This window comes from Ostrinia nubilalis, chromosome W (genome assembly GCF_963855985.1).
Source record: "Ostrinia nubilalis chromosome W, ilOstNubi1.1, whole genome shotgun sequence".
Lineage (NCBI taxonomy): Eukaryota > Metazoa > Arthropoda > Insecta > Lepidoptera > Crambidae > Ostrinia > Ostrinia nubilalis.
In genome coordinates this window covers 10,985,287-11,057,375 of record NC_087118.1, presented here as the reverse complement: position 1 = coordinate 11,057,375, position 72,089 = coordinate 10,985,287, and the positions used below count along the sequence as shown (strand labels likewise).

The following is a 72,089-nucleotide window of genomic DNA, read 5'->3' as shown; positions in this document are numbered from 1 at the left end:
GTAGATCTTCAGTACTGGCTTCTTACACAACTTTTGTTTCAAGATATGAAATGCTTCTCTTTCCTTTTCAGTAAATGCAAAATGTTGGTCTTTCCGGAGTAACGTCGTCAGTGGTGCAGCAATTAATGCGAAGTTCTCGATGTACTTTCTGAAATAAGAGGTAAGTCCTATAAAAGAATGCAATTGTTTCAGCGTCTTTGGTTCGGGGTAGTTAGCTACGGCTTTAATCTTGTCAGGTGTTGGTGTGACTTGACCATTCTCAATCACATGACCTAAGTACTCGACTTTAGTGGTAAGTAACTCACATTTCTTCCAATTAATTACCAATCCATACTCGCTAGCAACTTTCAAAACTTCTCTTAAGCGCTCTAATCCCTGCTGATAGCTGTCAGATAAAATCAGCAAATCGTCGATAAATATTAAAAGAAATCCTTTAGATATGAGGTCTCTGAAGATTATATTGATAAAACTGGTGAAATATTTTGGACATATCGATAAACCGAAGGGAGCTTTCAAAAATTCGTATTGGCCCGATGGTGTTACAAAAGATGTGTACTTAATTGAGTCTTCACTAATGTTCAAATGAAAAAATGCGTTTTTTAAATCTATTTTACTAAATACTTTAGTGTGGGCCAACTTATCGATGTGATCCTCTATCACAGGTAAAGGGAATTCATCTTTTACAATTTTACTGTTAATTTTACGATAATCTACGCAAACTCTTACCCCACTATCTTTCTTCTTTACCAAAACAAGCGGGCTAGCATATTCTGAAAAACTAGGTCTTATTATCCCATCGTTGAGCCACTCACCTATTTGGTTGTCCACTTCCTTGGTCTCCATCACAGATAATCGTCTCGGTCGCTGAGCAACTGGAATGTCGTCCTTAAGTATGATCTTCATCTCGATGGGTGCCTCCTTGGATTGCACTGGGACATAACTGTTTACCAAATCATCAACTTCCTGTCTGACCTGTGGGTTAGAAGCATAGCATGGGGATTCGTAGCCTACAACACACGATATTTGCCCTAACCAATCGTCAGAGTTACTTTCAGCTGGGGAAAAAACCTTGATTGACCCCTTATTCATAACCACTATTACGTCTCTCAAGAACTCTTGCCCTAAAATTACATCGTAGGGTATTACGTCATCGGGAATAATGTGAAATAAGCATTGAAATTTATGATCGTCTACCTCAATTGGTGCAGTGAATTTGCCAAAAGAACTTACTTGTTTCTTTCCGAGCCCAGTAAACATTACATTTTCTTGGGTAAACTTCGTAATTCCTAAAGTGAAAAATACTTTACATGTTATCAAATTTACATCACTACCACTATCAACCAAACTTTTAAAAGTTAAACCTTGAATAACTAGAGTCTTTAAATTGTTGTTTACATCGACACAATTTTGGGTGCCAGACGCCATCTTCCTGTCATCTGTCATTGTAGCTGTCATTCCGTCATAGACAATCGCGCCCGCGCCGCCATTGGTCGATACGCAATACTGCTTTGCCGACATTTCTCGACCGTCACGAAGATGGCTGCGGTTTCCGCCGTCATCAGCGCCACCTGCCGGACGTTTAACTTTGGCACTTGCACTTATGTTCACGTCGTTGCTATTGCACTGCGCAGCAATATGTCCGTACGAATTACAACGGAAACACTTGAGTCCTTTTGAACGATGAGGACACGCACTCGATGTATGATCCCACTCGCCACAGTTGAAACAGCGTACACTCGGCCCTCTTCTTGGTGTTGCGTTCCTATTTCGCTCTTCTTGACGTCTATTTGCCGCGTAATTGTTTCGAGACTTCTCCTTGAAGGCTTCGTACAGCTGTAGCTTCTCTTTCAGCTCTGAGTACGTCTTGACTCCGTATAGCATGATTTTGTTCGACTCTGAATCTACTATACCTTCGATTATGTACTGGATTGCAACATAATCGGCCAGCTTGCCTTTTTTCCCAATAGCTTTCATGTCAAGCATGTAATCGTAGCACTTTTCATCCTTCCTCTTCTTTCTACTCGCCATTAATTCGTGGATCTCTTTAGTGTTCGTGGTGTCTGGAAATTCTCTGGTTAGCGCCGTTTTCAGGTCATCGTAGGTTTTGAAGGGTTTTTCTGATCGTAGCCACGTTGCCGCCGTGCCAGTGAGCGACCTTCTAGCAATCAGAAGCTGCTGTGTTGACGTCAATCCGAATATTTCAGTATTGTCTTCAATCTCCTGCGCCCATCTTGAGACAGAGTAGGTTTTGTCGGTGCCACAGAATTTCGGTATGGCTTCTTCCACGAACATTAGATTTACTGCACCTGAATTCATTTTGCTTGGCGTCGTCGTCTGCTTACTAATCGTCGTCTGGTGATCGTCGTAATCGTCGTAACCGTCGTGCGCGTGGTCGTCCTCGTGGTCGGTTTCACTGCTCCTACTTGAAACAGGTTCCTCCTTGCATTCGTCGTCGTCGTCGTCGTCTTTAATCGTAAGGAAGTCGCCGGATACCCGTCGCAGCAGAAAATCGAGCGTCCTCTTGGTAGCCACGGTGAAAATCTCGCGATGACTCGCGCCACGTGCCGGCCGTCGTCGTGCACAAGTTGTTCACGTATTTTTCGTTCACGCTCAAGGAATACCGTCGCCAATATTCTTGAGAGATCCCGGAGGGGCCCCCAAAAATGTTGTGGGATCTTGTGAACGAAATATGAACACTTGATTTTGGAAAATATCGTCTTTTATTTGAAAAACCACACGCTCGTCTTTGCAGTAAAAATCAGAGTCCCGCCATCTTAGATTATTTGAATTTATATCCATTCATTCCATTCTTTCATTCATTCAAACCTTTCACTCACTCATCAACGTTCCGTTTCCCACATAAGCTTAGGATAATCTTCATTCTTACGAATAAACCTACAGTGCGCACATCTAACTGTTTTATTGTGTCTCCCGAACGTCACACATTACATGGCGACCCTGCCAGTGCTGCCTACGGGCAGCGCTGCGCAATCAATCAATGATTAAATAAAATGTTAACGGTAGAACCTCTGTAGTAGAATTTCTAAACAAAGTAACCATTGTCTATTGTTATTAGAGTAAGATGGACTGGGGCGTGAGCGAGACAAAGATAACAATTGTCCGTTGCTTTGATTGTGTGAGCTCATGCCTCAGTCGCCGTTTGAACACGCTATTACTGTCACGTTTGGATCGAGCCCTGTGTTTCATTTTGCTGACCTGCCCTTCGACGTTAATCAACCCCGCGTCCTGTCTTCTACAAAGTGGTCCTTCGAGCATCGGATCGTCGAAGAATATGTCGTTATACACTCGCAGCAAATCCAGAAACATCGGGCCCGATAATAAAGTACCACGAGGAAACTCTACGCACCCTCAACAAAGATTGCCGTCGTGTGAGGAAGAACGACGCATGGAAGAGGAACGACATCAACGAGAAGTATCGGCGCCCAGTACGAAGAATCTGTCACATCCTGCTACAGATTCGGGCATCGCAGAATCACGCTTCAACGTACAGTCGCCTTCCAGTTCCAGTCAAAACGGCAACCCGGAGGCTATAGTTCGTGGGATCCCGTTAGAAGGAGGGACGGTGCACGATCACACAATACTTCGTGCACCCGAAACCTGCAGTACGCCGACAGAAAATAGCACGCGCCCGAAAAATAGCACGCGCACCGGAAACACCACGTGCACCGAAAACACCACGTGCACCGAAAACACCACGTGCACCGGAAACACCACGTGCACCGAAAACACCACGTGCACAGAAAATACCACGCGCCCCGTCACGCCCCCGACCCTCCGCCGCGCCGCCTCCGCAGCGTCCACAGCCCACAGTGTGTCGTCCCGGTCGAGTCACGCTCAGCGAGAAGCAACCCGTCGCCGCATCGAGTACGAAGCGGAGCTTGAGTTGTTTAAATCGAAACAACGCCTAGCTCAAATGAAAAAGGCGATGCAGCTAGCCGAGTTAGAAGCTGAGGAAGAACTCGAGGATGAACCACCCGAACGAAACCGTGAGTCGCTTGTTGGGGAGTGGGTCGAGAAATCGCCCTTCAACGCTGCAGAAGAGACACTTTATCGCCCTCGCATGGAGTTGCCGCGACGACAAGCAGCGATACACGTGCCTGCGGCGGAAGAGCGTCGCGATACGTCGAGGGAGCGCCGTTTGCCGATCGAAGACTTGGCCGCTGCACTTCATTCAATTGCGAAGCCGCGTCCTACACCGCGCGCCTTCTACGAGCTGCCAAACTTCTATGGAGACCCTGCAGACTGGCTCTTCTTTAAAAGAAGATACGAGGAGTCATCGGCCACGTACGAGTTCAAGCCGTCGGAAAACTTGGCAAGAATTCAAATGGCGGTGCAAGGCAAAGCTAAGGAGCTCATTGAAGATTTGCTCCGCACTAGCACAAACCCGAACGAGTTAATACAAGTGCTAGATCGAACATACGGAAACCCGCACACGTTACTTCAATGTGCGATGGCGAAAATCAGAAGCTTGCCCCACGTCGCTGATAACGATAGTGTAGCACTACGAAACTTTAGTGCCGCAGTCCGTTCATGTGTGTCTACATTGAAGAACATAAAGGCGGACGGATACTTGAACAACCCTCAGTTAGTGCGGGAGTTATTAGACAAGCTCACGCCCGCACAACGCACGGAATACAGCAAGTTTGCCCGGCGAGTTTCATCGGAAGTGAACATCGACTTACGAGTGTCACCGACCTTAACTGTGCTAGTGGATTTCCTAGAAGAGCTGGCCGACACAGCTGCGTTTATGGTGTCTACTGACGTGGGTGGAGCGCCTTCAAAGCCGAACCTACCCAAGTCTATGTACCAAAGTAGACAGCTAGCAAATACTACACGTCAACCGAACCGAGTAGTACACAAAGTGATGGAAGTTACTGAAAAAGAACCGGGAGTAGTGTGCGAGTTGTGTGAAGGACAACATCGGTTGCCAAGCTGCGGTGAATTTGTGAAAATGGAACCTGATAAGAAGTGGCACTTAGTTAAGAAACATAAACTTTGTTTCAAGTGCCTGGTGCCGAAACACAATCGCCTGTCGTGCCGAGCGAAAAAGTGCGGCAAGTGAGGTTACAATCACCATCAGTTGCTTCACGTGACGAGGAAACCGACAACTGACGAGCCCGACGAGTCGCCACCAACCGAAAAAGTGACGAATTTAGGCGAGAAACGAATGAAATCGTTGCTGAAAGTTATACCGGTAATAGTGAAAAATGGTGATATCGAGCAACAAACGTACGCACTACTAGACGATGGCGCCACGGTGTCATTAATCGATAGCTCAATGGCGGTCAACATAGACGGACCGAAGTCACCGCTGCACATCGTTAGTGCTGGTGGCCATTCAGTCATTGACCGGGGATCGAGAAGCGTCAGAGTGGAGTTACGTGGGCCTAACAACAAAAGCCACACGCTTACTATGCGCACGATCAACGCAATCAAATTGCCGCCACAAACCATACCGGAGGAAGCGATAAGCCGATGCAAGCATTTACGAGGTCTGGGCTGCACCGCGATGAAGAGCGCTGAGCCTCTGTTGTTGATCGGACAGGACAACTGGGAGCTTATCGTTGGAGGCGATGTCCGAAGAGGAAAGTCCGGACAGCCGGTGGCATCCCTCACTCAATTAGGGTGGGTGTTACACGGTCCAATTGGAAAAATGGGAAACACTGAATCCGTCAACCACGTTTCCGACTTAAACGAATTGGTCAAACAGCAATTCGAATTGGATTCAATTGGAATCACAGAAGTGAAGCGCAATAATCTTGAGGACGTCAGGGCTACAACAATTCTCGAGAATACTGCGAAGTTCACCGACAAGGGATGGGAAATCGGTCTTCTGTGGAAAAAAGATGACGTTGACTTACCTGACAACTACAGAGACGCCGAGAAAAGATTGCGTGGGATCGAAAAGAAAATGGACCGCCATCCAGAGTTCGCCGAGTCATACACTGCTCAAGTGAATCGATTAGTGGAACGAGGGTACGCTAAGAAGATTGACGAACCCATCAGCACATCGGTTACTTGGTACCTTCCTCACTTCGGCGTGACCAACGTGAATAAACCTGGGAAACTGAGGCTGGTTTTCGATGCTGCCGCCACATACAAAGGCACATCGCTCAACGATAACCTACTTAGCGGTCCAGATCTACTCAACCCGATGCTGTCAGTACTGTTCAAGTTCCGATCGAAGCCAGTAGCAGTCACTGCAGACATAGAGGACATGTTCCTACGTATAAAGATCACGGAAAAAGATCAGGGAGCACAATTATTCCTTTGGAGAGGCATGGATAGAGAACGACAACCCGACATCTTCGTGATGGATTCAATGATATTCGGTGCCGCGTCTTCGCCTACGTCCGCTATCTTCGTGCTGAACAAGAACGCCGACATGTTCAAAGGTACATACCCGGAAGCAGTTGAAGCAATAAAGAAACATCACTACATGGATGATTACATCGACAGCGCGGACGACGTAGACACTGCACTGAAGCTCATCGCAGAAATTACCGAAATCCATCGCCATGGTAACTTCAACATCAGGGGGTGGTCGACAAACAATAACGAACTCCGAGAGAAACTACCAAGCGTCGTTGAGAGTGTCAGTTTGTCGAAACTTGGAGGAGAAACCGAACGAACCCTTGGCCTCATATGGATAACAAGCGAAGACACCCTTGCGTTTGACCTGTCATTCAAGAAGCTACGTTCCGAAATGGTGAATGGCGATGAAGTGCCCACGAAGAGAGAGTTTCTGCGCTACATAATGAGTCTCTTTGACCCACTGGGACTCATTTGCCCGCTGTCAATTGGCTCCAGGATTCTTATGCAAAAGATATGGCGAGCGGGAACGCAATGGGACGAAGTTCTGAACGAAGACTGTTTCCGTGACTGGAGCAAGTGGTTGAGTGACCTGCGACAATTGCAAGATCTTAAGATACCGCGATGGTACGGACTGAGGTCTCGGGCTGTAGAATTACACGTGTTCGGAGATGCAAGCGAGAAAGCATACTCAGCCGTCGCGTACTTCGTGGATGAATGTAGAAACGTCGCGCTCGTAGCGGGAAAAGCGAGAGTCGCACCCATCAAGATAGTTTCAATGCCGAGGCTCGAGCTACAAGCCGCGGTACTAGTCTGTCGATTGGCCGAGACAGTAAAAAAGGATAGCGACTTCGACATCATAAAAACGACGTTGTGGAGCGACTCGAAGACAACGTTGTTTTGGATAAGGTCGAACCCGAGGGAGTACAAACCTTTCGTCGCACATCGACTTGCTGAGATCGACAGAAAATCGAACATAGACGATTGGCGCTGGGTTCCGACTGCAGAAAATCCAGCAGACGAAGCCACTCGTGCGGGATGGTCGCAAGATAAGTCCATCTGGTTTAGTGGGCCGGCATTCCTGCGCAAACCACAAGAGGGATGGCCTATGGAAGCTGCTGCTGAATGCACTCCTGACGCAAACATCGAGCTTCGAGCGACGCCAGTTTGCGTGACAGCGGAAGCCCTGGAGCCGACGATAGATGTCACGAGGTTTTCTTCGTGGACACGCGCCGTACGTACTACTGCGCGTGTACTAGCGTGGCTGCGCCGACCGAAGACGAAGACCTGCTCTATCACAGGAGAATTGATCGATGAAGCGGAGACCTACTTGATCAAACAGTCGCAAAAGACGGCATTTTCATTGGACCTGAAAAAGATCAAGATAGGCGAGCCATTACCTTCGCAGAGCTGCCTGAAGAATTTGGACCCAATGCTCGATGAAGACGAACTGCTACGCGTAAGGGGAAGGCTGGGGACTGCTGATATTCCCTACGAAGAACGCCACCCCATCATTCTGGACGGCCGAGATCGAACTACCGAGCTACTGGTACAGCATTACCACTGCCGAAGCCTTCACGCTAATAACGAGACTGTGGTAAATTTGCTCCGTGAAAAGTTCTGGATCATCAAGCTGCGGCCGACAGTAAAACGAGTGGCGCAGAACTGCCAACTTTGCCGTGTGCGGAAAGCACGCCCAACACCGCCAAAGATGGGAGACCTTCCACCAGCAAGGATGATGCATCACAGGCGGGCCTTCACTCACTGCGGCATCGATTATTTCGGACCCATGGAGGTTACTATCGGGAGAAGGCGAGAGAAACGCTGGGGTGTGGTCCTGACATGCTTAACCACGCGGGCCATTCACTTGGAGATCGCCGCATCACTCAGCGCTGACTCAGCAGTCATGGCACTGCGAAGGTTTATCGCTCGTCGAGGTCAACCAGAGGTGATGTATAGCGACCGAGGAACGAACTTCGTAGGCGCCGACCGCGAACTGAAAACCGCGTTTAAAAATTTGGATCGACAACTCGAAGAAGAAGCAACCACGAAGGGCATCCAGTGGAGCTTCATCTCGCCGGCATCACCACACATGGGCGGGTGCTGGGAAAGGCTCGTTCGTTCCACGAAGGCCGCGTTAAAAGCCACCCTGAAGGAGCGAGCCCCAAAAGAAGAGGTCCTGCAAACGGTGCTAGCGGAAATAGAAGCCATAATCAACAGCCGTCCGTTGACGCACGTGGCTGTTGACCCGAGAGATCCAGTGGCGCTTACACCTAACCACCTGCTGCTGGGAACCGCCTCAAATGCGACGCGTCTGGGAAACTTCGTCAAGACCGACTTGTGCAGTCGTAAACAGTGGAGAATTTCTCAGGCGCTGGCTGATATCTTTTGGGCACGGTGGCTAAAGGAATATCTGCCTACGTTGCAACCACGCCAGAAGTGGACGGAAGCAGTACCACCGCTTCAGCCAGGCGACGTCGTGATCGTCGTGGACGGTGCTCTACCCCGCAACGTGTGGCCGCGCGGGATAATAGAAAAGGTGTACCCTGGCGCGGACGGGCAGGTTCGAGTCGCGGACGTGCGGACTTCCCATGGAGTGCTACGGCGACCAGCTACAAAGATCGCGGTTCTACCTACGTCAAATATGTAATGTTTCGGACTTAAGCCCTCAACCAGGGGGTGGAATGTTAACGGTAGAACCTCTGTAGTAGAATTTCTAAACAAAGTAACCATTGTCTATTGTTATTAGAGTAAGATGGACTGGGGCGTGAGCGAGACAAAGATAACAATTGTCCGTTGCTTTGATTGTGTGAGCTCATGCCTCAGTCGCCGTTTGAACACGCTATTACTGTCACGTTTTGATCGAGCCCTGTGTTTCATTTTGCTGACCTGCCCTTCGACGTTAATCAACCCCGCGTCCTGTCTTCTACATAAATAAAAAGTGAATTCGCGAATAAAATTTAAAATGTGAACGGACCGAGTTACAAAAGACTTTCGTCTACAAATCAAATATGAAGTGAACATTATGGTGAATTATGGAGACCAAATTTTGGATGGCGTAAGATGAAAGAAATGCAGCCGCGTTAAACCTATAAATGAAGAAATTTTGAAACTGTGCTGAGCGTAGCTGCTGGGTGACGATGGTGCTGGAACACATTGGCTGACGTGTGAGGATATTTAGCTGCCGGGAGATGCAGAAGGTGCGTGATGATGGATTGGCGCCGGGTTGTGAAGATGAGAAGTTAGAAGTTTGGAACACGTACACGTGACCAATATGTTTAACCTTTTATTATTTTAATTAATATTCTTAACTTCGTATAAGTGGCCACTATACATAATTATTGAAAATCATTTATCTTTGTAATTAAGGTCATATAAAAGTGTAATGACTTTTTTTTCACGTATGTACTTATTCATAATAACGTAGACGAATCATTTTTAATTAAATTAATATTGCAGTAAATATTGTCATACATAATACGTGGAGATTTTCTATTGACATTTTAAAATATCGTTTATAATTTTATGGAAAATAATGGAAATTATGCAATTTATTTTCATATTTATGTGACATCTTTTACATACATACAAGGCTTGGTAACACAATTTTATTACATTTACCTTGATAATAATTTATGTTAAAAATTATTCTGTTATAAAAAGTGTACGATTTTGAATACAACTTTACATTGCTGGTAATTAAAACTTTTAAAAATTCATAGGTACCTACTTAATGATACTTCATGCAGTCGATAAAGGTAAGTTATATTAATAACTTTAACTAATAACTTAATTACGAGACATTTCTTAAAATGTACTACATTCTCCATATTAATTATTGAATCATGCCGATTTATTCTGCGAATCTAATAATTAATTTAAATTTTATTTCTTTGATCATTTTCACGTAACTGAAACATTTTAACAACAATCATAATCATAATTCAATAAATTAATAAAGTATTCACTACATTGCATAATCTTATTGTTGAAAATTTAAAAATGTTATCATAACTTTTAGTAACTTCTTCGATTATTTTTTTTAAATGATTATTTTTATTTCATTTGGATGTGATTTACCTATTTTTTTTTTACACTGAATGTAGCGCACATTATTTTAATGTGAGCTTAATAAAAAGTCTAAACTTGATCTGATAGCGATTATAACGTCTATTTATTTTAACAGCAGAATAAAAATTTATTGTTTAGTAATAACTAATAACCTTCAAAAATATTTACGCAAATTAATCATAACTTTCCAATTTTTTTTAAATTGATACGACTGAGTAACATTGAACAAATAACTATACACAATGTTCCTAAATTAACCTTGAATAATTTTTTCTCACAAGATATCAAAATTTTCAATTTTCATTACAACATTTTAATGGCGTAATTCTATTTTTTTGTCGATTTAAATTAAACATAATATTTGAATAACAGGCCAATGGTTAACTGTTTGATAATGCCATACGATATTAAGTTCGTTTTTTGTACTGTATTTCTGTATGTAAAACTTTTAATAATTAATTAATGAACAGAATTGGCTGAGATAATATTCTATTTTTAAACTAGTTTTGTTGAATATTACTGACATTTTTATTTTACATTTTAATTTATTATTCTAATATTTCAGATGTTTTTACATTTTGAGTAGTCATAGAATTTTTAAGTAGTTCAGTATTTAATTAAAATGACTTGTTTCGTCATCGCAAAATATTATGAAACATTGTTTTAAAACTTTTGGTATCAGTTATTTGTTTTCCAAGATTTTATAAAAATAACTTTTCTTAGTTTACGTTGATTTTGAAAGTAGAGCCAATGAAATATTCAATCATTTTTTTTTCTCTCCATTGCAAAGAAATCGTTGGTAATAATCACGTATGTATTCTAGTAAATCTTAATTGCATTTTCTATTATAAATATTAAAATCAATATAATTAAATGACATTCTTAAATTATAACATAACAAAATATCTTTTAAAATCGGTAAGTACTTAGTAGGTGATGCATTGCTGCATTCCATTCCCACATACATCGACACGTGTTAACGCATCAGCATTATTTTGCTACCGAGACCGACGACGCGACGTACTATCTAGAACGAAACTTGAAACGAATAATAACATTGATAAGTATTGCAACAAGCAATTCTGCGAATTCTCACTTTATGATCCCACAATAGAATATCTGTATTTGAATTTACTTTATGAGATAGATGCGTTATGTTTATTTTTTTCGTATTTAATAGTGTTACATTATCTTTATGATTAATCATTGAAAAAATGGCATTGATTAGGAGATTAATATTGTAGTGGTAAATATTACGATGATTTTGACGTACATAGAATGACGATACAGGTGTATTAAATATCTTTTGTGCCGACTGAGTGCATTAGTTGCACCTAAAAATATTGAATATAAAAAAAGAGGTTGTGAATGCGACTGAAAAATAGGTTGCAGTATGACTGACTAGACTGAATTTGAGAAGCAGGGAATACTTTGGTAAAAATGTTTTGTTATGACATTGGACTGATCACCCAAGGTTAAACAACATCATTGATATTAAAGGATTCATTTTGATAGTAGTAAAGTGTGTGACAGCAAGTTTGAAGTGAATAGAATAATGAATGAGAAATTATATTGTGACAAAGATGATAGAAGTATGTAAAGACATGAAAGAAGTATGAGGTATAAAACGGTGTCGAATCCTTCAGTTTGATCACGGTGTAAACGAGATTTCTCTGTGAAAACGGTTGGAGATTAATAAAAATCTTAAACGAGGACCCGTTAATAAAATAATAAATAATTTATAAAGATAAATAAATGGTACAAGGTACAGTGTAGGGTACAGATCCTTCATTTGATCATGGTGCAGACGAGCTTCTCTCCGTGAAAATAGTTGGAGATCAAAATAAATAAATAAAGATCTTAAAACATCGATAGTGGAAGTATCAATTAATGTAAGGGACATTTTGGCCAAAATGAGTTATATATACCAACGCATTCAGAATTTTCGGCTCTATCGATTTATATACTTGAAATGTTGATATCTTTAAAAAAATGTCCCTTACCTTAAACATTTTTAGTCGTCTGAATACGACTTTTGGGGAAACAAATGATTTAAAGGACGTAAATTCCTTTTAATAATACAATTCAGCCCTTACCCTAAACTGTTGGTTTTAACTTTTGAACTCATTGAACCTTACTTCATTTAAAACTTTTTGATTTATTATAATTAGGCCCTTACGTTAATATGCATATAGGATATCAATTACTTTTTTTGGTGGTGATATGCATTTAATGCCTCCCACTCCTACTACACTAATGAACACTAAGTTGTCTTGTTTCTATCTTTTTTCTGTTCATTTTTACGCAGTTGGGTATTTGACCGAGGGGCTGAAGGCTCTTCAGAAGCTGTTCAATTCCGTCATCCTCGAAGGAAAAACGCCTACGGTATGGCACAGAAGTGTGGTGACACTCTTCTTCAAAAAAGGCGACAAAACCTTGTTGAAGAATTATAGACCCATCTCACTTCCGAGCCATGTCTACAAGCTGTTTTCGAGAGTCATTACGAATCGTCTCGCTCGTAAGCTCGATGACTTCAAGCCTCTCAATCTCTCAATCGCTTTAGTACACCACATACATACGCCACGGCAGATTATACAGAAGACCGAGGAGTATAGTCAGTCACTTTGCCTGGCGTTTGTGGACTATGAGAAAGCTTCGATCGAGACCTGGGCAGTACCTACTACAGTTTCTCCAACGGTGTCAAATTGACTACCTATATCGATACATCGACATGTTGAAAGGCTTGTACGAAAACGCCACAATGTCGTTCCGTCTCCAGGATCAAGACTCGAAACCAGTTGCAGCAGCAGACAGGGGGAACTGAAAACTCCGAAACTGTTTCGGAGTTTTCAGACTGGAACGGATTCGGCATAAATATCAACGGTGAGTAAATAACCCACCTTCGATTCGCAAACGATATCATAGCCATGGCTGAGACCGTGGAAGATCTAGGCACAATGCACAATGGCCTGAGTCGAGCCTCTCAACAAGGGGGTCTTAAAATGAAACATGGACAAGACAAAATCATGTCAAATGTCCGTGTTGCACCCACTCCTCTAAAGGTTGGATACTCTACACTCGGCAGTTGTTGACACTTATAATATACCTAGTACGAACAGTCCAGTTAGGCTGGTTATAGTGTCACGCGGACCGTCCAGTGTGGATCCACTTCACACAGCCGATCTGTAAACTTCGAGGAAACGTTTTAGAGTAATGCGGTCCGCTGGAATCGCTCGCTCTCTATCAGTTCATACAGATTGGCTGTGCGGAGCGATCCGCACTGACGGTCTGCGTGACACTAAAACCAGCCTTAGGTAGGTCTAACTTCGAGGAAGAGGTCAATCGTCGAATCCAACTCGGCTGGCAACGTTCAGGAAGCTTCGTGATATTCTCACGTCTGAAATATCGCACTGTCTCAAGACAAAAGTCTTTGATAACTTATGGATCTGAGACGTGGTCGCTTACTGTGGGCCTCATAAGAAGACTCAAGGTCAAAGGCGATGGAGCGTGCTATGCTCGTAGTGATTGAACCAGAAATGACGTGATCCGCAGGAGAACCAAAGTGACTGACATAGTCCGCAGAATCGCTAAAATCAAGTGGCAGTGGATGGAGCTCGTAGCTTGCAAAGCTGATGGCCGCTGGGGCAGAAAAATTCTTGAGTGGCGACCACGAGCTGGAAGACGTAATGTGCTGCAGACCCCCACTAGGTCGACCGACGATCTGGTGAAGGTTGTAGGAGGTGTCTGGATGCGGGCGGCGCAGGACCGGTTGTTGTGGAAATCCTTGGGGGAAGACCTTTGTCCAGCAGTGGACGTCATTCGGCTAAAACGAACGAACGATGATTGAAAAAAAAAACCTAACTGCGTAAAAATGAACAGAAAAAGATAGAAACAAGACAACTTGTTCACAAATGAAGACGTAGGCATCATCAGTGACTAAATGTTTTGTTGGTGATGTGTATTTGATGCCTCCAACTGCATTTGTGAACACTAAGTTGTCTTGTTTCTATCTCTACTCTTCGTTTTGTTAATGAATACTCGAATGCAACCTCTACTTACATCAGGTTTCAATGTTAAAATTGTCAAGTTACAATAATATTACTGTCGTGTTTATTCTTAAATGTACCTTACAACATACATGACATTCCATACTGTGAAATTTCAACATTGTAAGGTACAGTCAAGCTCGTTTTTTTAATGTAAGGGACATGCTATCTTTTAAACTACCCATTTTTCGAAAATTTGGCGTTTATATTATGAAAGAACAGAAAATTCTAAGAAACTTTGCCATAGAAACTATTTAAATCGTAACATCACATAAAAAGATATTGAGGTATAAAGAAAAAAAAAATCGTTTTTTGGCTCTCCTGAAAAGTCGTGTTTTGTCCCTTACAGTAATTGATATTTCCACTATTGACATGTCCCTATAAATTATAAGACTATGCATAGCAAATGACTAAATGTCTAATAAAATATAATTAAAAGTCGACTATAAATAAAATAAAAAACTGTACCAAATATTATGAATGTTTATAAAAATAAAGGGGCCGGCCCAGTGAAAATATTGTGTAATGATAATGAATATTGACAAATGATAATGATAATACATAATAGGTACCTAATGAAGACTTATTTATAAGCTACGAGTTAAAATGACCGAGCTTAAAATGATCTTATATTAAGACAATGACTATGACTAAACTTATGACTTATGAACTATGAGTATGTAACGAATATCTGATAAGGATAAGGCTTATTGAGGCAAGATTTTAAGTGTGAAATCTTATGAGTAACTGTGATGCTAATCAATATGAATATGAAGTAACTAATATCATAAAGAAGAGTATTAGGTAAATTAAAAAGGAATGTTTCTGCCATTTCATTCATTTTTTTTAAATATCTATGAAATCAAACACTAAACTATTTAAAATGTTTTTATCAATTTAGTAGTACAGTATTTTTACAACAAAATAATTATAGCTTATACATGGGGATTATTTTACAATTTACTTGAAAAAATGGGGTCATAAAACTCTTAAATTATATGTTATGATTCTTTAAATTTTTGAGTACCAATAACATTGTTACTAACTTTTGTAAAAATTAAATGATTCGTCTTCGTCTTACTTAGTTAAGCATAGTGATTAATAATATTATTTATCTATACTTATAATAAATCTGTAGAGAGGTCAATTCTGTACATGAAATATATTTTCAAAATAACTATCAGGGGGTGATTAGTGATCTATACTGATGCCAAAAATGCAATCAGTAAAATTTTTGTCTGTCTGTCTGTCTGTCTGTCTGTCTGTCTGTCTGTCTGTATGTTCCTTATAGAAACAAAAACTACTCGACGGATTTTAACGAAACTTGGTACAATTATTCTTCATACTCCTGGGCAGGTTATAGGATACTTAGGAATTCCCACGGGAACGGGCATTAGCGGGAAAATCCTTTTGTATGAAAAATCTAAACTGCTTAAGTTAGACGCTTGAAATTTGGCAAGCAGGTACCTTAGTAAACTTAAAGCTTAGTTATAACAGGATATTGCAAAATTCCTACGGGAACGGGAATTAGCGAGAAAAAACATTTGTATGAAAAAATCTAAGCCACGTAAGATAGACGCGTGAAATTTGGCATGCAGGTACCTTAGTAAACTTAAAGCTTAGTTACAACAGGATATTGCAAAATTCTCACGGGAACGGGCATTAGCGGGAAAATCCTTTTGTATGAAAAATCTAAACCGCTTAAGTTAGACGCTTGAAATTTGGCAAGCAGGTACCTTAGTAAACTTAAAGCTTAGTTATAACAGGATATTGCAAAATTCCTACGGGAACGGGAATTAGCGAGAAAAAACATTTGTATGAAAAAATCTAAGCCACGTAAGATAGACGCGTGAAATTTGGCATGCAGGTACCTTAGTAAACTTAAAGCTTAGTTACAACAGGATATTGCAAAATTCTCACGGGAACGGGAGTTAGCGGGAAAAAACATTTGTATGAAAAAATCTAAACCGCGTAAGTTAGACGCTTAAAATTTGGCATGCAGGTACCTTAGTAAACTTAAAGCTTAGTTACAACAGGATATTGCGAAATTCCAACGGGAACGGGAGTTAGCGGGAAAAAACATTTGTATGAAAAAATCTAAACCGCGTAAGTTAGACGCTTAAAATTTGGCATGCAGGTACCTTAGTAAACTTAAAGCTTAGTTACAACAGGATATTGCGAAATTCCAACGGGAACGGGAGTTAGCGGGAAAAAACATTTGTATGAAAAAATCTAAACCGCGTAAGATAGATGAAGGGGGTAAAACGGGATCCACGCGTACGAAGTCGCGGGCGGCCGCTAGTAATAAAATAATGGTTTTTTGTAGCCTAATAAAATAAAAAATATTGTAAACTATGTTATTCAAAATTATAAATTGAAATGACTGTTCAGTTAATGAATGATAACCTAATTGTTCATGTGAAATTATTTCTTATTTTACTGTGAATTTCAATTTTTATTTGTATTTCATTATTAATTTGATTTAAATTACATAAATGTGCTATTAATATAAGATTTGGTTTATCAGTTAATAACGAAATTATTCTAAAATTCTAAATTATTAAAATAACCAATGTACAATTTTTGGCAAAGTGTATTTAGAAAAAGTTATAATTTTTTCCAACCATTAAAAATGTAATTGTTATGTAACATTAATTTGGAATTAAAGTTATATCATAACATAGGTACATAATCATTTTAGTATATTTTTTAAAGTGAAAATTTATACAAAATCACTTAGTAATGAAATAATGTACTAACTTTTTTATATTGTATACTTTATACAGTCTCTAAAATAATTGTTTTAATTGTAATTGCCTATATTTCAACTTGATTATTTTACTATTTTATTAGAAATTCAGTTCAGGTTCAAAAGCAGCAGGCTTTTAATTTTTATTGGCTGATATTGTGATGAAATTATTTAGCAATCTGTTAAAATCTTGATGTAACAAAACAGTAACATAATAATGTTCAAAATCAATATTTTAAATATACCATTCTACTCCAACAATGTAAAATTCAAAGTTTATCATTTCTAAAAATCATAATGTTCAACTGAGACAGCTTTTTATTACATCTATAGAGTATTTTATCTATTTCATTTGCATTTTAAAATTTAATGAATTGAGCCTATTTGAAAATGTATTTTTTATCAATATAATTTCAATCATATTAATGAAATATTAGTATTGTGTCTATAAACATACATATTTGGAATTTACAAAATTTAATTTGGTTTGAATTCTAATTTAAAATCAAAATTATTATTGTATATTTTTTTTAATCAAATAAAAAAAAACTATCATTTTTTTCTCAAAAAAAAGGGGGGAGGTGTAGTGTGTATGCATCCTTTCCCCATATTAGGCAAACTACTAGTATATAAGCTTAGGATAATCTTCATTCTTACGAATAAACCTACAGTGCGCACATCTAACTGTTTTATTGTGTCTCCCGAACGTCACACATTACACCCCTCACGTTGATCTCGACGAAGAGAAACTCGGCGGACGCACTGTAGGGAGCTGGCGACATGCACAACACCCTATGAGGGATGTCGCTGCGCAAGTATATGGCGACACCGCCACCACCCTTGCCAATCCGATCATTCCTAATTAAAATAAAACCAGGGAGAGCGTAGGATGTGGAGTCAAGGCATGGCTTGAGCCAGCTCTCCGATACGAGGACAGCATGAAGGTTTTCACCGGTGAAAGTTTCCAAGAGATCTCTCAAGAGATTTTTTTGTTTTTTTTTAAATGCCTATTATTTTGACAAAATGCCACATAGATTTTTTTTTATATTTTTCTGATAACCAGCATAACTTGCCTCAACACCCAGTTCCGGCTTGACGTTGCATTACGGGACACCCTGTATATTAATACAAAATATATACCTACATAAATACATACATATACATAATATAAGGTGGATAACGAGAAGGTTTAAGAGAGATCAAGACGACGAGATACGTTCAAGGAAATGCTTGCGCACAGAGTATTTAAACACAAACTGGCTGGGAGCCTGCCTAATGTTCTCGGGAAGAGCGTTCCAAAGGCGAATAGATTGGAGAAGGAATGAATTAGAGAGGAAACCAGTGCGGTGGGATGGGGTAGAAAGAAGAATTTTGTTGGAGGAACGAAGTTGCCTTACGTGAGTTTAACTTAAAAGAGTATACTGAGATTTCAGATAGGAAGGAGCATTAGGGTCGTTTAAGATGGTAAAAAGTGTAGTGAGAATTCTGGCATTACGCCGTAGAGGAACAGGTAGCCATTTGAGCTCAGATCGGTAGGAGGAGATGTGGTCATATTTACGTAGACAAAATATGAACCGGGTGCAACTGTTGAGAAGGCGGTCCAGTTTGTTAAGGAGAACTTGATTAAGGTCCGGATAACACACATTTATTTATTTTATTTATTCATAAATTGCAATTTAATACATAGTTACCTTAAGAAACTTAAAACTAGTCTAAGCTACTTATGTACTATATACACCCATCAGCATAATCTATGAGCAGGAAAATTAGGGCGTGGACAAGTAAAATCTTGGTTTAGAGACAGGAAGAAAATATTTTAATCTGCAAAGAGAACGCAATGTGGCAGTGACCTTCCGACTAATCTCTGAGACCTGAGTCGTCCAGCCAAGAGTAGAGTCAAGGTATAGGCCAAGGTTCTTAACACTAGTACAATATGGTATATCCACACTATTGAAAGTGACAGTTGAGACACTATCCATATTTAAACGACAGAGTTGTCGCTGGCTCCCGATTATTATCGCCTGGCATTTGTTGGGATTAACAGCAACGCCGTAACGATTTGATCATTCCCTGATATGTTCAAGGTCATCGTTTAAGCGATGTACAGCCTGGTCAATTTCGTCAAAGCGACAATGTCGGTAAAGTTGAAGATCATCGGCAACTTAGTAGAAGAAGAAGATTTGACAAGGAGATTGGTGTTGAAGTCGCCCATGATCACGTGATGCGTGTAATCCGTACAAATGGGTTCCAAGGTGGATTCAAGTTGGGAGAGGTAATCGATACCAGGAGGGCAATACACCACTCCAAGGACGGCCTTGATACCCCTCACGTTGATCTCGACGAAGAGAAACTCGGCGGACGCACTGTAGGGAGCTGGCGACATGCACAACACCCTATGAGGGATGTCGCTGCGCAAGTATATGGCGACACCGCCACCACCCTTGCCAATCCGATCATTCCTAATTAAAATAAAACAAGGGAGAGCGTAGGATGTGGAGTCAAGGCATGGCTTGAGCCAGCTCTCCGATACGAGGACAGCATGAAGGTTTTCACCGGTGAAAGTTTCCAAAAGATCGGGATAATGTGAGGGGACACTTTGAGCGTTAACCCAGATACTCCTGAAACTTTTTATCCTTGTCAATTTTTATAAATTTTTAGTATGTTTCTAAATAGAAGTCAAGTATCCACAGAAAAATTTTAGAAAAATTCTTGGTCAACTGGAAAAGCCGGAAAATGGGTGGTGTTTTACCACCTGGTCGGAGAATGGACTACTACTACGAGAAAAAATTATACTATGATTTTGTTAGGTTCAAGAGTTAAAAACGAGTTGTAAGTTATACTCATTTATTAAAAAAATACCAAAATCTTATTCAGAGGAGGTATGAGGATGGTGGAGACATAAATCATAACCTAGGATACTTTAGTATGTGGCGCATTTTTTACACCAAATTGATTTTTTCTTGCAAAATTTACATGTCAGTTGCGTGTAGTACTCGTAAGTACAGTAGTACATAGGGATGTAAGCTCCGTAGACCCTGGTTGTGGCGCCATTCTTCATAAATATTGTTTCGGAGTATAACTGCTTTGCCACGTATATTTTAGATATTTTGGCACAAACTTTCACAGAAGGTACTTGCACTATATTGCATTGTTGTAATAATTGTGATTGCAATAGGTACTTTCATGGTAGAAAAACTAGCTGCATTGGAGGCATCATTAGATTCATTTCGTCTTACTTTAAAAAATTCAGAAAGCGGGATGTTATCCTCTTTGTCTGAAGAAGACTCTTGTCGTACTATACTTCTGCCTCGGCTCTAAGTTGAGAACCTGGAAATTCACGAAAAATATCAATAGAAAACTTACACGCTATAAGTAACTATAGTTAGATAAACGGAAGCAGGCTAACCTGGAAGATTTTGTAAGGTAACGTGGTCTTCTTCACCAGAATCTTCATCTGTTGCTTCTGCATTAGCATTTTCTGGTGGTGAAATTGCTATGTAATTCAGTATTTGAGCATCGTCGTCAATGTTTTCTAATATTTCCACAATTTCGTGAAGTCTCAGCGGTCTTTTATATCGTGGCCTAAATTTTTAATGAATATACAAGTTAGACGTCGATTATGCGACCAGGTGTTAAAACACCGATCGTAATTTTGTCATAAAAAGTCTCAAAAATGTAAAGCTTTTCAAAAACATAAGTTTATAGTTTTGTAGCTAACAGTAGTACATAAAATAATAACTAGTATAATCTGAGGTATTCCTAGCAAGTTTATGAAATATCTTAGCTTTTATAAGACGTTTTTGCACAAAACTAAATAACAGAATTCAAAATAGTAAAAAACTAACAAAATAAAGCAAATATGCGATATCGAACATACTCAATTACAGCTTGATTCGTAATGAAGAGAAAATACAAGGAACAGTAAATAAATTCTCGATATTTTTATAATTTATCTGACGATATTCCCAACTACTTTTTAGCGGTGTTATAACGCCTGGTAGGAGTAAGTGGGTGTGGCAAATATTTAGAAACCGCTTTGTGTTCAAGAAGTTATGATTTAACGTATCTCTAAGGGATAGAGTATCATGAAATGAGTCTTCATCGAATGAAGAAGACTCTTGAGCAGAATAAAATGATTCGTCATTCATGCCTATTTGTAATATGAAAAATAAAAATAATATATAGGGTCCTTCTAAATCAGCTACGTTCCGTTTAATGGGAGCATGTATACGTCACACTGAATACGTTCCCAAAGTTTGAGCCAAAAATTCAGGCTAGTTTCCGAGATAATTAAGGAAACAACTTCATTTCTTATCAACCCAATACAACATCCTGTTCAGCTGATTCACTACTACACTGACAAAAATCCGCACGCACACGAGCTTACGTAATGGCCGCCATTGCGCTTGTGCTGCCGTTGGGCCACTGGCCGCGAACACAAGAGTGCCGCCGGACGACGGACCGGGCGCCACACAAGCTATTCTAGGGCTACTACTAGTTATTTAAGGAATTAAATTAAGCAGAAAATTAAAGTTTATTTATTTTTGGTAACATAAAAAAATCTTATGTGGTAAGTACTTATTTAGTGGCCTTAATGGAATGATGTTTATTCAAAAGTTCGTTAAAATACTTTTGCGCTTGTAAAAATCTTTTATTTCAAACGTAGCAACGAAACGAAGCAAAAAAGTTAGTTGCCGAAATCAATGACTTATTTTTATGCCATACACAAATGGGATAGTTACCATGACTATGAAATTTAGAATTACGGTTATTATTACGATAAAGCAGGCACATTTTTCATGTTAATTTTAATCGCTTAATATCCCCTTAGCAAATTAAAAATGTGATTCGTAATTGACTCGATCATAGCAGAAACTAAACGCTATCGAATTATCTACCTGTGATTATCGGCAGTCTTTAGTATTCCGAAGTAAATAAGTAAATAATTGTTCCCAACTATCAATTATAAACTGAAATAATAATCATTAAAATCATCGTAGAAACAAAAAAAAATTATAAAAGTAAATAATGATAGTTTTATTATTGTTAAGATTAGAAAGAATTTTGGAGTTGACATCCTTATTTATGCGTGGCGGAGTCGGTGGTATCAAAGACAGCCGTCCCTCACAATAGCCGACCGCGCTAGTGTTGTAAGAACCTCGAGTCTTTAAAGTCTTTATTTTGAGACTTGAGTTTATTTTTAAGACTAGGACTCGTTAGTCACATGAATAAGGGAATAATTGAGTCTTCCGAGTCCTTTCGAGTATTTTAAGTTCTTTGAGCTAGACTGAATCATGACATGAACTTGAGTTGGTGTATACTAATAGGCAATAATGAGTGATTTCATATCATCATCCGTATGTTATATCCTAATTGAAAATAAAATAAATCGCACAATACAAATGTAATATCAATAAAATTGCATTAAACGCAAATAATCGAATCAGAAGTATCCATCTAAAGACTGACGATTTTCGTGATCAAAAAGTTAAAACGGTCCAATAAAATAATAAACACACAGTCTTAATTCATAGCTATTTTATTTTCTTCAAACTTTTAATAAGTAAGATTCCAAGACTCGAGTGTCGTATCGTACAACACTAGCCGGCGCGCAGCAAACGAACTTTTAGACACGTGCCGCCGGCCGCCGGCTAGCGCAATGTACACTCACCAAAATAAAATTAAGAAATGCAACAAACTTTTTTTTACTATTCAAATTAAAATTGTGTTTATTGTTAAATCACAGGATAATAAGATAGGTCATAAATAAATACCAAGTTGGAACGAAAATGATTCGGAAATTTTATTTAACTAATTAATTAGGTACCTAGTTACCTACCTCATCTACTTTTCTATTGTAATAGAAATGATGACATTAACGATTAATTTAAGAATGGACTTTGATTTAGGATAAATGGAATATCAATACAAACAAATTGAAGAGTTTTATTTGCTTCAATAGTCTAATTTAATGTTTCTAAATAATTGACTAGGCCATTGAATTACCTTCACAAAACAATAAGTTCGATTAATTTTTAATTATTATCTGTTATAGGATATTTTACCATGAAATACACAACACCATAATTTAGATTCGAATCAATTGAAATCGAAAGCAAGCAGATAAAATAATAAACAAATAAGTTTCTTTTTTGTCGTCGACTGTACGCTTATGCCAACTTTTCGGCTCTTGCTTTGGCGGCGTCGGCGTCTTTGTGTCAACAAAAGGCGTGCGGCTTGTCGGCATTTGTCGGCGCGTGAGCTTTGATTTAATTCAGTTTTTGATTAGCTTTCTTGTGTGAAGGTGCGTTTTGTAGTGCTCGTGAAGTGAACTATGACGCACAGATGCACAAATGCAAATAAATTTACTAAGACGCGCCTTAAAAATCATGGCCTTTGCTGGTTGATTTTTCGATGGTATCGTGAGTCCGTTTTACTGTGATTAACATAAGATAATAAGGATAGACAACGATATGAGAGTAGGCCTGTAACATTAAAGTGATAGCTTGCCCAATCAGTCGATCAGCTAATCGGCTATCAGCTGTGACGACTGCTGTGAGTTGTTATGACGTGAGTGTAAACAACAAAAAAGTGTGCAGTGGTAGTGAGCGTTGTGTGTGTTGTGTCTCGTGTTCCTGTGCAGAATGAATACACTACAGCTTTGTTGTGTGAGTAAATAATACAGCATGTTCCATTATGTAAGACGAAATGAATTTTTATTTTTGTTAGAAAATGTAACTTTGTAAAATCATTATAAAACACATACTCAAATTTGGTGAACTTGTTCAGTGTACCGTATAGATGCCCCCATTAAAAGGAATGTAGCTAGTTTAGAAGGACCCTGTATATGTCGGAGAACGGTCAGAAGGGGCAGGACATTATGTTTCACCAGCATAGGTTTTCTCTTTGTTATGCCTGGCGGAAGGTAAATAAAACGATGCATAGCTTTTACACTTAGATTGTTGTATTTCGGTGAGAATACAATAATAACAATAATCCTATTCGAGCAGTCTCACCACAGATTATTTATTAGTCTAAAACAGATGCGACAGTGTAAAAAATTCCACAAGTTTCCATCGTGTCCGTTTGGCGCTGCTGTAGCTTAGACATACTCTCTAATCTGTGCTGTAGCTTGTCATTTTTTTTAAAGAAATAGTGTGGTGACAATGTCTACATTCTCAATATCGATGCAATAGTGATGCGCATTATTTGTCGATTATACCTAAATATGTAGGCTTTTATTATTAGTTGTTGGAAACAGAGAAAATTTCATTTATTTAATGCTTTCTTTCTATGCCTAAAAGTTTTGTATTTTCTTAATGTAGTTTTATGTATTCCTACCATTTTTGTTACATATTTTTCTTCTAGATCACCTTTCATAATTTTATTTAAAATGTTGCACCAATTATGCACATGCAGTCTTATAATATCTACTAGCTTTGGTCGCCCGCTACGCGGGCTACAAAAGCTAGATCTGCGATGCTGGCCGCTCCGGGCTTCGCCCTACGCGGCGCTCGGCCTGCGGCCTCGCATTCGGAGCTCGGCCTTCGGCCTCGCAAAAATTACACGGGGCGTTTATCGTTTGTCGCAAGGCTCTTTTGCTTTTTTGATGCAACACATGTAAATCTATGGCGACTGTCGGGATTTGAACCATCGCTCGGCCTTCGGCCTCGCCTTTCTGTCTGTCACTGGGCTCTGGTCCTTTTTTGACGCATTAAAAATAAATCTATGGCGGCTCTCGGGCTTTAAACTATCGCTCGGCCTTCGGCCTCGCCTTTTTTTACGTTAGCTAAGCCCCCCTGCATACAATTTGTATGGAGAATTTAGTCCCTTTAGGAAAACGGGTGAACGCTTGGCGGCCATCTTGGATTTCCATAATTTTGCATTTTTGCCTTAATCTGGACCATTTTCCGCGCCGAACCCCATTTTTACTTTTTTTCTAACTTAACCCAATCCCGTAAAACAATTCCTTAAAACCACCCAAGTCCCAAAATTTTGAGTTTCCGTAACTCCCAGTGTTGCCAGGTCATCGAGCTAAAAATGGTCAAATGTCATTAGTTTGACCTATTTGCAGGAGGCGTCATCCAAATTTTTGACCGAAAGTCGTTATTTCCTTTTTTTACATTTTTTGACCAAAACTCTTAAAGTATGGCAACACTGGGAATAATTGTTTTTCCAAACGATACTCCTTGACGAACTACATAATCGCCACATACAACCCGACTTTCCCAAATGTTGCCAACTACCCGAAAAACGCATTTGAAAAATCGAAAATCTGAAACTTTTTACAAAATGGCCGCCAACTCAGCCGCCATCTTGATTTTCTGACATTTCGGATTTTTCCCATAATCTGGGTCGTATAACCGACCAAACCACATTTTTGGATTTTTTCTGCCATATCTTCTTCTGTCCGTCCTTAACTTTAAAGACACCCATGTCGAAAAAAATACTTTTCCCCGTAGCTCCCAGTGTTGCCAGGTGATCGAGATGAAAATGGTCAAATGTCATTTGCACGACCCCTTTGCAGGAGGCGTTGTCCAAATTTTTGACCGGAAGTCGTTATTTCTACTTTCGACATTTTTGGACCAAATCTCCCAAAGTGTGGCAACACTGGAAAAAATTCTTCGCCCAAGCAAAACCTCTCGACAAGACACACAATCGACTCATACAACTCGACTTTCCAAAATGTTGCCATGTACTCGAAAAATGAATTCCAAAAATTCGAAATTTTCAACTTTTTACAAAATGGCCGCCCACGCCGCCGCCATCTTGATTTTTTGACATTTAGGATTTTTCCTATAATCTGGGTCGTATATCCGACCAAACGTCATTTTTATTTTTTTTCTGCCACAATTCTTTCTGTCTGTCACTAACTTTAAAGTCACCCATGTCGCAACAAAAACTTTTCCCCATAACTTTCAGTGTTGCCAGACTTTTTTCATAAAAATTATGAAATGTCATTCGGGTCCCCAAACGTCACCAAACTGCATACCAAGTTTTTGGAATTTTTGGAAATTTCCATTTTCTACTATCCGGGGCCGTGGTGGAAAATTTTCTACCAAAATGGTAGTTTTTTCCGATTCCTGGCAATACTCGAATAACAGACCAACAATCGCCCGGAACATTGTACCCCACTCCGGTGTCGCCATCTGCCGGAAAATTGCTACCAAAGTTTGGGAATTTTTTGATCGCAACAAAATGGCCGACGGCTCGGCCGCCATCTTGTTTTTTGATAATCTGTGAATGGGGCTCTGAAGCAGACTATACATGTCACAAGAACTCAAAAGAATTTTTCAAAAACAATGGCGCATCTCGGAATGACACCTCCCCAAAAACACCCCTGAAATCGCGTTTTCAATCCAAGATGGCGGCGCGGCCATTTTGTTTTTCCATTTTTTTCTCACATTTTTTAACACACCTTGGCAACCCCAACCAACCACCAAAAAAGAAAAAATTCAGGATGAAAAACAAAAAAGTTGTTGTCTCAAAAAATGCCGCCATTTTGTTTTTTGGTTCAAAAAATGTAATAAAGCTGGCAGTCGAAAAATCTAGTTTAAAACAAACACTAACAATTTTACCCCTCTCCCCTCTAAATACCCCAAAAATACCCCTGATCAGTCAGTGAGTGAGTGAGTGAGTAGGAATCGAGCTTTATATATTATAGACGAGCTTTATATAATATAGATAGAAGATAGATATAGAAATCGAGCTTTATATATTATAGATAGATATGTTACTGTAAAAGCTCGAACTACGGTTAATCTTAAGATTTAAGTGTAAGTCTTAGGATTTACCGACATGAGTTGGTAAATGTAAGTATTTCTGAAAATACGACGATTTTTTCTAGCTTTTACCATTCGAATTCAGTATATGCTAGGTTTTACCTCTGTCAGCTGGTAGATGTTGGTTTTAGGGATAAAACAATGAGTAATTTTTAATGGGGAATTATAAAACGATCGACTAAAAAATAACTTAGCGACTGATGATGGCATACTGTTTTAATAACTTGAGCGGTATGAATTTGAGTAAGCGAAAAATTAACTTAACTAACGACGAATATTGATTAATAATCAAATGCAGAACGAGCTTACAAAGAGTGGGTTATGTTTAATCCATTTTAGATATTAAAATTCTGTCCGTGCGATTACATCACTAAGTGAGTGACTAGAAATACAAAGACAAGAACTTCAATATTAAGATAGATTCAATTTTTTTCAATTGAAGTAATTTCTGATGATGATGATGATGAGATGCCCTGAGAACGTTATGACATGTTTTGTTTTTCAACATTTACCGTGCCATTAATGTAAATCCTAAGATTTACCAACGAAATGGTGGTAAGAGTTCGAATCGCAAACCTTTTGGGACATTTACCATTAGGAATTGGTAGATCTTAGCTTTTACTGGAATATCTTAGGATTTACTGCAATTCGAGCTTTTACAGTAACAGATAGATAGATAGATAGATAGATAGAAGATAGAAGATAGATACTTATAATAAATCTGTAGAGAGGTCAATTCTGTACATGAAATATATTTTCAAAATAACTATCAGGGGGTGATTAGTGATCGATACTGATGCCAAAAATGCAATCAGTAAAATTTTTGTCTGTCTGTCTGTCTGTCTGTCTGTCTGTCTGTCTGTATGTTCCTTATAGAAACAAAAACTACTAGACGGATTTTAACGAAACTTGGTACAATTATTCTTCATACTCCTGGGCAGGTTATAGGATACTTAGGAATTCCCACGGGAACGGGAATTAGCGGGAAAATCCTTTTGTATGAAAAATCTAAACCGCTTAAGTTAGACGCTTGAAATTTGGCACGCAGGCACTTTAGTAAACTTAAAGCTTAGTTACAACAGGATATTGCAAAATTCCCACGGGAACGGGAGTTAGCGGGAAAAAACATTTGTATGAAAAAATCTAAACCGCGTAAGATAGACTCTTGAAATTTGGCATGCTTAGTAAAGTTAAAGTTTAGTTACAATAGGATATTGCAAAATTCCCGCGGGAACGGAAGTGAGCGGGAAAAAAACATTTGTATGAAAAAATCTAAACCGCGTAAGATAGACTCTTGAAATTTGGCATGCTTAGTAAAGTTAAAGTTTAGTTACAATAGGATATTGCAAAATTCCCGCGGGAACGGAAGTGAGCGGGAAAAAAACATTTGTATGAAAAAATCTAAACCGCGTAAGATAGACGCTTGAAATTTGGCATGCAGGTACCTTAGTAAACTTAAAGCTTAGTTACAACAGGATATTGCAAAAGTCCCACGGGAACGGGAGTTAGCGGGAAAAAACATTTGTATGAAAAAATCTGAACCGCGTAAGATAGATGAAGGGGGGGTAAAACGAGATCCACGCGCACGAAGTCGCGGGCGGCCGCTAGTATTTAATAAAACGTTTTTTTAAAGAAATCATGTGATTACTGTCACAGCCCAACCAAGAAAACCTCAAACTTGTTTCCATTATTTCTTTTAAATGTTTACCAATATTCTTCATGTGGCCATTAACATTTAGATAGATATGCACCAATGTGCTTGCATCCCTATACAAAATTAGCAACTTTTCGGAAGGATAAGTTAAATTATTATTTTTTAACATTTTGTATCCCTTTCATTAATGTATGCAAACACATTTTCTTTAGTGGAGCTGCTCGTGTAGGTTTTTAAACAGTTTTTACATTTCAAAAATTGTGACAGCTTTCTTGAGATTAAACCAGCAGTATAGGCAGAGCACTGTACCTTGATTTTTTCTAATATTACTTGTGTAATGATTTAGAATTTATATTGTATTTTACGATTAGGTATTGTTTTGTAACGTAAAACCTAAAAATCCATTATTAAATTAAAAAACTTTATTTGATTACTTCCTGGACATGTTTCAGATATTAGAATGATTTTAAAATGTATTCTGTGTTATAGTCGATTATTCCACATTTAATATTTGATTATTATTTAATGTAAATATTCTAGAATTTTTATTGTATACAGTTTAGTATTGTAGAAATAAAAATCAACTATTATTTTTAATTAAATATTGTACTTGACTACTTCCGGGGCATGCCGTCGTTAAGTCGTTTGAGCTGATCGATTTTGACGAATGGAAGGGGAAGTGACGTGATCGCTGGCATGCCGCCGGACAGGAGCTAATTGGGTTGTAGCATTGGCACAGTAAAGACCTCAAATCCCTACGTATATAGTCCTAGTTGTAAATTGTAATAAATGTATTTTTGGAATCAACAAATAAAAGGTGTAAAGTATCCGGAGTTTATATTTTATGAAATATCAGAAGTGCGAGTGATCCACATCTTCAGCCCACAGACAAAGGTATGTTAAATTATTGAGAACATTTTTTTTAAATACATATATTTATTAAGAACAATAATTGCATCTGTACAAAAGATTATTATCATAATAGATTTTACTAGCTAAGTCTGAAGCGTATTTTTGAACTCATTTGTGTAGTATTGTGTTCCGTATATGGTCGGGGCTACTCCCCGGCGGAACGGTCATAATACAGATCACACGTGCATTCAAATTAATTATTTTGTTCGTATTTGATCGGGTCTACCCTCGGTTAATACTAACATAAAAGGACGCGTTCATTTGACTTAAGTAGATAATTTTTCCGTTTGAAAATACCGACTAAAGTACATAATTTGTAATGACAATGCAACATGTTTCTTAATAAAATATTTAATTTTGTATTTGTATAATATGTATTACGCTCGAATCTTGTGTGCTGTATTGCGTCTCGTATATGGTCGGGGCTATTCTCCGGCGGAACGGACATAATACGGAGCACATTTGTATTTAAATTATTATGTTTGTATATGATTGGGTCTACCCTTTGACGATATTAACATAATGAAGCGTGTACCTATATTTTAAAAACTACTGAAGTGCATGTTCGAATCTTGTGTGCTGTATTGCGCAACGGGCACAATGCGGAGCACATTTTTTATTCAAATTATTATGTTCGTATATAAACGGGGCTATCCTCCTGTTACACTAACTTAATAAAATAAAATTTTATACGTTACGGACTAGTTAAGTGTGCTATGTCCTGACGAATATAATTCAAAAGACTAAGTAGGTGTTAGTTATATGGCTATACAGACCGATTAAGTGTGTCGGCATTTATTTAACGTGAAGGACTAGTTAAGTGTGCTATGTCCTGATGCTATACAGTCCGATTAAGTGTGTCGGAATTTATTTAACGTGAAGGACTAGTTAAGTGTGCTATGACCTGATACTATACAGTCCGATTAAGTGTGTCGGAATTTATTTAACGTGAAGGACTAGTTAAGTGTGCTATGTCCTGATGCTATACAGTCCGATTGAGTGTGTCGGAATTTACTAACGTGAAGGACTAGTTAAGTGTGCTATGTCCTGATGCTATACAGTCCGATTAAGTGTGTCGGAATTTACTAACGTGAAGAACTAGTTAAGTGTGCTATGTCCTGATACTATACAGTCCGATTAAGTGTGTCGGAATATATTTAACGTGAAGGACTAGTTAAGTGTGCTATGTCCTGATTCTATACAGTCCGATTAAGTGTGTCGGAATTTATTTAACGTGAAGGACTCGTTAAGTGTGCTATGTCCTGATGCTATACAGTCCGATTAAGTGTGTCGGAATTTATTTAACGTGAAGGACTAGTTAAGTGTGCTATGTCCTGATGGAGATAATTCAAAGGAAGTATGTTAGTTCTATGGCTATACAGACCGATTTAGTGTGTCGGCGGTATTTATTAACGTTAAGGACTAGTTAAGTGTGCTAAGTCCTGATGAAGATAATTCAAAGACTAAGTACCTATATATTAGTTCGTATAGTACCTATTAAAAATCCCCAACTAAGGCAGTCTAAAACTTTGTAAATTTAGTATTTATGCAAAATTTAACGTAATATAATATCGATTGTAAATTGGCTAGTTGCCCCTTCAGTTTATCAAAATGCGACTACAAAGCACTCGTACGGCTAGATGCGCCTACAATCACTTATACAAAGTTAGACAACTTCATATTGTTGTAGACTTGAGGACAAGGTTATACTAGCACAAATTACTTAAATAATATGTGACCAATTTAATACTACCAATATCATTCTCGTAAGTCGAGTATAAATAATTTATCATACGATTCATTTGGTCAAGGTTACTCCTTGATACTGTTGGCCCTTGATACGCTTCTTCTCAACACTTACCGAATGTTTGTCTCGAAGCACTGTTATAAAAAAAAAAGAGACGTGTATAGGCTCCTTAAGAGCATTTGACGATTTGTAAAAACAAATTTAATTAGTCTATACGAATAAAGAAAACTTCGATTTTACGATGCGACGACTGCTTGTGCTAGTGATAAATAAGGTTCATAATTATTGTAGTTATATGCAGACGACAGACTTGTGTAATTTTATTATACGCTATTATTGCAATAAGCGCTCGAGGTATGGTGAAAAGACATAAAATTCGTAAACGCTATGTAGGATACAGTTGAGCTATGTATGTTCCACAACTAGTGTAATGGCCATGTGTGCTGTTTGCTGTTGTGGAGCTATGTATGATCCACAACAAGTAGCGGCCAATGTGCCGATGGGCCAAGTGTGTCCTTGATTTTTAAATTATGAAGCGTTAGCGGTGTGATCATAGTTGGTAATTGTTTTCATTTATTTATTTTTTTAGCTAGCTAGCTTTTAGCCTTTCCAGTTTCTTTTTTTTATGATAAAACTAACTTTCCGCCCGCGGCTCCGCCCACGTGGAATATTGTGTCACAAAAAAAAAAAAATATCACGCGCGTATCTGTTTTTAAAAACCGGGATCCTTTGTCCTTTCCCGGGACTCAAACTATCTCTATGCCAAGATTCATCAAAATCGATTTTAGTGGTTTAAGCCTTAAAGACAGAGTTACTTTCGCATTTATAATTTTAGTATAGATATTAATATAGATATTGAAGTTTAGTTATAATATAAATATATTAATATAAACCACCTAGTATTGAAAGGCCATGAAGTAGACACACTAGGTGTGCTTGCTGGCATTTCAGGCGAGCCACCTTGCGTTAAAGGGCTAAGTATGTCCAGAAGACTCGCAAGGTGTGCTTGCTGGCATGTCAAGCGAGCCACCTGGTAGTGAAGGGCTATGTATGTCCGTTTGATAGACACACTGGGTGTGCTTGCTGGCAAGTCGAGCGAGCCACCTGGCGTTGAAGGGCTAAGTATGTCCGTTATAAGACTCACTAGGTGTGCTTGCTGGCATGTCAAGCGAGCCACCTGGCGTTGGGCTATGTATGCCCCTTTAGGAGACGCACTGGTTGTACTTGCTGACTTCCGGTAGGATTTTGCGGGTATGTCAAGCGAGCCAACCAGTCGTCACAGGATTGTGTATGAAAGTTGCATAAAAAAAAATACAAACATAAAATCTTTATTTGTGAAGCATAAGTAAAATGGTTACATGTAACAGTGGAATTACCATGCTTTGCTCAAAGAGCATACAATAATTGTCGATTACTAGATTTTAATATTTAATTTTGGATAGGAGATAAATTAAACGTGCTTTAAATATGAAATTAACATTGAACATAGCTCCCAATTCTGCAATTGACTATAATTAATAATCTGTATTGACAATTTCACAATTTGACATGTAATGAATATTATAAATAAATTTCTTATTCTTATTATTCTTATTCCCATAAAATGTTGAGTTGATACTTGTCATACACAGTTTATTCCGTCGAGGACTTTATTTCACAGTTGAGAATAATGACGTCTGTAGACGAATCCGGTACACCACTGGGGACGCCCGTCAGCCGACGACGAAATAAGCGAGATAAGCGTATGAAGTTATCTTCGTCATCCAAGTAAGGAAGCGTCACCACGTCCGTCTTCTATGGGGCGAAGTTCCAAGAAAATAATGCAAGGGGCTCATCTTCGAGCTCTACTGAAGAAGCAAGCAGGTTAGCAGCTTAGGTTCGAAAATACTCTTTATTGAAGTATTTTGAAATTATTTTATACGTTTAGTAGTTACGTAGTTATTCTTTTAATAACAGTTTTGACAATGTAATCCCTGAACTCAACTTCAAATAGAATGACTGTTTTGGTAAATGGAAAATCCATAAACGCGTACTTAATATTTTTGTAATGAGAGCACTTTTATGCAAAACCGATACTGATGTAGGTACTTAGTTTGGCGAAGCATTTTGATAATACTCCATTTGTAAGAGATTTGGTCAGTTATCATTCTTACCTTAAAAAGAGTTAATATAACATGAATATTGATAGTATTGACGTTGTAATAGAATTGTTAGTAATCAATGATGTATTCATATACAGACCACTGACAGAAATGGTCGTAACTTCTCGGAACTGCCATTTCTCATGGTTTTGAAGAAAATTAAGGAAATATAAAGAAACACGGATCTTAACGCGACATTTAATATGAGTTGCATTATGCATATAAATATATTTTGAAGAGTAGTCCTACACTAACATTCTATTAAGGTCCTGATCAGAAGAATTAATTTTAAACAGAATATTTTTGAAAACCACGAAGACGTTTTGAAACTTCTTGCTAGCGGTACGATAGAAAATGCAGGTGAACTATTCTAGTTTTACCGGGGATATTAATTCAAATTTCCTGGCGATAAGCGTCGCCTCTCGATCAAAATCTTTACGTGGGTTCGATTCCCTCCTAATCAGTTCCCTTTTTGTTTCAAATAAAAAAATATATATCAGGAGATTGTTATGATCGAGGAATATAATATTGCGATCATAATAATCTGAGGCCGAGTACCGGATGTTACAAAGTCTTTTGAATCCACAATGGCGGAGATGAAGTCGTTGTTAGTCATAATAGTCATGTCTCCTAGTAAATAACACTTCAAGCTAATATTTCTTATAGCTAGAACAATGACATAACCAAACCACAAAAAAAAGAAGAGCTTTAGTTCAGCGAATAGCACTACAGCGGCTACAGACAGGTGGAATACTCTTTTGGTATTAAATGTCGATTTAGATTACAGATCTATAGTGCGCTGGGTCGAAATACCAAATTAGTCATAGGGCTTTATAGCATAGGGAAGGAAAATTGGCTATTGTCTCTTCAAATAGAGGATACAGAAATATTTAGAAAATTTTAAAACCTGCTGATGGTCAAGAATGTAGTAATATTCATCAAAATTATGTAGTCGGAAGCGTACAGAAAGGTTATTTAAAAAGTGTTTCAAATACAAATAAAATACAAAATTATTTATTGTGAATTATAGGTAAAATGGTGACATGTTACAGTAGGTAGTATCACTATGTTCCGCTCAAAGAGCATAAAAGTTATCAGACAACAATAAAATTTGGCAGTTACAATTCAGATATACATATATACTTACATTCAATTCATATATATGAGACACGTGTGGTGTGCTAATCGAGCATCACGGATATTCAAAGACACTCTTAAGATTTTTTACAAAATTGGTTTCTAAAACTTTAATGCTTAGTGCGCTTATAATAAAGATAATATCAAACAAAAAAAAAACAAGTTGAAATAATTGTTATTTCTGACAGGACTGCTACATGTACCTTAATTTTGAGTTTTAGTCCCGTAATAATAGTCCCGTCAGTAATAATAATGATAGTGACAATGAAAGTTTAAAACAAAAAGTTGAAATACAGTTTTTACACTATAATGAATTATTTAGATTCCTCTGCGAAGACGATAGACGGTAACACAATAGAATAATAATAAATAATAATACACACTGTCGTAGACGAATTTTCTAAAAAGTATTGTGAACTGTGTGTATAGAACTGAAAACAAAAAGTACAAAGTTTGTGCCAAAGTTCTTTGGTCCCTGTAAAGTGACAGAAACTTTAGATAACGTTACATTAGGATAGCTGGTGTTCCAATTTTTGCCAAAGAAAAGGTAAACCTTATTACGTTTGTGAAATGCGGCCTACAAAATTCGAGCTTAGATTCATGTTGAGGCCTTGGAAAAATCATAATTCTGATGAAAGTATCTAAAGTAATAAATAATTAACAGTATGCTCTTTATGTAGGCATAATATGCTCTCTGTAGGCAATACCAGTTAATATAAGTAATAATAGGTATTATCTAAGAAAAGTTATTATGTATAGATTGTTGTACCCAACCGGGTGTGCATAGTTCTTAAGTTACTTGGACTAGGTTTTTAAGTTTTCTACTGTACAGTAAATACAACACTTTTTCCCTTCCTTAACACAATTTGCACATGATTATAGCACTTATTTACAAGTTGTCAAAAGTTGTATATTTTATATGATTCGAAATTAATATTAAGTATAGTTTTGAAATTAATATTAATGATTTTAGAATAACTTTATTAGACGTTAATACCAGGCCGAATGTAATGATTTTTATATTTATTAGACGTGAATGCCAGGAGGCATCACGGTGACGGATGGCCGAATGTAATGATTTTAGAATTTATATTGTATTTTACGATTAGGTATTGTTTTGTAACGTAAAACCTAAAAATCCTTTATTAAATTAAAAAACTTTATTTGATTACTTCCTGGACATGTTTCAGATATTAGAATGATTTTAAAATGTATTCTGTATTATAGTCGATTATTCCACATTTAATATTTGATTATTATTTAATGTAAATATTCTAGAATTTTTATTGTATACAGTTTAGTATTGTAGAAATAAAAATCAACTATTATTTTTAATTAAATATTGTACTTGACTACTTCCGGGGCACGCCGTCGTTAAGTCGTTTGAGCTGATCGATTTTGACGAATGGAAGGGGAAGTGACGTGATCGCTGGCATGCCGCCGGACAGGAGCTAATTGGGTTGTAGCATTGGCACAGTAAAGACCTCAAATCCCTACGTATATAGTCCTAGTTGTAAATTGTAATAAATGTATTTTTGGAATCAACAAATAAAAGGTGTAAAGTATCCGGAGTTTATATTTTATGAAACTTGGTTCCTATCTAAAGTATTACTTTTATCTCTGTTGCCAGGGTCAATCGAAATTGAGGGACAATTTGTATTTGCATTCTCATCATTACTGTCACTGAATAAAAAGCTTATGTCTAACAATGTGTCACCACTATCTGATTCACAATTCGCAAATTTTGAATGAGGACTCAGCAAATTATTTAATAATAAAGATTTGAAAGAGTAAAGAAATGTGTTTGCATCGGGGTTAACATTTCTAAAATTGAGAGCCCTAATTCGACCAAAAAAGTTTTCTAAGGGGTCTTGGTTGATTCGTCTTGGATAAAAATATACAACATGATATTTCTCAAATAATAATTTAGATATCCTTTGAAAACTTTCCAAGGTGGTTATCCAACCTTTTAGGGATGGTACTATCACATGTCGAGGTTTTCCAGATTGAACAGCCAGTTTACTATTGACATCTACTTTTTTCATAGATTTAATTTTCTTAATTGCATCCTGCCAAAATGTTTGATGTGGTGAATCAAATTTTACGGCTTTCCGCAATTTTCCTTTTACCGCTCCGCCAGGTAAACAATTCACACTATCAAATAATTGGTCTATGAACTCCACAACCTCGGCCGTCGTTTCAATTGTGCTGTTTGGTGCTTGATTGTTAAAGTTATCTGAAAACAGAAAAACCGGCCAAGTGCGAGTCGGACTCGCGCACCGAGGGTTCCGTACAAACCTGCAAGGTTTACAAAGTTCGTTCATTACGACAATCGAGTCATAACTATGGTATTTTTATTGCAAAATGAAATTCATAACATTACAATGGGGAAAGTAACTACTTAAAAGGAGAATGCCCAAAAGTGGTATCGCTCGAAATCTAATTGTACATTGAGGGTACCACACCGTAAATTCCTTTTTTCATTTGTAATGATTTGCGAAAGTAGTAAGAAATTGTAAAACCTCCGGAATAAAATCCGATTTTAATAAAAAGTATTGTAACAATGAGCTGCAATCAGCAACACCTATCACCGAGCAACGACACTACGTAGTTCGCACGGTTGTCAATAGATGGCGCTGTTCGTAGTTAGCTCGCGGTATCATTTGATTTTTTCCTGTCCTTAAGTAGTCAGGGCTAACCACAAATCCCTTTCCCCTTGCAAAATGGTATAAATAACATTGGTATGCACGCAAGATTATTTTGTGTTTATATCTGATCCTTATCAAATAACGCTAGCTTTGGCGTAGCTAGGGTTTTTTTTTAGGCAGGGTAACTATCTACAATATAAAACAAGTATTCTAAGGTAAAACCTGTAGCTATGCCAATGGACACCATTCATTTCACTTAAACCAAAATTACGTCAAAGTCCGGAGTTTTATAAAAAAAAAATATGCGGTATGATTATTTTTTATTTATTTATTTTTCCTATATTTGCATTATAGGTAGGTACCTACCTCAGCGTTTTGAATTTTTGCGTTGATTTAGAATTTCTCACAGTTTAGAGGCAATTAGATTTAAGAAGTGTTTGATATGAATTTCAACTTTAATATCTCTACGCGTTCATGTGAAAAAGGGTAGGTAGTAAGTTTATAATTATTAAAAAAATATTTTATGTCATGTAAGCAAAAATAATATTTTAAATTTTATATAACTTCAAATTTATCATTTTCGCAATTTTTCCTTTATCTGTACTATATAACGTTGCTTCGTGCCGAATTTCAAGATTCTGAGTTCACAGGAAGTACCTTGTAGGTTTTGATTCCCTAGCGTGTGACGGAAATTCGTCTAAGGTGTCGGTATAAACTGCTGTATCTTTTGATCGCGTTAACTTAGAAGTTTGATTTTTTTACTTCTTAAAGGGACAATAGATCTAGGTATTTGGTATAAATTTCAATTTGATACCTTTATTCGTTCGTGAGAAATAAGGTAGTAAGTTTCATTTTATTAAAATATTTTTATTATATTATACAGTGTGTCCGGGCATGTAGTGATCAAACTTTAAGGGCGTAATCTATGGACAATTTTATCGGTGAAAAAACTTTAAATTTGGGGCTTGACCCATTTCTCGCATATTTACAAGGATTTAAGTTTTTAATTTTAAGTTTTCACCTCTTCCTTCAAAAACAAGTGATAGCGTGGGTAGTTTAACATTAATAAGCAAAAATTTTATATCATGCGATAGCCAATAAAATTATCTATTAGTAGAAGTAGAAAACAGATACAAGTTTCATACATTTTAAGGGTGTAAGAATGGATTTAATTAGAAATAAACATGATTTTTTTCACATCTTTTTCAGTTATTTCCCAACACAAGAAAAACCAGGTCGTAAAGGTATGTTTTATTTGCATTGTATTATTAGTATTTGAGCTATTCTACAAAACGAATGTAAATTTATTAGTCTACGTCTATTAGTTTTGACGTAATTGTTGAACAAAGATACCCCTTCCTAGCGGTTTCCATAGCGCACGCGACATGCGAAAATGCACTGCCTGAAAGAATCACACAACCTATTCCGATTACTATGGAAACCGCTGGGAATGGGTATCTCTGTTCAACAATTACGTCGAAACTAATAGACGTAGACTAATGAATTTACATTCGTTTTGTAGAATGGCTCAAATACTAATAATACAATGCAAATAAAACATACCTTAAGGACCTGGTTTTTCTTGTGTTGGAAAATAACTGAAAATGAAGTGAAAAAAATCATGTTTTTTTCTAATTAAATCCATTCTTACTCCCTTAAAATGTATGAAACTTGTGTCTGTTTTCTACTTCTACTAGTAGATAATTTTATTGGCTATCGCATGATATAAAATATCTGCTTATTAATGTTAAGTTACCCACGCTATCACTTGTTTTTGAAGGAAGAGGTGAAAACTTAAAATTAAAACCTTAAATCCTTGTAAATATGCGAGAAATGGGTCAAGCCCCAAATTCAAAGTATTTTCACCGATAAAATTGTCCATAGTTTACGCCCTTAAAGTTTGATCACTACATGCCCGGACACACTGTATAACTAAAAAAATGTAATTTTCGCAATTTTTCCTATATTTGCATTATATGACAATGCTTTATGCCAAATTTCAAGATTCTGAGTTTACGGGAAGTATCCTGTAGGTTTTGATTCCTTTGCGAGTGTCGAAAATTTGTTGAAAATATCGACATAATCGGCTGTATCTTTTGATTGGCTTGGCTTAGAAGTTTGATATTTTCACAGCTTAAAGGGACAATAGACCTGAGTATTTCATGTGAATTTCAGCTTGATACGTTCACGCGTTCTTGAGATAAAGGGTCTTGACAGACGGACGGACGGACAACAAAGTGATCCTATAACCCTTATAGGATCCGAATCCGTTTTTTCCTTTTGAGGTACGGAACCCTAAAAAAGAGGTTGTTGATAAAGACTGTTACAGACATCTAGATAAAAATTGAATTAAGAATAAAGCCAAGGATACATCAGAGGACAAATGTCCTGCGACACGTGTCGTGTCGCCAGCGACGTTGGATGAAGTAGCGTGACGTTGCCGAACTTCGCGCGACATGTCTGGCAACATCGCGCGACACGGGTCTTCGCCTGACGTCGCTACGTGTCGCTACGGACATAAATCGCGCGATGTCGCCAGATATGTCAGGCGAAGTTTCGCAAAGTCGCACGACTTCGCCTGACATAAGTCGCGGGATGTTGCCAGATATGTCAGGCGAAATCGGCCGGCTTCGCTTGACATGTCGCTGATACATGTCGTAGGACATTTGTCCCTTAATGTATCCTTGGCTTTATTCTTATATACAAAGTTCCATTTTGAAACATTCAAATTCTTATATACCTATGTATTAAGGTTCGGCCAAACCAATGCGATCAACCGGCGTGCAGCGATGGCGATCAATGCATTAAGGTCTGGTCGCCATCGCTGCACGCCGGCTGATCGCGGTGTGATCGCGTTGGTTTGTCCGAACCCTAAAAGAAGTTCATAGTGATGTCATATTTCATATTTCAACCAATGTTTCTAAAAGAAAATTTTTCACTTGCAGATTCTGAGCTACTGCTCCTTAATTTTTTTGTCATAATAAAAAAAATACCATAGAGTAGATACAAGTAAGCAAAGTGAATGAGTACATCAAAAATCATACTTACTAAGTGCATTGGTAAATTTTAACATTGCTGCAGTTCTGGCACTAAAAACTTGAGCAGCTACACTAACTTTCATTTTTTTTTACTTTGTCAGGATTGACATGATGAGCAGTCAGTTTCGGTAAGGTTCTAGTGTGCCCCAACTTGCAGTCTAAATCGTATATAAACTGAATATCTTTCCAAGTAGCTGTCTTGCCTTCAAATAATATATCTGTCGCCGCAAAAGTATTTAAGTTATAGTTACGTAACACAAATTATTAATTGTAAACACATTTTTCCACCGCTAATAATAATCGTGTAATTGCGTTGGTAATTACTTTGTATTTTTAGTGTCAATTTAAAATTTGTTTATTAGTGCACGTTTCATAAATGGATAACATTCAGACAAGTAAGTCGATTTATTTTATTATTGGCTTTTAAAGCTTTCCAAAATGTTTTAGAATAATTAAATGTGTAGACATAAATAACCAGTTATTTATTACTTGCTTTTGCAAATTAATAAGTAACTCAATTTGATTGTACTGCAAAAGCAGGCTGTTGATTTTAAAAAACAATTCGATTATTCATTTTCTAAAGCTTTTAAAATTAACAAAATTATTAAAAATAGTTACGCATGCCAACAAAAATAACCGGTTATTTATTAATTCATTTTAAAACTTTATAAGTAACTCAATTGACTGCGTGCGCAACGCCATTGGCCGGTGGGAGGTTGAGTGGGGGCGCTGCGTACTACCGAGCGACAGCGGAGCAACTCGCTCACTTCGCTCCGGATTTTCGAACCGAACGGTTGTTAAGCGAAAGCTCTGTTCCTCTGTCGATCGGAATATTAATTAAATTATTAATTACCTGCATTTCTGTAAATTAATTAATAATAATTTTTACTGAAAATTAGTTCTTTTTACAAGCTTTATATTGACTTCACTTGTTAGTATTAGAGATGGGTTATACTAGGTAAATTTGATACTAGGTGCACCTATTCCAAGTATTTATTAATACTTGATCCAAATACCTATTCCACCTAGTACGTAGTAATTTACCATACTTGACGCGACTAGTGCGGACTAATCCACGTATTATGACTTTAAAATACAATTTTCTTTGAAAAGATACAACCGTAGTATTAATAATGCAATTTGAAATTGAATAATAATGTTTTTGCTGGCTGTTGATTGATTGATATCCTCCCTTCATACTTCAAACCTTACCTGTGTACAAATAGAGTTTAAATTACGTAATACATTAAACACCTATTCCTATCTCACACCTGCCTGCGCTCAAATTTGTTTGTCAGACAGAGACGGAGTGAATCTCTACGTTCGCACATAAGCTTAGCGAGAAATACGCGGTGCGCGTAATACACGACTACGGATTATGCAATAATAACCTCTATTACTTTGATGGTAGGGTCGGAAATCGTGTAATTTAAAAAATACTAGGTGGATCAAGTATTTTAAAAATTGGAATAGGTGCCACTTAGTACTGTAAAATACCTAGTGTGTGGATCTGTTCTAGTAAATACGTCTCATCTCTAGTTAGTATGTGTGGGACAAATCTTGCAACTGAAATTAAGACCACTTCTCCTCAACCGATTGAGCTGAAATTTGGTATACTTATGTAAGTACGATGACAATGCAATGTTATGGTACCATTGAGCTGGTCTGATGATGGAGTCAGGAGGTGGCCATAGGAACTCCTAAACGAAACGACGGAATCGCATCGAGTTTGGTCTTTTCGAGCAGTTTCGTGCTAAATGATGTCCAGGGTCATGATGATGGATTAGGGAGGTGGCCATAGGAACTCCCTAAACGAAACGGCAGAAACTCATCGAGTTTGGGTTCGTTGGATTTGTCTTTTCGAGCAGTTTCGTGCTAAATGATGTCCAGGGTCATGATGATGGATTAGGGAGGTGGCCATAGGAACTCCTAAACGAAACGGCAGAAACTCATCGAGTTTGGGTTCGTTGGATTTTTCTTTTCGAGCAGTTTAGTGCTAGATGATGTCCAGGGTCCTGATGATGGAGTCAGGAGGTGGCCATAGGAACTCCTACACGAAACGGCGGAATCGCATCGAGTTTGGGTTCGTTGGAATTGTCTTTTCGAGCAGTTTAGTGCTAGGTGATGTCCAGGGTCCTTATGATGGATTAGGGAGGTGGCCATAGGAACTCCTAAACGAAACGGCAGAAACTCATCGAGTTTGGGTTCGTTGGATTTTTCTTTTCGAGCAGTTTAGTGCTAGATGATGTCCAGGGTCCTGATGATGGAGTCAGGAGGTGGCCATAGGAACTCCTAAACGAAACGGCGGAATCGCATCGAGTTTGAGTTCGCTGGATTTGTCTTTTCGAGCAGTTTAGTGCCAGGGTCCTGATGATGGAGTCAGGAGGTGGCCATAGGAACTCCTAAACGAAACGACGGAATCGCATCGAGTTTGGGTTCGTTGGATTTGTCTTTTCGAGCAGTTTGGTGCTAAATAATGACCCAGAGATTGAGATACAACTAAAAAGTCTAAAATAAAATTATAATAAAAAAAAACTTTTTTAAAAACAAGCTTTATCCTGAAATGCAGTTGTACTAAAACGAAAAAAATAATTGTATACTTGGTTCAAAGAATTTCGAAAGCTTGTAGCGCAAACAGAAAAAAAGAGGAATAAATTCCATGCGCGATACAAGCTTTCGAAATTCTTTGAACCAAGCATACAATTATTTTTTTCGTTTTAGTACAACTGCATTTCAGGATAAAGCGTTTTTAAAAAAGTTTTTTTGTTCTTGTAATTTTGATGATGCCTAAAATAAAATTATTGCTAAATTAGTTTTCTTTGCATTTCTTTTGTATTTCTCATGAGCCAACAAAATAGCAGAACCGATGGCCATAGTGTCACCGGTTCTGCCCCTTTTAAAAATAACACCGACGGTCAAAATCCGATATCAGAAGTGGGATCGTTACAACGATCCCTTTCTGCCGGTCAATGTGTTGCTTCAGGTCCTGACAACCCCGGTGCCAACGCGGAGGTACCCCTGACTGCGCCCAGTGTGAACGTGCCCACTTCGATGACTGCGCTGCATCTCCTGCCGACGAGTGCCAGTGCCGGCAACCCGGTAGCACCACCAACATTCCAGTCCGGTATCGTTCCACCCGAATTCTTTGCTCACATGATGACCATGATGCAAAGTATGAGCGAGCGACTTTTGGAACAATCAGGTAACAAGTTTAAAATTACTGACGTGTTCCTGCCTTCCTACGACCCGGACGGAAATGTCGGCGTGCGCGAGTGGTGTGATCACATCTCTACTGCTAAAAGTACGTACCAATTAAGTGATTACGATATCCGTATGAAAGTGACGAGCTTGTTAAAGGGTCGCGCAAAAATATGGGCTGACAACTGGTTAGTGACAACATCTACCTGGGAAGAATTGCGCCAAAATACAGTGTGAGTCACGTTAAAGTGTACATATGAAAATAGATGAAACTAGACCTATTTTTATCGACAAAAAAGTGGTCAAAAATTTTTTGAGATTTTTTTTTATTTTTTATAGAATTTTTTTTCTTCCAATTACTTATTGTAAAGAAAACGTAATAACTTTTAAACTAAGCAGTATATCCTGATAAAATAAAAACAGTAATAATGCTAAATAACAGGCGATACTAAAAAAGTACATACAATACACAAAAAATGCCAACAAATAATAAAAAATGATAGTTTTTGAAAAAATTCTGCTTAAAAATTCGTGTTTTTTTGGTTATTTGATAAATTTCTCCGAAAAATGCCCCTATAATAGGTGGTTTTTATTGTTTTGTATTATTCTCTATTGTATTACCTTTGTAAAACCAAAAATTGCATGTCTCTATCCCTATCACAACATTTGCTATGATCGTTTGAACTAAGCCTCTCCGGGCGCGCCATTCAACGCTTCGTTAACAACGAAACTGAAAATGGCTCTAGATTTGTAATTTTGATAAAGACAAGTTAGATTTCAAGTAAAAACAAAAGATTTCGAAGTAAAATAAGCATTTTAGTTAAAATTAAAATTGTCCCTACCTGTAGAGGAGAATAATGTTGTGGTAGGCCTTTGTTCAAACTATCATAGCAAATGTTGTGATAGGGATAGAGACATGCAATTTTTGGTTTTACAAAGGTAATACGATAGAGAATAATACACAACAATAAAAACCACCTGTTATAGGGGCATTTTTTGGAGAAATTTATCAAATAACCAAAAAAACACAAATTTTTAAGCAGATTTTTTTCAAAAAGTATCATTTTTTATTACTTGTTGGCATTTTTTGTGTATTGTATGTATTTTTTTAGTATTGCCTGCTATTTAGCATTATTACTGTTTTTATTTTATCAGGATATACCGCTTAGTTTAAAAGTTATTACGTTTTCCTTACAATAAGTAATTGGAAGAAAAAAAAATCTATAAAAAATTTAAAAAAAATCTCAAAAATTTTTTGACCTCTTTTTTGTCGATAAAAATAGGTCTAGTTTCATCTATTTTCATATGTACACTTTAACGTGACTCACACTGTATAATTACGACCTTTGAACCCGAGAGTCGTTACTCGCGGGATATTCTTAGATTCAGAGAGCATATTTATGATTCCTCTAAAGATATTGCGGAGTTCTTATCTCGAGCATGGCTTCTATGGCGGCGGGTCACGAAAGATAAGCTTGACAATAGCGATGCCGTAGAGGCAGTCATCGGTACGATAGGTGACGAACGTCTTAGGATCGAATTAATGAATGTTAGAGCTACTTCGGTACCGGAACTAATTTCCGTCGCCTCGTCTATCCGTGCTAAACGCGCCAACCCTTCTTCAAGCAATTCAAATGCGCCTCCTCAAAAGCGTGCCAGATTTACTTCTGACAACAGAAATACTACCCTCTACTGTAGTTTTTGTAAACGAACCGGTCATGACTTCAATAATTGTCGAAGCAAAGGCAATTTAGGCACGCGATTGACTGAGAGCACTCAAAATACTACACCGCCAATACCAACCACGTCCACAAGGCAGAGTGAAAAGTTTTGCTCATTTTGTTCAAAGCCTGGTCATACATTCGATACCTGTTTTCGTCGCGAAAAACAAATAGCTTCGAACATCAATTCAACATCAATTCAGTTTCAAATAATAAATCTAAACTGAACTCTATGCGTATTAGGGTAGGTAGCACCGAGATCGATACTGTGTTTGACAGTGGTGCAGAATGCTCCGTCATGCGTGAATCAATCGCAGACAAATTACCTGGTGTTAATTATTTACGTGGGATAGGCCCATTTGCAGTGATATCCACTAGCACATTAACTGCTATCTGCACTATCGATAATATTAACGTGGAAATATTATTCCACATCCTACCTGACTTAGAGATGACATCTGATGTGCTCATCGGAGCAAATATTTTGTATGAAACTGGCCTAAGCGTAGTAATCACTCAAAATACTGCGACATTGGTATCTCAACCGCGTGTTATGCACATGCGACTAAACAGTCCTATTTTTGAAAAGCTTGATCATGACTTGACTAACGAACTCGAAATCGAGCAGTTGATGGCCCTGCTTAACAAGTACTCTCATCTTTTCACACGAGGTTTTGCAAAATCTCGAGTTACTACCGGTGAACTAGAAATACGTTTAAAAAACCCTGAAAAATATGTTGAGCGAAGGCCGTATAGACTGAGTCCCGTAGAGCGCGAAAAAGTTAAAGAGATTGTGTCAGAGCTAATCGCGAATAATATCGTCCGTGAAAGTAAATCTCCTTATTCGAGCCCAATTATTTTAGTAAAAAAGAAAAACGGAGACGACAGAATGTGTGTCGATTACCGCGAACTAAATTCGAACACTGTACGCGATCATTATCCTCTTCCTTTGATTGCGGACCAAATTGACCAGCTGCACCAGCTGGTCCAGCAGCTGACCAGCCGGTGGCAAATATTTTACTTCGCTGGACATGGCATCTGGGTTCCATCAAATCCCAGTCTCAGCAGATTCAATCGAAAAAACCGCGTTCATTACACCCGATGGTCTATATGAATATACGACCATGCCTTTTGGCCTCTGCAATGCACCTGCAGTATATCAAAGATGCATAAATCGCGCGTTAGGACCACTTCTAAGCCCAGGTAGTGCTAATAAGGATCTCAATGACAGTGTGGCACAAGTTTACATTGATGATGTGATAAGTAAATGTCGACTTTCCCAGCGGTATCTCATTCCTAGAACGAATTTTAATCGCCTTGCGCGATTCTGGTTTTTCCATCAATATAGACAAGTGTCTTTTCTTCAAAAACTCTATTGAGTATCTCGGAAATGTAATAGAAAACGGCCAAGTGAGCCCAAGTCCCAAAAAGATCGAAGCTTTGTTAAAAGCCCCTGTTCCGACTACCGTAAAACAAGTTCGACAGTTCAACGGTCTGGCTGGCTACTTTCGTCGCTTCATCCCCGATTTCACCCGACTTATGATCCCTTTATACGACCTTACAAAACAAGGTGTTAAATGAAACTGGACGAATGTTCATGAAGAGGTACGTCAAAAAGTAATTCATTACTTAACATCTACTCCTGTGTTAACAATATTTCGAGAAGGTGAGCCGATCGAATTATTCACTGATGCAAGCAGCCTTGGCTTCGGGGCTGTTCTCGTACAGAATATAAATGTCCGACAACACGTTGTGGCGTACTTTAGCATGCGCACCACAGATATCGAAAGCAGGTATCATTCATACGAGCTTGAGACTCTGGCGGTGGTTCGAGCGATCAAGCACTTCAGACATTTCTTATATGGACGCAAATTTAAGGTAATCACAGACTGCAACGCGTTGAAAGCCTCTAAGCACAAACAAGACCTCTTACCCCGTATACACCGTTGGTGGTCGTATCTCCGAAACTTCGAGTTCGACATTGAGTACAGAAAGGGTGAGCGAATGCAACACGCGGATTTCTTTAGCAGAAATCCAAATCCCCTGACTGTAAACGTCATGACTAGAAACCTAGAATGGCTTAATATAGAGCAACGACGGGACCCCCAACTACGGCCCATAATAGATGCTTTGCACAATGGAGACAGTGTCTCTGGCTATCTACTTGAAGATAACGTTCTCAAATACGAAAGTGTAGATCCGATCGTGGGCGTAACGAAATTGACGGTCGTACCAAGGTCATTCCAATGGAGCCTAATAAATACCTACCATACCGCTCTTAAGCATCAAGGGTGGGAGAAAACTCTCCATAAAATAAGAGAGACTTACCATTTCGATAAAATGAACTCCATTGTCCGCGATTTTATAGCCAACTGTGTAGTATGCCGTACCTCAAAGCAGACCTCAGGAGCAACACATGTACAATTGCATCCTATCACCAAGCCAACAGTACAACCGAAGAGCAGGAGTATGTCGTGGTAACCATAGACGCCTTCACCAAGTACGTATTGTTACGATATACTAATGATAAAAGCCAGCACAGTACTTTTGGAGCGCTGAAACAAGTTGTCCACCTTTTTGGTGCACCAAGGCAAATCGTCGTAGATGAGGGCGTGAATTTCTTGGCGAATGCAAAAACTACTGTGACAGGTTTGGCATTGAAATTCATGCAATTGCACCAGGAGTTAGTAGAGCAAATGGACAGGTCGAGCGGGTGATGGCAACCCTGAAGAACGGTCTTATTATGATAAAAAACTACGAGACCCCGGATTGGCACACAGCACTAGAAAGTTTGCAATTGGCTTTTAACTGTACTGTCCATAGAACAACCGGTGTTGCCCCGCTAACACTCCTCACCCGACGCCAAAACTGCGTACCACCTGAGCTCCTAAATTTAGTGAAATTCGAAAACACTTCCATTGATATTTATGCATTGCAACGACATGTCCAGCAAAGGATGGTCGATGCGTCTGCCAAAGATAAACAAAGATTTGATAGAGGACGGGCTCGAATTCACAACTTTCAACGAGGAGATTGTTAGCGACGTCAAGAATAGTCAAGATTAACATTAGCAACATCATGTCAATTAGTTCAAATCAACTAATTAATCTGTTTCGTAATTAAGAAAATGAACATGAAATTTTCGCCAAAAAGGCAATACCGTAGCGAAAACCATCAGGCTCTCTCGCTTACTCACTCGGTAGGCCTCTTTCTTGCATTGTCTAATCTCTCACTTCCACAAAATAGCTTCTCTTTCACACTTTTCTGGAAAATCTGGAATGTTCAGGAAAAAATAGAGAAGAAACGAGACGGAAATATCGGACCTCTCGCTTCGAACATTCTAGAGCGTGAGATAGCAATATGTTTTGTCCTTGTCTTGCACGGATGGTCCGTTGCGCGAGGCAATACCGTAAAGAGAGCCGTTTTAGGTTTTTTGTCAATAACTTCGCCAATTTTGGGAATTTTGTGATGAAACTTTTTGTATAATGTAGATAATTTAATTACGCATCTGTAGAAAATAAGAAACCATTGTAAAACTACCTGCCAGCTGGAGAAAATTAGCGAAAACTGTGGATTTCCCGAAGACAGGGATAGCAATAGCGTGTGAAAGCGGGATGGAGATAGCCGCTCCCCATAAATACGGAATGAACCGCTCCAGCTGGCATGTTGTGTTCAGATGTTTTGTTCAGTTCAGAGAACAAGTGCTCCAAGCAACAAGTGATCTGAAGAAGCAAGAACTGAGAAAAGGAAGCGAATAATAAACGCGAGAAGTCTCAGCAAGTGAAATAGTGGTTTTATTCCTGCAAGTAGCACCTACTACGCCTGACATAGTAAGGGCAAGCTCTCAACGGCAGTCATCATCGTCCGGTCAGCGCTCTCGAACACACACAAACGCATACAGTCCACTGCAGTCCACCACATTTTCCTGGTCCTTCGAGTAGCCGGATTACGGGAATAGCGAAGATGCCTGTCACCAGGTCGGAGAAGCTACGAGGTGCCGCCGCCGCGGCTAGCGCCGCCGCCGCAGGGAGAATTACGTCGCCGCCGGTTCATGGAGGAAGTACTCCGACGGAAACCACGGATACTTCATCAACGCTGACCCCGTATCCCGCCGGGGGCGCGTCCTCACCGCGCATCGCCAGGGACCACGCCGCGCCGGCTGTTAGCACCCGGGTTATGGGAGAGCCCGGCGTGCATTTGGGAAGAGGGGAACCAGCACCGCGCTCCTACACAGAGGAGATAACCGCCGACGTCACGAAGCCACACGAAGCACTAAGGGCCCGTATCGCGGAAGCAGAGAAGAGACGTGCCGCCGCCGCCGCCGCCGCCGCCGCCGCCGCCTCCACGCCCACCGCGGCCAATGTTGCCGCCGCCTCTGCCGCCGCCGCGACTCCCGCGACTACGGTGACCACCGTGCCGACTGTTGAAGGACAGTACGCGCCACCCACGCCGCAAGTGCATGAACAAACGCCGCGACTGTCACGAGTGAATCAAGACACGCGCTCCGTCCGCTCGTCGAGAAGAAGGGCAGAAATAGAGGCCAAATTAAGAGTGGCCCGCCAGGAACTGGAAGTTGCCAAAGCGGAATTGGAGTTGGCCCAATTGGATTCCGACATGGAAGAGGATCCAGAAGAAGTGCAATACAGGCAAATGCAGATCGAAGATTGGTCGGACCACTCGAGCATCATCGCCGAGAAGGTACCGCCGAAACCACAGCCGCTACCGCCGCCGCCGCAAGTTCTACCGCCGCCGCCGCAAGTTCTACCGCTGCCGCCGCCGCTGCCACCGCAAGTGTTGCCGCCGTTGCCGCCGCAAGTGTTGCCGCCGCCGCCGCCGCCGCAGCCACTACCGTCGGAAGGGAGGACCGATATTCAAGAATTGGCCATGGCTATCACCAAGCTGTCACAGAGGGCAGAAGGTGGCCTCACAAGACAACTGGTCGACCTCCCAAGTTTCAATGGCGCATGTGAAGAATGGCTCGCGTTCAGAAGGTCATATGAAGACACCGCGCGCTCCTTCACGCCGGCACAGAATTTGGCGCGACTACGAAGGTGTCTCCAGGGGCACGCGAGGGAGGCAGTCAAGAGCCTCCTGTTCACCGCCGAGGATCCAGAAGAGCTGATGAAGAGCCTGGAGGTCCGGTTCGGCAGACCTGGAGCCATAGCCCTGGCGGAGTTAAAGAAGATGGAAAGGCTGCCAAGGGTCAACGAGTCATCAGGGGAGATCTGCATGTTTGCCAGCCGAGTCCGCAATGCCGTGGCCACTATCAGGGCACTCGGCAAGACGGAATATTTGTGCGCACCAGGGGCCGTGGAGTGTCTCATCGACAAGATGCCGCCGACCATGAAGTCTCGGTGGCTGATGTACCAACGCGAGCGCCGGGCAGAGGGAAAACCAGCGCTCGAACTCATGTATGACTTCATGGAAGTTGAAGCAGATATTAACAGTGATTACGCTCCCCCGGAAGTGTCCTGGGACCAAAAGAGAAATATGTTCAAGAGGCCGGTTCACCATGTCCAACAAACAGAAGGACGCCGTGAAGAACCGAAGACTGACGCGAAGAAGTGCCCAGAGTGCCGTGAGGACCACTGGCTGTACGAATGTAAGAAATATAAGGAAGCCAGTGTTGAAGATAAGTGGGAAATGGTGAAGAAGGCAAGAATGTGCTTCAAATGCCTGCGCTTCAAGCACTCAAGGAACACGTGTCGGGCACAACCATGCAAGAAGTGCATGAGGTGGCATCACATCAGTCTTCACTCAGAGAAGCCCGCAGCGGCGAAAACTCAAGAAAAGCCCGCCGAAGGAGTTGTATCGTCGGTGCACACCACGAGCTGCGGAAAGGCCTACTTGAAGATGACGCCGGTAAACCTCTACGGGCCCAAAGGGACAGCAAAAGTGCTCGCGCTCCTGGACGAAGGGTCCACCGTCACGCTGCTGGACTCATCAGTGGCAAAGAAGATTGGAGCGCAAGGGAAGCCGGAAGCCATCACCATCGAGATGGTCGGGGGGAACGGTATGCAGAAGAGCAACTCCCAGAAGATCAACATGAAGATCAAGGGGGTCCATTGCAGAAATAAGCTCAACATGGAAGCGAGAACTATCGACAACTTGAAGCTGGTGAAACAAGGGGTCGAAGAAAGAATGCTTCAGAAGTATAAACACTTACAGAAGATCAAGGACAAGCTGGTCTACGACAAGGAAGAACCACAACTACTGATCGGGCAAGATAACTGGGGGCTCATAGTCACACGGAGACTACGCAAAGGGAAGGCCTCCGAACCAGTTGCCTCCTTGACCAGCTTGGGATGGGTCTTACACGGATGCGACGCCGGAGGAAGTGTCCCTGTCAAGTTCGTGCACCACAGCAGGTTGATGGAAGATGAAACAGAAGCCCTGGTCCGCCGGCACTTCGAGATAGAGTCGCTCGGGGTGCAAGCACGTCGGCCAAGTAATGACGCCGACAAAAGGGCACTCGACGTCCTAGAGAAGACCACGAAGAGGCTACCAAATGGACGGTTCGAGTCTGGGCTGCTGTGGAAAAATGAAAGGGAAACTCTACCGAACAACTACCATCAGGCACACCAGCGTCTCATCAACATGGAGAAGAAATTAGACAAGGACCCAGCACTGAAGACTTCGTATGAAGAACAAATAGAAAATCTGCTGAAGAATGGATATGCAGAGAAAGCTCCAGAAACCACGACGCCAGGGAGAACATTCTACTTACCTCACTTCGCGGTGATGCACCCGATAAAGAAGAAACCGAGGATAGTTCTCGACGCCGCCGCCAAGTTCAACGGGAAGAGCCTCAACGATGCGCTGCTGCCTGGGCCTGACTTATTGCAGTCTCTCTTCGGAGTGCTTCTCAGGTTCCGGGAAGGTCCAGTCGCCGTCGTCGCCGACATCAAGGAGATGTTCCTACGCATCCAAATGAGGGAAGAAGACCGGGACAGTCTGCGGTTCTTATGGCGCGGCAGCAAGAGGAACGGCAAACCGGAAGAATACCGCATGGCCTCAGTGATCTTCGGGGCAACGTCATCACCGTCTACGGCAATTTATGTCATGAACAAGAACGCAGAAGACTTCAAGGAGGAACACCCGGCAGCCGTGGCAGCAATACGGAGGAACCATTATATGGATGACTACTTGCAAAGTTTCACAACGGTAGAAGAAGCCAAGCGGATCGCGAAAGAGGTACAGACGATCCACAACAAGGCGAGCTTCCACCTGAGAGGATGGGGGAGCAATCAACCAACCGTTCTGGAAGGAATTGAAGATCAGCGACAGGAGGAAGTCCTCGAACTGGGCAAGGAAGAGAAAACCCTGGGGTTGAGATGGCTAATCACAGAAGATGCACTCGCCTTCAACGTGGGCTTCAGGAACACTCCGCCCGAAGTACTCGCTGGGCAAAGAGTACCAACGAAGAGGGAAGTCACCAGCGCCGTCATGTCTACGTTCGACCCCATGGGCTTCGCGACGCCGATCCTAATACAGGGCCAGAAACTCATACAGGAGATCTGGCGTACCAAGATCGACTGGGACGAGAAGATTCTCGAACCGCAAGTCGCCGCATGGACCGGATACCTGGAAGACGTCGCCGTACTAAAGGAACTGAAGATCCCAAGGTGCCTGTCGCCGAGAACCAGAAGAGGGCAACTCCACACGTTCTGCGACGCGAGTGAAGAAGCGTACGCCGCAGCCGTCTATTGGCGAACGGAAGACCCAGACGGCACGGTACGCGTCGCATTGATTGCTGGGAAAGCAAGGGTAGCTCCTAGCAAACCAGTGTCTATCCCACGGTTGGAATTGCAAGCAGCATTATTGGGCAGCAGACTTGCCTCATCGGTGGAGAAGGAGCTCGATTTGGAGATTGAAGAAAGGACCTTCTGGACAGACTCCAGCACCGTCCTTCAATGGTTGAAAGCAGACCCGAGAAAATTCAAGACGTTCGTGGCCCATCGCCTCGCGGAAATTGAAGAGCTGACGCGAATTCAAGATTGGAGATGGGTGCCGACAAAGGAAAACCCCGCAGATGATGCCACAAGAGGCACTCCGAACGAGTTTGATGAAAACGCAAGATGGTTCAAAGGTCCCGCCTTCTTATATGGAAACAAAGAAGATTGGCCGGCGAGACGCTTTGAAGTCAAAGAAGAACTCACCGGAGAAGAAAAGAATCCCCAAGTTGTTGCCACATTGAAGGTCATACCACAAGTCACTCCGGACCCGAAGAGATTCTCCGACTGGACTCGACTGCTACGCAGTACAGCGCGCATATTCCAGTTCATCGACCTGCTAAGAAGAAGAGTAGCGGAAAAAAGAAGTGTCCACATCGTCAGGCACCGAAAATGGAAGAAAACACCGAGTCACGTCCCCCGGGAGAAGAAAGAAGAAAAGGTCTTCTTAACGCTGGAAGATAAGTTCATACATAGGGCAGAAGAGGAGCTTATCAAGAGGAGCCAGCAGGAGAGCTTCTCCAAAGAACTTTGCTGCCTCGAAAAAGGGAGGCCATTGGAGAACTCGAGCCGACTAAAGAAGATTGACATATACCTGGATGGCCGCGGAATCCTAAAACTGAGGACGCGCACCAGGAAGATTGGTTCGGGAGAAGGACGAACCAACCCGATCATACTGGACGGGAAAAGTCAAATCTGCCGGCTCATCATAGGGTTCTATCACAAACGGTTCTACCATGGCAACTCCGCAACGATAATCAACGAAATAAGGCAGAAGTTCTGGGTACTCGGCTTGCGCAGCACCACAAGATGGATCACACATGGGTGTCAATGGTGCAGAGTCCACAAGGGAGAGCCTCAAATACCACCCACAGGAGACTTGCCGGCCGAACGATTGCAGCATCATCAACCACCCTTCACCTGCACAGCAGTAGATTACTTCGGCCCGATGCAAGTCACGATCGGGAGGAGAACTGAGAAGAGATGGGGAGCCCTGTTCACCTGCTTAACGACCCGGGCGATACACCTGGAGCTGGCTAATTCATTAAGCACCAGCTCCATGATCATGGCCCTGCGAAGAATGGCTGCACGAAGAGGGACGCCGAAGATAATCTTCAGCGACAACGGGACTAACTTCGTGGGGGCCAATAGAGAATTGCAAGAGGCCGCCTCAAGGGAAGGAATCACATGGCGATTCATCCCACCTGGATGTCCGAATATGGGAGGCGCCTGGGAAAGAATGGTCCGCTCGGTAAAGACATCATTAATGACCGTTCTTAAAGAAAGATCACCGCCAGAAGAGGTCCTGCACACGCTCCTCCTCGAAGTGGAGCATATCGTAAACTCACGTCCCCTCACCCACATCAGTATGGATCCCGAAGACGAAGAAAGCCTGACGCCGAACCACTTCCTCATCGGAAGATCCTGTGGAGCAATGGCGCCGGGTGTGTTTGAAGACCACGACCTCATCGGGAAGGCGAACTGGAGGACAGCGCAGCGCTTGACGGACCACTTCTGGCAAAGGTGGCTGAAGGAATACCTGCCAACTTTGATGCCGAGGAAAATAGCCGGCCGGGAGACCGAAGACCCTCAAGTCGGCGACGTCGTATTAATAGTCGACGCGACGCTACCAAGAAACACTTGGCCACGAGGGGAAGTGCTGCGAGTGTATCCTGGACCGGACGGCAGAGTAAGAATCCTCGACGTGCGAACACCCGGAGGAGTGCTGCGGCGACCGACGCGACGAGTGGTAGTCCTGGTTCCTGCCAAGACGTCGCATCCGGAGGAAGGAGTGCTTCGCACTGCGGGGGAGAATGTTAGCGACGTCAAGAATAGTCAAGATTAACGTTAGCAACATCATGTCAATTAGTTCAAATCAACTAATTAATCTGTTTCGTAATTAAGAAAATGAACATGAAAGGACAATGTTCATTTCTGGCCTGGCGTGGACAAGCTGCTAATGAAAATATGAATTTGCCAAAAATTTTTAATTAATTTTTAAAGTATTCACTTAGTGTAACTTTGTATCAATTTGCCTTTATAAAAATCCAATTTAAATAGTACTTTATGTGATAATTACAACTTCCTGTCTTAAACACTCATTTCAGTGTTGCCAAAATGAATCTTATCGGTAAGAATCGATTCATATCGATTGTTGTTCGACTATGACAATTATTATTTTTTTAAATACGTATTCATTAAAATGACATTTAAAAAAGCTTTTTAATATTCTAATAACACTACCAAAAATATTTAAATAACTAAATGAAACCTTATTTCACACACACCTTATTATACACCTTATTTCGAGTCTACAAAAATACAATCGATTTTTATATCGATTATTTTTATTCATCACCACATTTTTAGCATGGCAACACTGAAAATATTGTCACAGCTGTTATCTGTCATTCGCTTGTTTTGTATTTTTCATCGTGAGTGTTGTTTAGTTCTCAAAACCAAGTTTTTGCCAAAATAAAAGCAGAAGAGTGTTGTATAAGTTTCCCTTTTGACGTCTTTATTTTTTTGACCATGGTCCTCGATGCTTCCCTTCCCGATGACCCTGGCATACTCTCGAACTACGAATCTCACTCAACCAATGACCAATGGCTCACTTTCGGACATCGAACCTTGCCTAAACGCCGACCACGGCTTACGTATGGACTCCGACCCGAGCCCCAATGTTAACCCCAGCCCGATTTTGGATAATGCAACTAGCAATTCCTCAACCTCATGAGGAACCTATGATATGTATCAATTGTATAGCTGACATGATGCAGTTCAGTTGGTTATAATGTCAGTGGATGACTCCTCAGCTGGTAAGTTATTGAATGAGCGTGTGGACTTGTTGAATACCTTTTACAATGTATTTGATCAACTACCTTTACCGTAGATTACCATAATCCTAATAAAACTTTTTTTTTAGATTGATAACAGCAGTGTATGTTGTCACTCATGTTGGACCGTGGCCACTTTGTGGCTCTGCACCAATCAAGGACAAATAATATTTCAAATGAAGAAGCAACCTCTAGCACTGGTCACTGTTAACGTGGATTGTCTTTGTTACAAATACGTTCCATAGACTGCATATTAACACGGAAAAAGAATCACATATTCGAAAATAATGTAATAATGGAACAGATTTCACCTCGTCAAGTAAGTTTTTTTATAATTATTTTCATTATATTTTATTAAAGACATTGGCTTGATATATTTGAACAAAGTGTATATTTTTTTCTATACAAATACTTCTTACTGATAGATAAAAATTGACATCACATCTCTATATCTTAAAGAATGAATTTTGAATGATACCATAATTAATTTCTTTGTTTCAGCTGCGGGGATCTGACCAAATATGTCATCCTTAAGTGGCAGTGAGCTGATCGAGCTGCTACACATGCTGTGGAGCCCCAACAAACACATGATGGGACGAGGATTCATTTGCCCTGATATTGGCCGAATAACAGTAGGTTGCTGTGCTCATGTTATGACAATTTTGTGGTTTTTGAGCTGGGCAAGGTATCAGGAACATGTATTTTCACCTGCCTAGTTCCTAGACAATATTTTGTTGACCCATGAGTCAGATTAAAATAATAATAATAAAAAAAATGGTGTTTTATTTTGCTTCTAACCTTTCTAGTCTTAAGCAAAAAAAAATTTTTTTAAGGACTTGGATACAAAATGATATTTATATTCTGTTTCTTACTGGTATAGACTATTTAATAAATAACAAATTACATGCTGTAATGTCTGTCTACCTCAGGCCAAAGGTCCCATACTAAGTGGGCATAACCCTTTTCGCCAAAAAGGCAATACCGTAGCGAAAACCATCAGGCTCTCTCGCTTACTCACTCGGTAGGCCTCTTTCTTGCATTGTCTAATCTCTCACTTCCACAAAATAGCTTCTCTTTCACACTTTTCTGGAAAATCTGGAATGTTCAGGAAAAAATAGAGAAGAAACGAGACGGAAATATCGGACCTCTCGCTTCGAACATTCTAGAGCGTGAGATAGCAATATGTTTTGTCCTTGTCTTGCACGGATGGTCCGTTGCGCGAGGCAATACCGTAAAGAGAGCCGTTTTAGGTTTTTTGTCAATAACTTCGCCAATTTTGGGAATTTTGTGATGAAACTTTTTGTATAATGTGGATAATTTAATTACGCATCTGTAGAAAATAAGAAACCATTGTAAAACTACCTGCCAGCTGGAGAAAATTAGCGAAAACTGTGGATTTCCCGAAGACAGGGATAGCAATAGCGTGTGAAAGCGGGATGGAGATAGCCGCTCCCCATAAATACGGAATGAACCGCTCCAGCTGGCATGTTGTGTTCAGATGTTTTGTTCAGTTCAGAGAACAAGTGCTCCAAGCAACAAGTGATCTGAAGAAGCAAGAACTGAGAAAAGGAAGCGAATAATAAACGCGAGAAGTCTCAGCAAGTGAAATAGTGGTTTTATTCCTGCAAGTAGCACCTACTACGCCTGACATAGTAAGGGCAAGCTCTCAACGGCAGTCATCATCGTCCGGTTAGCGCTCTCGAACACACACAAACGCATACAGTCCACTGCAGTCCATCACAGAGATTTTGTTTTAATAAAAAATAATCCCAGAAACCAGACCTCTCGTACCTTACGAAATTTTCAGAGTTCTCGAAAATGATCGCTACCTTGTGAAGAAGGTCATCGGTCACCACGGACGGCCACGTAAGGTGGCACATGATCAGCTACGGCGAGCTCCTCAACCTGGTGGTGGTGCGGATCAGGTGGCCGTGTCGCCAGATCACCAGCAACCGGGTCCGTCTAGTGTCATATCAACATCAGCGTCCGTGGCGCCAGATCACCAGCAACCTGGCCCATCTGGTGTCACAGCAACATCAGCATCTCCGCCTCAATCACGTGACGTTCTCAACATAGACGACGTCGCAGAGGATACCTCGCACCTGGACTCGGTGAGAACCTTTCATTTCACTAACCATGTTTGCTATATTAGTTGTTGACACGTGGAGTTGTCAAATAACTAAGCTTTTCTATACTCAATCTATAATCACTATTGTCGTGTGGAGCCGTACAATAGTAAAATCAATCCCTAAAACACTATTGTCGTGTGGAGCCGTACAATAGTAAAATCAATCCCTAAAACACTATTGTCGTGTGGAGCCGTACAATAGTAATAAAGTAAAACGATACTGTTGTCATGTGGAATGAGCAGTAAACTATCATTCAGTCAGTTAAAAATATAGAAAGAAAGAAAGAAAGAAAGAAAGAAAGACACATTTATTACAATGGACATCACACAAATACAGGCAATTACATAGACATGACAGTGGCACATAATAATGGAAGAAGAAAAAATAAATACAAGAGTAAACTGAGCAGTGCCACCCATCCACCAACAAGATGCCCACTGCAACGGGACCCCACTCAGCATATGCCGTGGCCCACGGTGACGAAGGCCACGGCGCTGGTTTTCAATGTGCCCCATGCCGAGTGAGGGTTACGGACCATTGGTAAAATAAATAAAATACTAAGCTGCATAAAATTGTCTAGATAAACATACATGAATAGTAATATTAGTGCACAGATAAATACAAAAGGCGGTAAATCGGTAAGGATGATAAGACTACGTTTATTAAGAATCTGGGGGCACGGCAGTGCCCCCGCCAAGTCGAGCGCGAAGCAAACACTGCCGTACCATCCTTTACTGGAACCATTTCGCCGCATTTTCAGGCCCCTATTTGAGAACCTCTGGATAAGACCAGAACGCAGAAATTTTCGTCATCTAGTAAGCTGTAATCACGTACTTAAAATCCAAAATTTCAAGTCTGTTGGTCATTTAGTTCCGAAGTTAAGCGAAAGCAAAGTTTCGCATTTACGACACTCACTCACTGATAATCATCAAAATAGAACTAGTACTTCCCATAAACTCAGAGAGCTGAAATTTAGTACAGAGTTAGGGTTTAATGGCCACATAAAGGGAAAACTATAAAAACTAGGAAAATCGAAGATCTGGAGTAACACCACATTCATAATAAATACTACTCCGGCACCGTGGTGTTCGCCTGTATCGCTCACCGCTAGATGGCGCTAGCACTAGCAAGCGCCCCGTCGATTAAGTTGAATGTTGTGTAATTTGCATTTCGTTGATTTCGTTTATTATATTGTAAGGTTCGCTAAGGTTATGTTATTAAAACAATTCTGATTCGTTGTCCATTTTAAAGGTCGTTGAGTTTATTTGTGTTTAATATCGTGAAAAATGTCGATAAAACGACGACGTTAAATAATTTTGCCACTTTCTACAAAAAGAAGTGAAATCCCACCAAAAACATTCTGTAAAAAACTAGCCAAGTCTCGATGGAGCTGCTTGTTTATCTCTAAAAAGTAATGAAATCTAGACAAAGTCGTGCCAAGTCTATGGTTCCTTACTGCGATTTCTTTATTATTATAGTTAATGTTGTGTGACTTGGCCGTTGAAGGGTACAAAACCAGGTAATCCATGACACCATTGCACCAATCTGTCGCCAGAACCGCTACCCATTGGCGATGGAAAATTGCCACTTGGAAAACGTTGATTCAATAACCAGTCAATTGTAGGCTTAATAAAGCTGCGTATTTCAATAATACTTATTGTATGATTATCTTAATAAAGATTGTTCAACGGCCAAGTCACACAACATTAACTATAATAATAAAGAAATCGCAGTAAGGAACCATAGACTTGGCACGACTTTGTCTAGATTTCATTACTTTTTAGAGATAAACAAGCAGCTCCATCGAGACTTGGCTAGTTTTTTACAGAATGTTTTTGGTGGGATACTAATATACGGCCCTGGTTACTGTGGAAGTACCAGCCTCAAAGTATGTTTTTCTCTTTTTCAGTAAACCCCTACATCCAACCCGAGTGAAGCGCTGCAGAGCACGCACCGCACATCAGAATGGCCGTGTCGCCGCAAAAGTATTTAAGTTATAGTTACGTAACACAAATTATTAATTGTAAACACATTTTTCCACCGCTAATAATAATCGTGTGGCGTTTAACCTCTTAAAATTAAATTATTATAGTATATTTTTAATAGTTAATCCTTAATTATTAGCATTGTAAAAAATATTATAAATATGTATCTGTACTAAACCTACTTAACGTAACTACACTGTGTATAATAAATAGCATACTTATTTTTATATAACTTTTGCCAATCTTGTTAAACGCACAAACACAGCGCGCAATTCGTTTTACTATTAGATATTTTTGTGAATGCACGATCAGCACGGCGCGAGCGGCGGTGGTCGGGCCAACCGGTTCCGTGGATGAACGCCCCCCGCCGCAGCCGCCGCGTTCGCCTGACGCGCGCCAGTCAATCTTAGTCAGCTGTCGATTTTTCATAAAAACATTGCGCGCGCGCTTAATTCATTCGTGACCTAGTTAGTTTTATGTAAATTTCTGTTTCGATATTCTACTGTGATTTGTGACCTTGTTATCTATCTACTTCTTACTCCTTCTTATTGTGGACAGTTATTCTGTGTGTGACGTCAATAAACTGTTTGGTGTTTCCCTAAGACTGTGTTGTGATTTATAAACGTCCTTACTACACACATAACAAAATACACTTTCCACACTGGTGACCCCGTAGAACACTTGAAGATGACGAGCAAGGAAACATTCCAAGACGCTTCGGAGCAGAGCGCAGCCGCGCCCAGTGAAATTTTTAAAGTTGGTGTGCGAATACCCCCATTTTGGCCAGAAAAACCAGCAATTTGGTTCGCTCAAATAGAAGGTCAATTCCTGATATCCGGAATCACATCAGACGCAACCAAATTTTATTACGTAATTGGCCAACTCGACCAGCAGTATGCAGGGGAGTTTGAGGACATAATAACCAACCCACCAACTACCGGCAAATTCGAGAAGCTGAAGACAGAGCTCATCAAGAGGCTTTCGGCGTCCAGGGACAAAAAAGTCAAGCAGCTCCTCGTCCACGAAGAGCTGGGAGACCGCAAACCATCGCAGTTCCTGCGGCACCTGCAAAACCTGGCCAGCCCCGACGTCCCTGAGGAGTTCCTGAGGACAATTTGGACCAGCCGACTTCCCAACACTACGCAGACCATCGTCGCGTCGCAGCCCTCGACGTCACTCGAGGCCCTGGCTGATCTCGCCGATCGGATCCATGACGTAGTGCCGTCCAGCCCACACGTAGCAGCCATGTCGTCAGCCACCGCAGCCAGCAGCAGCACATTGGATACCCTAGTGCAACAGGTCGCAGCGCTAACCAAACAAGTGCAAGCTCTCACAACCGCCCAAGATCACTCGCGCTCCAGACCCACAGCGAGAGCCGCTCACCGCTCCCGTGACCGCTCCCGCTCCAACAGGTCCCAGTCGAGCTACAATAAGTACCCTATATGCTGGTACCACGCAACGCACGGGGCTAAAGCGAACAAATGTGTCAAACCGTGCGACTATAAGGCGGGAAACGCGTCGGGCGGACGGTAATGGCGACTAACGCCCGCCCTGGCTCCGGTCGCTTGTTTGTCACGGACCACCGGACGAAAGTGCAGTTTCTGGTCGATACTGGTAGCGACCTCTGCGTTTTCCCACGGTCTGCATTACAGGCGACGTCTACCGACAAATTACCAACTATGCGCAGCGAACGGATCTACAATAAATACCTACGGTTACGCACATCTCGTTCTAAACCTAGGCCTACGCCGCGACTTTGCTTGGCGATTCATAGTAGCCGATGTTACGAAGCCGATAATAGGTGTTGATTTTTTATCTTTTTATAATCTGATTGTAGATTGTAGACATCAACGCCTCATCGACAACAACACTACGCTCGCGACCCAGGCTTCGCCTGCCAGCTCAACAGATGCGATTTCCTCGGTCAAGGTAATTACCGGTGCCTCCGTATACCACGACATACTACGGGAATACCCAGACATCACCCGTCCTTCTGGTATACTTCGCACGCCGGCTCATAACACGGTGCATCATATTCACACCACACCTGGCCCACCTATTTGCAGTACACCGCGTCGACTGGCACCTGACAAGCTAAAAATTGCCAAGGAAGAGTTTGACTCGATGCTCAAGAACGGTACCGCCAGACCTTCCGAGTCACCCTGGTCTTCCCCACTACACCTGGCCCCTAAGAAGGACAGCGGATGGCGCCCCTGCGGCGACTACAGGATGCTCAACGCCAGAACCATTCCCGACAGGTACCCCATCCGCCACATCCACGACTTCTCTCACAGTCTTTCCGGATGCCAGGTCTTTTCCACTATAGATTTGGTAAAAGCTTACAACCAGATCCCCGTCTTCGTCGACGATATCCCGAAGACCGCTATCACCACGCCATTCGGTCTATACGAATTTCCGTTCATGACGTTCGGACTTCGAAATGCCGGGCAGACATTCCAGCGATTCGTCGACGAGATGCTGAGGGGACTGGATTTTTGCTACGCCTACCTGGACGATTTCCGGTCTTTTCGAAGGACCAGAGTACCCACGAAGCCCATCTACGCCAGCTCTTCTCCAGACTTCAACAGTATGGCATGGTCATCAACACTAATAAGTGCGTGTTCGGCGTATCTCAGGTCACTTTCTTCGGCTACCGTATTTCTGCTGCCGGTACAATGCCGCTACCTGAGAAGGTGGAAGCCATCCAGTCCTATCCGACCCCAAAAGCCGCGAGAGAGTTACGAAGATTTCTGGGCATGATCAACTTTTACAGGCGATTTATACCTGACGCAGCTGAGCACCAAGCACCCCTCAACGCACTCCTCACTGGCTCGGTCAAGGGCTCACACCCCGTAAGTTTCTCCAAAGCAGAACACGACGCCTTTGCCAAATGTAAAGAGAGTCTATGCCGAGCAGCACTGCTAGCACATCCTAACTGCGAAGCCAGACTAGCCATCGTTACAGATGCCTCTGACTCTGCAATTGGCGGCGCGTTGCAGCAACAACGAGACGGTTTATGGGAGCCACTCGCATTCTTCTCCCGCAAGTTGAACACCACACAACAGAAGTATTCCCCATACGACCGAGAACTGCTTGCTGTATACGAGTCGATCAAATACTTCAGGCACATGGTGGAAGCTCGCCACTTCACCGTCTACTGCGACCATAAACCCATCTGTTACGCATTTCATAACAGAAAAGAGAATTGCTCACCAAGACAGTTCAGACACCTGGACTACATCTCGCAGTTTACCACGGACATCAGACATATCTCTGGTAAGGATAACGTCGTAGCTGATGCTTTTTCACGGGTCAACGAGATCGTTCAGCCCGTTGACATTGCCCAACTAGCCAAATCACAACTTTCCGATCCAGAACTCCAGCTACTCCTCGACAACACGACATCGTTACGCCTAAAAAAGGTTAAACTGACGGGATTGAGCTCTGAACTGTACTGCGATGAAAGTAGTGAGACTCTACGACCTTACGTCACGAAAGAAATGCGTAAACAGGTTTTCGAGAGCATACACTCCCTCAATCATCCGGGGGCGACAGCTACGACAAAGATGGTCACAGAACGCTTCGTTTGGCCCGGAGTAAGGAGAGACTGCCGCGAATGGACACGCGCCTGCATCGCCTGTCAACGCGCAAAGGTTACCCGCCATGTTCATTCTCCACTCGGCACGTTCAAACTCCCGCGTACCAGATTCACGAAGATCCACATTGATCTAATCGGACCCCTGCCACCATCCCAAGGTTATCGCTACTGCCTTACAATTGTCGACCGTTTCACGCGCTGGCCTGAGGCAATACCGTTGCAGGACATAACGGCAGAGACCGTAGCAAGAGCACTTGTTCAAGGCTGGATAGCTCGCTTCGGTTGTCCTACTGAAATCGTCACAGACAGAGGCCGACCATTTGAGTCCACGCTCTTTAACCGCTTAGCCGAGCTAGCAGGATTCCAACGTCGCCGTACCACCGCCTACCACCCGGCCTGCAATGGGCTAGTCGAGAGATTCCATCGACAGCTGAAGGCCGCTATTACCTGTCATGCCAATAGTAACTGGGTGGAGTCCCTCCCGCTGGTGCTGCTAGGTATACGGGCTACACACAAAGAAGACCTCGATGCATCGCCAGCCGAGCTAGTTTATGGTGAGACCCTACGCCTACCAGGAGAATTTTTTGAGCACCAAACTGACAATGTACCGGACTTGACCGATTTCACTCATAGAATACGCCAGTTTGCACGCAACTTGCTCCCAGCTCCTGCTTCCCGACACATAACCAAATACCCAGTATTCGTATTCAAAGATCTGGCTACTTGCAAACACGTATTTCTTAGGGACAATACAACTCACGGATCATTTCAACCGGCTTATACCGGCCCCCATGAAGTACTAGAGCGAGGAGATAAGATTTTTAAAATCATATTAAATGGGAAACCAGCGACTGTCTCGATTGATCGGGTCAAACCCACATATTCACTTCGCGAGACACACCCCGAGACCAACACATCCCCAGATTATCAAGGGTTAAAAACCACTCCTGAAACCGAACAAGATAATAATATTAGAACGACACGGTCAGGACGTAAAGTACGTTTCCCAGATTATTATCGCCCGTAACCCGGTCTCTGGAGGGGGGTGATGTGGCGTTTAACCTCTTAAAATTAAATTATTATAGTATATTATAATATGTATCTGTACTAAACCTACTTAACGTAACTACACTGTGTATAATAAATAGCATACTTATTTTTATATAACTTTTGCCAATCTTGTTAAACGCACAAACACAGCGCGCAATTCGTTTTACTATTAGATATTTTTGTGAATGCACGATCAGCACGGCGCGAGCGGCGGTGGTCGGGCCAACCGGTTCCGTGGATGAACGCCCCCCGCCGCACGGTGGGCGAGAAATCGACCTCCCCTTTCATAGGATTTAAAAAAAAAATTTAGTTTTTAGCACTTTAAAGTATGCAGGTGTTTTGAACACATTATAACATTAAATTAAATAGTATTCACGGGCCTCGTCTCGTCTTGTACACCACGTAATGTGTCATTTTGTGTTTCAAATGTATGAAAATGAAAACTAATTACCTCATAACTTTTTCCGGTCTTGCTCGGTCAGGCTGAAACTTTCAGGTATTGTTACCGAGTCCTTAACAAAGCTATGTAATATTTTACCTCGATCCCGAACGGTCCCGATCAGAAGTTATGAATCAAAACTTAACATCCATATTTGGATGTGAATGTTTTAAAAACTTAAATATTGTGTGTGTGTTTATATTTATGTACGTGTGTTTGTACCTTGTGTTTGTATTTTAATTTTAAGGAAAATCATCTATCGATGAGAAAAAAATAGAGTACACTTGAAAATTGCTGTAATTAAAAAGATATCAAGTTTCACAAATAACATAATGAAAAATCGAAAAAGCAATAAATTAATCAGTGTCACAGTCAGACAGGTTCCCTATATCTACAAATTCAATATTTGCCTTAGTTACACTATGATTTAATAACAATTTGGCTTCATCTGAAAGAGGTTTATTACGAATCTGACTCATCTTAGGTCTAAAACTAGACAGGTATGGGTCAGAAGATATTAATAAATTATGGATGATATCCTCATTTGTAGCAATCCTACTGGTCTTACGAGAGTGGAAGGTTCTGAATTTCTTAAAATCTTTGTTCCGTGCTTCAGATGCCTCTTCAGAGAGTTTGCCGATTGGAATAAAATTGTTGTGCTCAATTATTTCAGCACCATGCAGGAGTAATTTATGCACGCTTGCCGGCATATAATACCAAGCATAGAGCTCGACATATCTTCGAGCTGTTGTAGCACAATATTCACGGAACTTTTCCACATCAACATACTCTCCACAAGATATTACTTGAAGAATCACACCAAATCTCTTTATGAGTTCCTCATCCACTCCCGTAATTTGTGCAGTTGCCCCAGGATTTGCAAAAAACCTTCTCGCAGTGTTCCCGTCATTGGAATTCCCTGCACCTTGTTTAACCACGTCCACGAGCAATCCCATTTCAGCTCGAAATTTATCTTGAATGGTTTTTTTTCTTGCTAGCTAATTGTGACTTCAAATTCTCTCCTTTAGCTTGCCATTGCTTAAAAGCAAGGCGGTAAGCAACATGTAAGATACATTCCATACATCTAATTCGTGCATGAAGGGAAGATAGGCCAAATTTAAACATATCCACAGAATGGTGTCTCTGCAATACCATGTCGAGGTTATTCATTTCGCTCGGTTTTGCTTTACAGATATCGCATGTCGCTGTGGAGGTATCTGATAAGTGTGAGGTTATCTTGCCATCTATCATGGTCATATGCAGTTTATGGTTCACCTTTGCACTTCCGTCAACTGATGGCTGTAAAGCTGAAATTTCTGTTTCAATTTTTGTCATTTCTTCTTTAATGTTTAAATCATTTTCCTTGGCAAATTTAAAATAAATAGGCCGGCAATAAAAAGTTGAGGAGGCTTTGGGATTTTCCCATATAATTTCAGCAGTATCATCTCGTACCATTTTCAATGGTACAAATGAACACATGAATATGCTGGAATCATCACCTTCCATAGTCTGCTTGTAGTTACTGTGTCCAGATGCACCATCAAAGCCCCACTTACTGATCAAAGACAATTTATTTTCATCTGCTTTTGTTTCCAGAGTCTTGAACAGCCTCTTTACCGTAATGTCCAAAATAGATTGTAGTTTAAGTTTAACGCCAGTATCTGTTATTATCATACCTTCTTTTTCTACGTAGCACTCATTTTTCTCATTTCTCACAGCATCATAAGATGGGAATATATCACATCCCATATCTTTTAACATCTGCCTCAATACAATATATTGCCATTTTGATAAATTTAGTGATGTCAACATACCCAGTGCTTTTTCAGCAGGACAAGATCGCTTTGGTGATTTGAGGCAAGCTAGAAGCATTGATGCATCATTAGGGTGTTTGATTAAATGTTTCACTAACTCAGCGAAGTCCGTTTGATTTTGGTTTTCTCCTGGTTTATTGGCCAGAGCATGAGCTAACGTATCAAAATCATTTTCTGCAATAAGATTTTCAGTTCTTCTTCTTTTTTGAAGGGGACTTAGATCTTCAAAACTCTTTCGAGCTCTAAATGGAGTAGTTGATGTCGACACAGAGACATTACGAGGAACATTAGGACTGGATGATGTACTAGGAGTTGAAAGTTCACTATCCAACATCATATAAGATATTTCTTCGTTTATAACAACAAAGTCCGGCCATTTAATTTCTGAATCCAACCAGCCAGCGAACTTCACCTTAAAATTGTCCAGTGTGCTGTTGGCAGATTTCCATTTTCGCTTAAGATTACTGGTATATGTAGCACAAAATGTTTTAAGATCGGTCTTCTGTTTTTCGGACAGAGAAAATTTCACTGAATTGACCACTTTTTCAAACAGCAAGTCCGCGTTAAAGGATGTTTGTCTCATGTACACAAACACGTCGAGATTAGAAAAAAGCCCTTCCATTTTCAATAATTAAAAATTTGCGTAAGGATAACGTTAAGGTATTAAGTACCAGTAATGATAAGTGAAGTGACATTTTATTATTATCAGTGTATTACGAGGGTAAATATTAAGAGTACAGCGTTATTAAATACCCTCACTAACAGTATGGTAATAAATTACTACCCGCATTTGATGAGATAATGTTGTAAACATTACCTACGTTCATTTAAGTTTACGGGGATAGTTAAAGAATAAAATTGTTTTTAAGTTTTAAGCAATAAACATTTGACAACAGTAAAATGTACAGTGAAACGATTCTGAAATGTCAAATGGTAAAATTTTTAACTATTAACCCAGTATTGATAGTGCCTTCCTTTAAAACTTAAATTTTTATTTTTTATTTTATCATATACAAACGATAGGTATGTTTTCATTTGTTTTATGTGATTTGGTATTTGTTGTGTAATGGAGCTAGCTCATACTTATTATTTTTCTGTCTGTCGTACCGAAGTAATACATTATTTAAACGGGAATATCAGAAAAAAATCGCATGTTATTTTCATTCGTAACTCCTAATCGGGACCGTTCGGGATCAAAGTAAAAGATCGTGCAGCTTCTTTACAGACTCGGTAACAATACCTGAAAGTTTCAGCCTGACCGAGCAAGACCGGAAAAAGTTATGAGGTAATTAGTTTTCATTTTCATACATTTGAAACACAAAATGACACATTATGTGGTGTACAAGACGAGACGAGGCCCGTGAATACTATTTAATTTAATGTTATAATGTGTTCAAAACACCTGCATACTTTAAAGTGCCAAAAAGTAAAATTTTTTTTTTAAAAATCCTATGAAAGGGGAGGTCGATTTCTCGCCCACCGTGCGCCGCAGCCGCCGCGTTCGCCTGACGCGCGCCAGTCAATCTTAGTCAGCTGTCGATTTTTCATAAAAACATTGCGCGCGCGCTTAATTCATTCGTGACCTAGTTAGTTTTATGTAAATTTCTGTTTCGATATTCTACTGTGATTTGTGACCTTGTTATCTATCTACTTCTTACTCCTTCTTATTGTGGACAGTTATTCTGTGTGTGACGTCAATAAACTGTTTGGTGTTTCCCTAAGACTGTGTTGTGATTTATAAACGTCCTTACTACACACATAACAAAATACACTTTCCACAATCGTGTAATTGCGTTGGTAATTACTTTGTATTTTTAGTGTCAATTTAAAATTTGTTTATTAGTGCACGTTTCATAAATGGATAACATTCAGACAAGTAAGTCGATTTATTTTTTTATTGGCTTTTAAAGCTTTCCAAAATGTTTTAGAATAATTAAATGTGTAGACATAAATAACCAGTTATTTATTACTTGCTTTTGCAAATTAATAAGTAACTCAATTTGATTGTACTGCAAAAGCAGGCTGTTGATTTTAAAAAACAATTCGATTATTCATTTTCTAAAGCTTTTAAAATTAACAAAATTATTAAAAATAGTTACGCATGCCAACAAAAATAACCGGTTATTTATTAATTCATTTTAAAACTTTATAAGTAACTCAATTGACTGCGTGCGCAACGCCATTGGCCGGCCGCACCGAGAGGTGGGAGGTTGAGTGGGGGCGCTGCGTACTACCGAGCGACAGCGGAGCAACTCGCTCACTTCGCTCCGGATTTTCGAACCGAACGGTTGTTAAGCGAAAGCTCTGCTCCTCTGTCGATCGGAATATTAATTAAATTATTAATTACCTGCATTTCTGTAAATTAATTAATAATATTTTTTACTGAAAATTAGTTCTTTTTGTTCTTGTAATTTTGATAATGCCTAAAATAAAATTATTGCTAAATTAGTTTTCTTTGCATTTCTTTTGTATTTCTCATGAGCCAACAAAATAGCAGAACCGATGGCCATAGTGTCACCGGTTCTGCCCCTTTTAAAAATAACACCGACGGTCAAAATCCGATATATCTTTATTTAAAAAATTATTCCTCAAGCCTTTTAGGAGATGGGGTGGGTCGAAAAACACGCTCAAATCATGTCCAGAAATGTGAACGGAGCCATCTAAAACAAAAGAAGGAAATTAATATTATGTACTTAAAATTATTAAAATATTTATTTGTCATGCTACAGAACTTATTAATAAAAAATAGAGTTTCTGATTATACCAACTAAAACCATAAAAGTAAAATTTATAATTCAGTATGGAAGACTAAAAATTCATACTAAAGCCTGGTCCGTGAGCACGTAGAATTTTGTCCAATGACCCCTAGCTACCCTTCTCGGATGGCTTCTTATTTTTACAGTTTCCGCCCTCAAAGATTTTATCGCAGTTCGAAATGTTGATCCTTGGTTGCATACAAGTCCCAAAGGAATCAACCCAGCCTCGGCTATATTAGTAATAAGCTTTTTTAAAATACACTGTAGAGCAGCTGACGAAACAGTGCCTTCACAGAAATAAAAAGCTACACTTTGTCGCCAAGAAGAACAAATCCCTCTGACCATGAACACCAATGCATGATCGCAAAACTTCAATTTTCTTTCGCCTGCTACATCCACAAAACCATAAATCTGATCATTTTTCTCATTGTAGGTCAGATGAGGTGTTAATGATATTTCATCAAAAACAATCGTGCAAAGTTTTTGTTGGGTATCCCAATTTTTCGTTTTGTTTAATAAATTCAAAAATTTTTGGATTCAGGCCAGGTTGTATATTGATATTTTCTGCAAGTCTATGCAAAGTTCTCTTATTAGGTAATGCAAACATATTTTCTAATAATCTATATGACTTTGGACTTTGCTTCATCAATGCTAATGCAATTAACTTTTCATCCAATGTGAATCGACGCCCCATTTTGTTTTTTCTACATTGTTTTAACTGCATTAGTAAAAATGTCTGTGCTTGTTTGTTTAAGCAATAAATTCTTCAGCAATGCATCATTCTTTCCATTCAGAACAGCCTTTTCAATTCTTTGGATTGCTGTGTCACCTATGCTTTTGCTAGCAATATTTGTGACATCCTTTATGAATTGTTTCTTCTTTGATGAAAACTTTTTAATAATTTTAGACTCTAAAAATAAAATTGTTGGTTTAAAAATACATATCTCTAGTCTTGATATTAAAGATATTACAATACATTTTATGAAAAGTACCACATACTGTTCTGATTAAAACACTTCTTGACTTTCTTACTGCTTTCCATTTTCATTGAAGATGGATCAGATGTACTTTCTGCAAACAAAGTGAAATTTGTAATGAAATAATGATAAACAGCAGTACAGGGGGATTTAAGCTAGATTAGAATAGAGTAAACATTGTCACATGTAGTTTCAGAAGCTATGATTAAACATACCTTTCTGAGGATTTATAACAGATGATACATCTTGAGAATAGGAGCAAGAAGGTTGTACATCATAACTGGGACCTGAAAAATATTAATAAGCTTTGATTTATTAACCTTAAAGTTTATTGATATGTTACGGTCAAAGTGATAAATGTGAAAATTATGAATAATCGCCGGTTTTTATGAATAATTACCGCATGATTTGGTAAATGTGATTAATATGAGGTCATTTATGTGTGTATAAAACTAAATAGGCGGCTTAGGGGTGGCCCAAGGGCCACCCCCGCCGCACCTTAACCTATTTTTCACTTTAAAATAAAACATTATGTTATAGGCATCATAGAAAAGTAATATTATGTAAGAAACATTCCAAACTCATTATGCCAAATTATATTAATATATGATATCAAAACGTTCAAAAGTTTGGCTGTACACGAGCACGTACACAAGATGTTGTTCTCTTTTATGAAATTTGTTAGTACTACGGTTGAATTATTAAATAATCACTGTTAAATGTGATTAATTTATCTCTTTTACCGCGACTGTCGGTAATTATTCATAATAACCGGTTATTATTAATAATTTTCAATTTATCACATTAACCGTAACAGATATACTAGTCTCCCGCAGCTTAGCCTGAATGTTTTTTGAGATAACATTAGATTTGAAAAAATAAATCTCGTTTATTCCCTATTTTATGGGAATTTCGAAAAATTGTTTCTTAGTGCATCTCTACTCTAGTATACTCAAGGTAGGTATATGTGTGCCAAATTTCAAGTACCTATGTAGGTCCAGTTGGCTGTGTGTTGTGTGTTATTTAGAAATCAACTAAATTGTTTTTTTTCCTCAAGACAGTTTAGTTGATTCTTCAGAAGTAAAATATTCAAGTATTTGATGTAAAATTACAATACTGATTATAATAGCAAATGTGGTTATTTATTACATACCTGCCTTAGGAAACATGTCTGTTTTATCATTTTTTTGCTCTTCAGATGTCCCTTTACAATAAATGTGGTCACTTAAGGGAAGGTTGTCTGAAACAACAATAATTAAGATAAGTATCAATTATTAGATATTTTGTTTCGTAAAACTAGGGTAAACAAGATAAAATTGCAACTTAAATAAAAATAGTTGTGTCAACATAGAAAGAAGATAAGATAAAGATCTGA

At 40.0% G+C, this 72,089-nt stretch overlaps 3 protein-coding genes and 1 long non-coding RNA gene across 4 annotated transcripts in view; 2 read left to right on the top strand and 2 right to left on the bottom strand.

Moving 5' to 3' along the window:
- The window catches only part of LOC135086314 (uncharacterized), a 4,523-nt gene extending 1,642 nt beyond the window's left edge, over positions 1–2,881 (bottom strand). Inside the window, exons 1-4 of the mRNA XM_063981099.1 lie at positions 2,838–2,881; positions 1,231–2,518; positions 727–972; positions 1–228 (exon numbers count right to left, since the gene is read on the bottom strand). The exon at positions 1–228 is cut by the window's left edge and continues 1,407 nt beyond it. Of these exons, the coding sequence (XP_063837169.1) occupies positions 1–228; positions 727–972; positions 1,231–2,518; positions 2,838–2,881 (1,806 nt within the window). The remainder of the gene's footprint in view (positions 229–726; positions 973–1,230; positions 2,519–2,837) is intronic.
- Positions 2,882–5,299: 2,418 nt separating this feature from the next.
- Positions 5,300–8,983, top strand: LOC135086312 (uncharacterized). Its single transcript, XM_063981098.1, has one exon. The coding sequence runs from the start codon at positions 5,300–5,302 to the stop codon at positions 8,981–8,983; it is 3,684 nt and encodes a 1,227-aa protein (XP_063837168.1).
- A 31,651-nt stretch (positions 8,984–40,634) lies between these two features.
- On the top strand, positions 40,635–55,043 carry LOC135086311 (uncharacterized). Its single transcript, XM_063981097.1, has 3 exons — positions 40,635–40,653; positions 43,242–43,559; positions 49,475–55,043. The coding sequence occupies exons 1-3, from the start codon at positions 40,635–40,637 to the stop codon at positions 54,973–54,975; spliced, it is 5,838 nt and encodes a 1,945-aa protein (XP_063837167.1). The 3' UTR covers positions 54,976–55,043.
- Positions 55,044–69,875: 14,832 nt separating this feature from the next.
- Positions 69,876–72,089, bottom strand: part of LOC135086285 (uncharacterized) — a 2,474-nt gene continuing 260 nt past the window's right edge. Inside the window, exons 2-4 of the long non-coding RNA XR_010260375.1 lie at positions 71,868–71,954; positions 70,930–71,001; positions 69,876–70,808 (exon numbers count right to left, since the gene is read on the bottom strand). This is a non-coding gene — a long non-coding RNA (uncharacterized LOC135086285). The remainder of the gene's footprint in view (positions 70,809–70,929; positions 71,002–71,867; positions 71,955–72,089) is intronic.

Bases quoted from the DNA above. Each gene is read 5' to 3' on its own strand.
- LOC135086312 (XM_063981098.1), top strand. From the start codon at position 5,300: ATGGCGGTCAACATAGACGGACCGAAGTCACCGCTGCACATCGTTAGT.
- LOC135086311 (XM_063981097.1), top strand. The intron at 43,560-49,474 runs GTACGTACCAAT...TCGCGGAAGCAG, and splicing joins TCACATCTCTACTGCTAAAA to AGAAGAGACGTGCCGCCGCC.